The 72,089-nt window shown below is 36.6% G+C and overlaps 1 pseudogene; it reads left to right on the top strand.

The window, feature by feature from the left end:
• The first annotated feature begins 18,140 nt into the window (after window positions 1-18,140).
• LOC149177825 (cytochrome P450 78A4-like) lies at window positions 18,141-69,120 on the top strand (annotated as a pseudogene).
• Window positions 69,121-72,089: the final 2,969 nt, after the last annotated feature.

Genomic DNA, 72,089 nt, shown 5'->3' with positions numbered 1-72,089 from the left:
AGTTCTGAGACCTACCTCTGACTGCCCATATATAGTTCTTTCTCTAATATTCTTTCTGCTTTAAAGGCTTTCTCCATTATCATAATGATAACACTATTGGTCTCTTTGTGCCCTAATTTCTTCCTTCTTGCAACAATCTTCTTTTTGAAGTAAGACCATTTTGTAAAATAGGGTAGATGAGTCGTTTCTTTTGGCATTAACATGCTCACCTACTTTTTATTTTTATTTGTTTATAGAGTGTGTATTCTTTCACAACTGAATCTCTCAGGTTTATTTTTGACACACCATTATCTTGTGTATGATACTTTATGTTGTGTAGTTTGACAAAAACAAGAGCTCTAAAGGCTTTGCAATTTGTTTAAAATAAATGAACTTTAAGGCCTTGGAACACTAAATGCTGGGAATGCATTTGTGTTACGTAGTTCTCTAGCTCGTGGCTTAAGATAGGTTGGTTAAAGTATTTAAGAAGTAATCTTCTCTATGCATAAATTTACATAGACCAAATATCATATTAAGTGCAGAGAATAGCCATGCACACACCCAACAACAAGAATTTCATAAGCATACCTTTTATTTCGAAGTTTATATACAAATATTATAAGATAATATAATTTAATAATAAAAAATGGAAACATCATTTTCATGTTTAGTGAGGAAGAAGCATAATGATTTTACTACCAATTTCCTTTACTAATGGTTTTTAACATTGGTGGCTCTATTCCATATCTTCATGTTTTTGGATAGAGAAGAACACCTTCTCTTAACCACGGACATTTTGAACCTCGCAAACCAATGGAAAATGGATAGAAAAAGAAAAAGGATAGTATTCTTGTACCTCGTGACTTTTGGAGATTGATTTCATATTGGTTGCACCACGAAAGGTGTCAACGATCTTCTTAATTAAGAGCCATACTTTCGACGTGATTACAAAAGAAAAATCTGAGAATATCATCAACAAAACCTAAATGAGTGAGGTAAATATTCTTACTAATCAAGTCTCCATGGAAATCGTTTGATCACTTTGCATTAGAGATAGCAGGATTGAGCCCTTCAACAATAAGTGAAACTAAGTAAGAAAATAGTGGGAAACCTTGGTGCAGTAGGCTTGAGGAAATTTGAACCTGAACCATGCATTGATGTTAGCGATCTAATATATCGAGGTTCTGGTGGATAGTTAATGCATGTCCAAGAAACCTGGAAACTCAATCCAATGGTTTCATTGTTGTATTTATATGTACAATTTACATAATTCTTAATACGGTTGAATTCATTTTCTAATATTTTGATTCCTACATCGGTATCAGAGCAGTGGTTTACCTGCCCTGTTAAATCTCTTCAGCCATTGGTTTCATGGCCTTCATGGGCGCTTTGCTTTCCCCCTGCTCATACTTTTTCCCTCATATAGTTTTGCCTCCACTACGCAAAGTTTGATTGTGGAGACTTACTGTGAGAAACTTTGCTCGTTTTCTCTCAAGGGTCGGATCGTTTGAAAAACATTCCTTATTGAAGAGCCATTTTATGCGAAGAATCTGTGTTGCAATTTTTTGTTTGACAAGGAGGAGGTTTTGCACATTTCCTAGTTTTGTATTCACCGTGAAGGGGAAACGTTGTGCTACGTTGAAGTGGACCTGCACAAGATGCCAAATTGTTGGACTGCTTGAGGAGACATTTTTTTTTTATGTAGAGCAGAGCCGTTTCTATTTGGATGCAAAGTTGTTTTGCGTTGTCAAGGCCTATGCTCTACCCAACGGATGTAAGGAGAATAACAAATCTGTCTCTTTCCTGGTAAGTTGTTTCAAACTCATTCCATTGTGTGGCATCACATAAGCTCCATCCTAAAATAGAAAAGAGCACCTACGTTTACACCAAGAATAGCTCTAATTACCCTCATGTCTCGATTGACACAAAACCCTCCTTCCATCATCATTGACCAGGATTTGAGATCAGGTTGTTTGAAGTTACTGCGGCTAGCTTCATCTTCCGGTACAAGCTTTTGATGTAAAGCATTATAAATCGAAAGGGTCTTATTCACTAGTTTTTTTTCTAATAAAACAGATGCATCGCCATCAGTAGCATGAAAAACCAGTGCGCCTTTGGTGCTCCTACTGGACCTAGATTCTAAACCCCTCTTCCACTTTGGCCCATTTGATTCAGTGGTATCTGGGACACTCGGTTCATTCTTCAGAGTTGCGTGGAGAACACAAATTTTCATTTCAAAGATTTTTATTCAAATAACTTTAAGGCTTCAAATGTCAATATAGATTTTATTATGGTGAATTTAAGCATCTTGTTGTTTCTAGCTATGCACGGGAACCATATAGAACTCTAAATAAAATGATGCGAAGATGCTTGTTTTCAGCAGAGCACATCAATGTTGGCACTCTAGTGTAGTTAGTTGTTGTTTTTGTATATTTAGTTGCATTGTGTTGTTTTTTTAGAGGAGGAGTTGGGTACAGAGTCCATCTGAGAGGAGAAGCAAGAGTGCATAGCTTTCAAATGGATGAGATAAAGACCGTGTGACTATTGGCATTGTAGAATGGTGATTATGTGCATAAACGAGCAGAGTATGAAGGTTGGTTGGATTCCATTATAATGGTCAAAAATCATATCATGGACGCAAGGCTTGTAGGTTTTCCCTTGGAGTGGTAAGAGATATTTGTTTCTTCAATAATAAAGTTGAATACTAAACGTCGTCAATGTGGATAGTACGATGAAAATGAAAATTTGTTGTTAGTTATGCAGAGAATGTTAATTTTGATTTCATATTTACATGAAGAAGACGATTTCTAAAGAATGCCCCAATGTTCGTAAAATATGATTAAAGTGGTTTTCTATTAAGATATATAAAAGACGTTGTTTTGGTTGGAAAATTTAGCCATACAAATTTAATGTTTGAGAGAGTTAATTTGATATTACTTCTATGAACAACATTTTTATGTAGAACTTCAGGAGGATAGTTTATTGAAAGGATGAAGGTGTTACAAAGGTGTCCATGAGTTTATTTTTTTTTTTGGGGTAATGGCATTTGATGGAGAAAAGTTATGTATGTGTCAAAGGAAATGGTGCCCTATTTTGAAGGCTTGAATTTTGGTCATGCTTGTTGGAGGTTTCTGAATTTCTATATTTTGTTTATCATATTTGACTACGAATTTTTAACGTTTAGGTGCCATCTATATCATCTATATTTTATTTTGTAAATTGTATTGTAAGTGGGTGCATTTTCGGTTGAACTCGACATTCTTGATATTTTTATTGTAAACTGGCCAAACTTGAGCGAGTATTAGAGTTACTGAATACTCAAATCTCCATTGTTCATAACACATTCATAATACACTCTCTCTAACATACAAACTTGTTTACAAAATTTTCAGGACAAGATTTTGTTTTTGGAGCTTGAGTCACAACTACAACGAGATGAACCACAAAAGAAGAGTTGTAATTATGAACTGGTTCTTGTTCAGGACAAATCATTGTTTGAGCTTGAATCCCATCAACAATCGAAGATTGATTAAAATAATGGAGTCATTTCACGAGCAGATTTGCAAGTAGATGTAAAGTTTTAACTTGTACTTCCCAAGACCTTGGGAAGAAGTTATGAACAGCAAGAATAGAACTGGTCTCGCATATAAAAGGGATGGTATTTTGATATTCCAAAATATTCCAAGCTCATCCAGTTTTTCAGTGCTGGATTTCTTCAGGATGATCCATCTTTACATGCTCCTGTTGCACAACAACCACAGATTGTCAAATGCCAACATTGTGATCGAGTTGGCCATGTGAAAGATCAATGTTTTGATCTTCATCCTTGTGAGCATTGAGGTAAGCACGATCATAATTCAAACAAATGTTCCAGGAAAAAGAACTCTTGCAAGAACGAAGATTCACCTTGGATGAATCAGTTCTTGGTAATGGTGTTCAACAGTCAGGAAGTTATACTAGTCATACCATAGAATTTATTCTCGATTATTGACTAGTTTTGCAACAAAGATTTCATCATCTTCTCAAAGGTATCTGACAAGGGGGAATTTATGGTAAGTTACCATCTTCGAAGATTAACCATTCAAAGATTACAAGTGAGCCTGAGCCACAACTTGAAACCTACTATCTTAGCGTACAACTAGAGATAACCATAGCCATATTTAGAGTTGTATCCAGAGACAGAACAATTCCCATGAACATAATTTTTTTATTGGTGGCATTCGTTAAACCATTACCTGTAGAAGATTTTGGTTTCCGCTACAGGTTTTGTTAGGGAGCACTTCCACTAGTAGAAGACTTCATCTTCTAGCTAGACTAGGAATTGTTTAAGGAATTGCTTTGATAGTTCTAGAGTTCGTGCTCATCTTTAAACCACCACTGGTTGAGACCTCGAGTTCTCCTACCTTTGGGTTTGTTTGTGGTTTTCTCTTAAAATCCATCATCTTAGAGAGCTTATTCAACCATTGGTTGTCATGCTCTTTTGCATTTTAGCTCTCTTATTTGATCCTCATATACACCCCTTCATATTAAGGGGGGGAATGTTAGCCACCTAATCCGTCATGGTTCTGGTGGAAAGTTAATGCATGTCCAAGAAACCTAGAAACTGAATCCAACAGTGACATTGTTGTATTCATACGTAAAATTTACATAATTCTTAATACAGTTGAATTCATTTTCCAATATTGCGATTACAAAAATTGAGACACCAAAAGAGGACATCATCAGACCATAATTTAGTTTTAAAATGGTACACTAGCTCATATGTAGAAGCAACAACCTTAAATAAGTCCAAGAGAACCAATCATATGCCTCAGAAAGATCAATTTTGAGGATTTCCATTTGTTTTGATCATGTGGATACCTTGTTGAGCATATCCAATTGCTTTATGAATTAACCTACCTTAGAAAACCAAATTGTTGCAATAAAATCACCCTTGAGAGTAATGGTTTTAGTCTTGTAATGATCACCTTCACCTTGGTAATAATTTTGTATAAACTATTACAAAAGGAGATTAGCCAAAAATCATTAAAGTTGTTGGGATAGTTTACCTTTGAGATGAGGGAGATGAGGGTGATGAATGAGGAGTTAAAAATTATAGGCATATGCCCAATCTCGCGGATATGCTCCGTGACTTGATGTTGATCCTCCCTGACCACAAAAAAATTAGTAAAAACTTTTGTGGTATAATCGTCCCGTCTAGGATTTTCATTCCTTCCAGAATGGATAACACCACGAAGTTCGTTTGTTGTCATGGATTGAAATAGATCATTATTCTCGTCATAATCAAGTAGCTTTCATAACATGGCTAGAATCGAGGCCATATCTCTAATATTTTCATGTTCTAATTCCTTGAATAATTTTCCAAAATGGTAGATTTTATTCAAAATGGTTGACTTCAGTATCCCATGAAGAAATATGGAGTTGAAAATGACCATAATGTATAATAGTTAGAGACCATGGAAAATATAGTAAATACAGGTAAGATTCTTTCAACATTGGGTAATTTTTAAAGATTTTAGTGGATGTTTTAGAGCCATCAGCTAAGTCTATCTTGAAGATCGAGAAATGGTGGAGAGCATATAAATAATTAAATAGTGTGCGTAGAGAATAAGAAGCATCATTCAAAACCTAAATGTCCACCTGAAATTAAAAAAAATAATTTATATAAAAAATATTATATTACACCCTAAATTTTTTTTTATAAAAAATATTATATTAGATACATAATAGTATTTATAAATGAATTAGTATGTGAATAAATTAATAAAATATAAATTATATATTATTAGATTTATATAACTTAATATTATTATATAATACAATGATATATATATATATATAGATATTATTTTCTAGGTTATATTATAGTATATTAATAATATAATATATTCTAATAGATCTGTTATATATAAAAAAGCTATTGGTATGTAAGTAGAAGGTTAATATTATGGTAGTCTATTAATTATATTATATATTAGAAATAGGAATTGTTAAAAGATCACTAGGTTACCAACACTATAGATCCAAACATTTTGGGTTAAAATTTCTTTTAGAATGCAAAATTTGAAAAAAAATTACATCCCTGTCATCTCTTTATAGATCTCAATGAATCTGTAATGGTTTTCTCTCTCTACACAGAGATACACAATGTGTAATTTCTACACACAATGTGTAATCTCAACATTATTTACATTTTATCTTTGAATACTATATAGAGTGCATAACTTAAACTTGCAAGTCAAAAAAACTTTGCTGGATTTTAGCGAAAATTGACCAGAAAAATTTACACTTAAAAAAGAACCAAAATGTAAAATAATGTAACATGTGCATTGAGACATTTTATCTCTACATTGTTGATATTAAAATGGTTTTTTGTTATTAATATATTTTTAGGTATACTTAATATTGCCTAATCTTGCATATTAAAGTATTTTTTGATACACTATATGAAATTTATTATTATTATGAACACTTTTAGATGTAACATATTAATTTTATATTAAGAAGGGAATGAATTACACATCTCCCTCTAATTAGGATAACTTGATATTTTTTATTTTACTTTTAACTTTCACTTGTTTTATTTTTATTTTTATTTTTTTGAACATTGAATATTTTACTCTCTCTCTCTATATATATATCCTATGTTGAAATGTTTTTGAAAAGTTACTATAAGGTTTAAAAATCTTACTCATATTTTTTTTATACTTTTAATTACTTTATCTCTTTTAAAAGTTCATATGATATTATATTATGTCATGTGGACAATAAAATATTTTATTTATTTGGTACAGGTCTATACTTTCAAAATTTTTATATATGGCGGGCTAGGGCAAAAATGCCCCTTTAATGTCCCAAGGTCAAGCTAGAACTACTATAGTCGAGCCTTTAACAATATGTAACATCCCTTGTCAAAAATCCATGAAATAAAGTAAATAAAGGCAAAATAATAACATAGGTCATGGGGCACATAACCCAAGCTTAATGTTGAGCAAAACATCCTAGTGTGGGTGTTCATTTGGTTTATTATAGCTAGGGAAATTGGCAAAGGCAATGACAAAGTGTTTGCAAAGGAAAAGTGGCATTAACTGACATTTTATTTATGAATATAAGGGAAATGAGGAGAAAATGAAGGTGAAAGGTCACAGGTTGCATGTGAGGAGTAAAATGAAGGAAAATAATGGAAAATGAAGAAAATAGAGGTCTCATTGATAAAAATTCTTCGGAGGATCAATTCACAACCTTTAGTCAGTTCAGTTTTGGAGATCTCTCTCTATTCTCTTTACTTTCTCATACTCTTGGGCACTTAGAGAATTCTTAGAGCACTCTAGCATTGGAGGAAGGAAGGCAAAGGAAAGACAAGAAAGAAAAGGGAAGTAAAGATCAAGAAAGGAAGAGCGAGATTACTTGCAGGTATCGAGTTGCATGTATGGTTTCCTTGCTAGTTTTCGCATGCATGGTACATGCATGTGTGTTTTGGTTCTCTTCTTATCTTTGGCATGGGTTTTTCCAGGTGTGACAGTGGTTTTTAACCTTGCTTTTCCATTTCCGGATAGCCATGGTGTGATGGGGTTCTCTTGTTTTGGTTGAGCTGGATTGCCCGATGGTTTTCGAAACTGAGTGGGGTAGTGCAAGGGGAGAAACAAAAGCCTAGGAATCCCTAGGCCGGTGAAGGTGGATTATGGTGAAGTCTGATTGTGTATGACCTCGTTAGGCCTAGGAATCCTCAACCGGTGAATGGCAAGATATAGGATAAATCCTAGATGGTGGAACCTCATTGGGCCTAGGAATCCTTGACTCGTGAATGGCGGGAAATATGTTAAATCCTAGAGGTGGAGATATACAAATTCCTCGCAGTTTAGGTTTAAAGATTCAGAGGCATCCATGCTTTTTTAGGGCCCAGTGATCCAATGGGATTGCGTTAAAGCCTAATTGTATTGATGATGGTTTTCGGCCTAGGAATCCCTCGGTGGTTATACGATAAAGCTCGAGGAAGCCTTGATTGGTTCTGTTGTGAGTCCCACATTCATGCTTGGAATATGGCATGGGGGTGATTAGTTGAAAGAAAGATTTGGTTCAGCCTAATCTATGGTGGGGTGGTTCTTGGAAGTTCCTGCCTTGGTTGGCTTATACATACATTAATAAGAAATCATTTTCCTTTGGTATTTCATGTGTAAATGTACTTGTTAATATGTGGTTTTAATAGTTGTTCTATCATTGCTATTTTTCTGGTTATAGGCATGGTTTTATGACAGATCTTAGTCATGGCTTTCATTATGTTTTGATTAGGAAATGAATGAATAATGAATGTATGACCTAATAAATGATAAAGCAGTTATTGTGATAAGGCATAAATTCTTCTTGACGATTCTCAGATAAGTATGAGACCCCTATACTCAAATCTGTGGTTATGACCCGTAGATGACATGTTTGTGATATGTTTGACGAAATGTTTATAATGGATAGTAGGGGTCAGGTCAAGGCCTTGTACCAATGTTCGCATTAGTAGCTTTAATTAATTGTTATTTATCATTTCTGGAAGTTTCATGAAGTTCTAAGTAGAGGCCTGAGACCTGGCCCTAAAAACGTGGCACAAAATCTGGGGTCGCTGGCTCAGAATTGCCTAAAGAAGGTCACAGTCACATGCATGCCTTATTCTGGGAGTGACTAGAGGCTCTCAGTCGCATGCATGGATTGTCACGGGAGCGACTAGGGGTCTAGCTCAAAAAAATGAGTTGTTGTCTTAGGGGTTGGGAACTTGGAAGGGTTGGTTGTCTCCTAAAGATTATATAGCTTACGAGAAAGGATAGATTGTTTTGTTTTGTCGGTTCCACTTCCTTAATTGTACATGCAGAGTTGAATCACATCATGTAATTCTTTGTCACATGTTTACCCTAGTGGACCGGTTAGCTTGGGTAAATGTGGGAGGAGGCTGTTACAGAGTCATATCAGAGCTAGGTTCACCCCGTGGACTGGATGGGCAGAATTTGTTGGTCATGCATACATGTCAGTTTCATATGTGTTCTTTATTCTTGTGTTTTATGTGCTTGTTGTGTAGGCATGGTTGCAGTTGTTTCGCCATGTGAAAGTAGATGGTGTTGTTGTTGGATGTATATGTTGTGAGTTCTTGTCAGTTATGCACTTGTTATGCATGTCAGTGTCTATACGTCATTATACATACATTGACATGGTTATAGTTGTCGTGCATGAGGTCATGGTATGTGGTTGGTATAGTCATGCATGCTAATTGGATGATGGTTGAGACGATTTGCATATAATGCTATGATTATGTTTATACATGTATTGAGCTAATCTAGTTGATCTTGTAGATGAGATATCCTACCCTGAACTATACTAAGGTATATTGACTATGTTATGTTTTGGTTTAAGTTGACATGGTATACTTGAAGGAAGAAAATCGAAGAGGACTAGAATGATGGTAGACTAAAATTCACAAGACTCTCCCTATCTATCATATGATCAGCATGGTGGTGGGCACTCTTCTGACTTAAGAGACACATTGAGAAGTTTGAAAGAAGAAATAAGAAGTATCAAAGCAGATAATGACATAATCATTCAAGCACAGGAGAAACAGGCAGAGGTTAATGTAGTCATCCATCAGATCTTGTCAGACTTGTAGAGAGACGGACCACTTAGGATCACTCATCGATAGGGCAACATGACTAATTGAGCCTATGGTAGCAGGTCTCATGGTGGGAACATGTCACACAGAGATGACATGATTAGAGATGGCAGGTTCTTGGATACACCTGATAGGTAAGGCAGTGGACACAAGCTTTACTCTAGTTCTAGTTCAGACAGGTATCATGGCCATCATTGCTAGCATCCTTACAGGAGGAGTGACCAGGGATATTTATGGGATGAGTTCAAGAAAGAAAAGCCACCTACCTTTAATGGGTATTTAAAGAAGTTGGAGGATGCAGAGGCATGGCTACTAAATATGAAGAAGTTCTTTGAGTTGCATGATTACATGGAGAACATGAAGGCCAGAACAAGTATCTTTAGCCTAAAGGGAAAGCAGAAATGTGGTGGGAAGATGTGAAGCGGGTTAGAGACATCAAGACAAAAGAGTTGAGTTGGCATGAGTTAAAGAGATATTTAGGAAGAAGTACTTGTCACGGGAGGTACTACGATAAAAAATCCAAGGAATTATGTGAGCTAAAGATGGGATCGATGATAAATGAGGAGTATATGACTAAGTTCCTGGATTTATTGAGGTATGTATCATATCTTAAGGATGAAAAAGCCAAAGTTTAGATTTTTTTCAATGGATTACCATTAGCGTTTAAAGATCGGATTGAGTATGATGAGCCTCAGTCACTTGAAGAAGTCATTGCGAAACTGAAGCACTGTTGTGAGATATAAATGCGCAAGACAGAGTCTCAGCAAGGTTGGAAAGGGAAAGAGAAAGCTAAAGGCAAGTGGCAGCCAAAACAACCAAGACCTCCGGATGTAGGAGAGAAAGAACATTTATCACCTTACAAGAAGTTTAATGGACCTCAACCTAGAGAACAACAAAATAAAGGTCATGGTAAGAGAAGTTTATAGTGTTTGACATGTGGTAAGGATCATCTCAAGAGAGATTGTCCGCAAAATCAGGGTGGTATGCCTTAGATTTATAGTGCATAGGATGCGTAGAGAGTTGGGGATGTTGGGCAGAGCATTCCACGGATTTATGCAGCGCTGGATAATAGGCAGGCGAATCACCATTAATCTATTGTCAAGATGGATGGTGAGATTTGGGATCAAGTTGTTTCTATTTTGATTGACCTTGGATCTAATTATAGTTATGTAAGTCCTGACCTGGTGGATAAGTGAGGTTTGAATAAAGAAGTGCATGCCGAATCTTGGTTAGTGCATTCGACTACAAGTACAAAGAAGAGAGTTCGTCATTTGGTAAGAGCTTGTACATTCAAGTTGAATGGTAGGCCTACCTTAGCACATTTTAATGTACTATTGTTGGGATCATATAGTATGCTTTTGGGTATGGACTGGTTGTATCTTCACATGACTAAGTTGGATTGTTATGACAAAGCTATTGAATTCTTGAATGACAATGGAGAACAAAGAATCTTGCAGGGTAGGAAGAAAGCTACATCAGTTAGAATGGTGACAGTTATGTAGGAAAATGCAATCGCAGAAAACGGTGTGTGTTAATTGCAATGCATATTTTTAGTGATAAAGGTAAGGATGTAGAGAATGCAAAAGTTATGAAGAGGTACCTGATCTTGCATCTGTTTCAAGATGTGTTTTCAGCAGAGATTTCAGAGCTGTCACCTCGTAGAGAAGTGAACTTCTATATTGATTTGGTACAAGGGGAAACACCAACATCAAAGGCACCATAAGGGACGAGCACACCAGAGTTATTAGAGTTCAAGTTGTAGTTGAAGGAAATGCTTGACAAGGGATACATCAGGCCAAGTGTATCGCCTTGGGGTGCATCAGTGTTGTTTGTGAATAAGAAGGATGGTACTCTTAGGCTATGCATTGATTACATGAAGTTAAACAAGGTGACCATCAAGAACAGGTATCCGTTGTTGAGGATTGATGACTTGTTCGAATAGTTGAAACAAGCAACAGTGTTCTCGAAGATTCACTTGAGAGACGGATATCATCAGGTACGCATTAAAGAAGAGGACATCTACAAGACTGATTTACGGACAAGGTATGGGATTTATCAGTTTGTTATATTTCTATTTGGTTTGACTAAAGCTCCAGCTACTTTCATGTGCTTGATGAATAATGTGTTTCATCCTTATCTAGACAAGTTTTCCATTGTGTTCATTGATGATATATTGATATATTATAAGAATGAGGAAGAGCATGTCGAACACTTAGCAAGAGTGTCGGGATTGCTAAGGGAGAATCAAACGTATGCCAAGATTAGAAAATGCAATTTTTTTCAGACAGAGGTTCATTACTTGGGACTTGTTATTTCCTAGGAAGGCATATTAGTGGATTCAGAAAATATAAGAGCGGTGATGGAGTGTTTGCCAATTTGTTATGAAAAATCTACGACTGCGGATAAAAGTATCTTCCCTATGCCTAGTGGAGTCACCTAAAACAACAAAAAGACAAAGGGACTAATGTTTTCCTTAAAGCAAATAGATAAGGAGATGAAGCCTACCTGGAATTTGTCGTATGCTTCGCTCCTTCCTTATCTTGAATGCTCCAATCCTAGCTTCGATTATTATTATTATAACATGCACAGTGAGATAACACAATCAAATGACCCAAAAAATGTATGTAGCATCATATAATCACTTTATTCAATAGATCAACATGGTAGTGAAATATATGACACCATAACATCATATATAGGAAAAAAAAAAAAGAACTCTTTGCATTAATAGAAATGGAGTGAGTTACAAAAAAGAAGAAGGTTTTGATCCTGTAAAAGCACCCCTCCAAGTTCACTTGTAATTTCATTGTCACAAATTGAACCTCTAATCACCCTAATGAATGTAGAGATATCTCCCACATCATCAACATAAGGGTAGAATCACTCCCCAAAATCGAACAACAACCAACCAAATCCTTGTGGAATGAGGTAAATATATAGGAAGGAGAGGTAGCTCATGAATTCTTATCCACTTACCAATCTAGGCTTGAGATCAAAATGTGATGGGAGGATAGCGCAAGGGATAAGATGGTGATTTCTCCAAGGTGGAATAAGACAGGATTCAAATTTTTATCCAAGGTAAGTGGTTGAAACAACCTCTGGAAGCTTCTAGAAGACGAAGCTCCAGATTTTTTACTATTTTTTCCCTAATTTCTATAATCATTGCACCCCCATAGTTTTGGAGGGTGCATTCCACAACACCTTGAGAGAAAGAGAGACCGCACTGCAACACAATTTCTCGGTCATGCAGGGTTCCCTGGTCCTTAAAATCACTGAAATGAAGGATTCAAGGGGGAAAACTCAGGGATTAGGGAGATTCATGCTTAGGGCTTTATGCAAGAACTATGATAATATGTTGAAGGATGTGAATTGATCCTGTTTGAAGGCCTATTGACGAGATGCGACAAAATGGCCTATAACACTAGGTATGGGCATTGTGAGTTTATTGTAGTTCCATTTGGTTTGACTAATTCTCCAACTACACTCATGTGCTTGATGAATAGTGTGTTTCATCCTTATCAGGCCAGGTTTTTCATTGTGCTCATTGATGATATATTGATATATTCTAAGAATGAGGAAGAGCATGTCGAACAGTTAGCAACAATGTTGAAATTGCTAAGAGAGAATTAGTTGCATGCAAAGCTTAGTAAATGCAATTTATTTAACACAAAAGTACATTACTTGGGACATGTTGTTTCCAAGGAAGGCATGACAATGGATTCAGAAAAGATAAGAGCGATCATGGAGTGACCCGTTCCTAGAAACATGGACGAGGTAAGATCATTTATGGATCTAGTAGGTTATTATAGGATGTTCATCTGGAACTTCTCTTGGATTACATATCCTATTACGTCACTGCAAAGGCAAGGTAAGATATTTGAATGGACCGAGGAATGTGCAGAAAGATTTGAGCAATTAAAGCAATTGTTGACAAACACTCCAGTTCTAAAGATTGAAAATCCAAACAAGGAGTTTGCGGTGTGTACAAATGCCTACAAGAGAGGAATTGGTGGAGTGTTAATATAGGAAGGACATGTAGTGTGTTATGAGTCACAGAAGTTGAATGAGCACGAGCATAAATATTTGACTCATGATCTTGAGTTGGCAACGATTAGTCATGCATTGAAGATGTGGAGGCACTATCTTCTTGGCAGGAGGTTTGTATTAATGAGCGATCATGGTGGATTGAGGTATCTGTTTCACCAACTGAATATGAATTTCAGGCAAGCTAGATGGTTGGCCATGATTAGTGAGTCTGATTTTAAGATCCGATACATTAAGGGATAGGAAAACAGGGTTGTAGATGTTCTTAGTAGGAGAGTGTAGGTGAATCATATAACAACTATGAGCTATTATGGGACATATTTACAGGATCAGATCTCACAGGAAGGACAACAGGATGACAGGTACAAGGATCTTAGGCAGAGGTTACAACATGGCACAAGTAATCAGGATGTTGACTATCATTTCACAATGGATGGTTTGGTCAGATTTAGGGACAAGATCTATGTTTTGAATGAAAGTGAGCTCAAGAAGACTATCTTGCGAGAATTCCATTCAAAACCGTACTCAGGGCACCCAAGATACCAAAAGACATTGAAAACAGTGAAAACGTTTTATTATTGGTTGAATCTAAAGAAGGAAGTGGCAGAGTTTGTGGCTAGATGCTTGGATCGTCAACAGGTAAAAGCAAAATGTAAGCACACAAGCGGATTACTACAGTGGATTGCGATTCAAGAGTGGAAATGGGAGGTCATTTCCATGGATTTCTTCACATGTTTTCCAAGGAAATCTAGACAACATTATTCCATCATGGTCGTGGTGGACATGTTCAAAATTATAATTAACTTGTAAAAAATTACATTTAGATGAAGCTTATGGAAAACTAACCTATTTATGATACAAGAGATCGATCTCTTCACGTTGAAAATGAAATTATAAAAACTTTATATGAATTTGTTATTTTCAGAGACAATTAACTTGGAAGGGAAATAACAATAACATTAATCTTTTATAGTTGTATTTTTTTTACTATATTTTAATTTAATGTAATATATAAATTTATATCATAAAAAATTTATTTATTAATAATATGTTCGAAAAGTAAAAAATATAATCCTCAAAATAAGTATTTGATATAAATTTTAGTTTTCATCTTTAATTATTAAATAAGAATATTTGTAGATAATTATTAACAATTAATTTTTCAAATTTCAAATTTTTTTTTGGAACAAAAATATCTCTCCATATAAATATTATTAATTTTTACTGAATAAAATCCATCTTAATATTTAAGAAACAATTAAAAGTAAATCATTCTCGTAATAATGTTAAAATATTGTTTTCTCTTAATATTTATATAATTAAAATAATTTATTAAAATATTTATCAATTTAATATATTTATAAATATTATTACATTGATTTGATAATATATTATTTTATAGAACAAAATTTACTCTACAATTTCTCCTGCTTAGTAAAAATAAAGAGTGCACTCAAATCTGCGTATTCTAAAAGGAAACATAGTACATAGTGTATTATGTTGATTGTTTAGTACATAGTGTACTAAAATGATTCACTAATGTATTTTTGTATATAATAAAATTTACTCTTTTTTTTTCTTAACATTGTAATAAAATTTGCTATTTCTTTTTTTTCAATTTTTAATATTATCTATGTATACATATTAAAAATAGAAAAGATAAAAATATTTAAAAATTAGAGAGGAAAATATATGATTAATCAAATTAATTATACTTTATTAATGAAAAGAAAATTATATAGATGACAAAATTTATTTAATCATAATTTTGTTTACTTATTATTTATTAACGTTTAGTTTTTTTCATTCTGTGAGAAATCTAGTTGACCACGTAATACATAGTGTACTATGTTGATTCACTAAACATAGTACATATCGTACTATATTGATTCACTAAGGTGTTTCTTTTCATTCTGTCAGAAATCTAGTTGACCACGTAATACATAGTGTACTATGTTGATTCACTAAACATAGTACATGTCGTACTATATTGATTCACTAATGTGTTTCTGTATATAATAAAATTTACTCCCATTTCTTAACACCCTAATAAAATTTGCTCTTTTCTTTTTTTTTTTCTTTCAATTTTCTATATTACCCATGTATACATATTAAAAATAGGAAAGATAAAACTATTTAAAGATTAGAAAAGAAAATATATGATTAATCAAAGTAATTATAATTTATTAATGAAAAGAAAATCATATAGATGATAAAATTTATTTAATCATAATTTTGTTTAACTATTAATTTTCAGCGTTTATTTTAGCAGTGCTTTTTTCCCTTGAAAGTCATGGAAATTCCGGCCATATTTTGGGAAAATAAGTTTTTTTTTGTAAATGCAAGTTACAGTGGTTGAACTTCAAAATTTTAGGTGCCCCAAACGTTTCCACGATAAAAAACTTGATTCAAATACTGTCTCTACAAGATTTTTTGAAAAAACATGATTCAAACAGTGTCTCTACAAGATTTTTTGAATTTTTTTACCTAGATTCAGGGAGGAACTCCGCCTCGGTAGATGGCGCCTTAGTTTTTATCTCTAATTATTAATAAGTATATTTTATAGATAATTATTAACAATTAAATTAAAAATTTCAATTTTTTTTATTCTGAAACAAAAATATCTCACCTTATAAATATTATTAATTATTACTAAATAAAATCCATATTGATATTTAGAAAACAATTAAAAGTAAAACATTCTCTTAATAATACTAAAATATTGTTTACACTTAATGTTTATATAATTAAAATAATTTATTGAAATATTTATCAATTTAATATATTTATAAATATTATTACATTGATTTGATAATATATTATTTTATATAATAAAATTTACTCTGCCATTTCCCTTGTTCGTAAAAATAAAGAGTGCACTCAAATATCTGCACATAGTACATAGTGTAATATGTTGATTCTTTAATATAGAGTGTACTAAATTGATTCAGTAATGTATTTTTGTGTATAATAAAATTTAATCTGATGTATTTGTGTATATAATAAAATTTACTCTTTTTTCTTAACGTTGTAATAAAATTTGCTATTTCTTTTTTTCCAATTTTTAATATTACTCATGTATACATACTAAAAATAGAAAAGATAAAAAATACTTAAAGATTAGAAAAGAAAATATATGATTAATCAAATTAATTATAATTTATTAATGAAAAGAAAAATATATACATGATAAAATTTATTTAATCATAATTTTGTTTACTTATTATTTTTCAACGTTTAGTTTTTTTTCATTGTGTCAGAAATTTAGTTGGCAACATAGTATATAGTGTACTATATTGATTAGCTAAACATAGTACATAGTGTACTATATTGATTCACTAATGTATTTTTGTATATAATAAAATTTACTCCCCATTTTTTAACACTTCAATAAAATTTGATTTTTTTTGAACTTTTTATATATTACCCATGTATACATATTAAAAGTAGAAAAGATAAAAATATTTAAATATTAGAAAAGAAAATATATGATTAATCAAAGTAATTATAATTTATTAATGAAAAAAAGATTATATAGATGATAAAATTTATTTAATCATAATTTTGTTTAATTATTAATTTTCAACATTTGCTTTTAGGGGGCTCTTTTGCCCCTGAAATTCATGGAAATTCAGGCCATCTTTTTAGAAAATCCGGCAAAGGTTTTTGTAAATGCAAGTTTTTTACAGTGGTTAAAGATCAAAATTTTAGGTGCCCCATGAGTTTTTGATGGTGCTGAATCCATTTCCACCATCAAATTCAAATATTGTCTCTACAAGATTTTTTGAAATTTTTTTTGTCTAGATTCTGACCACTTTTGGCCTTCCGGGGAGGAACTCCGCCTTGGTAAACACTAAGTGGTTTTTTTTTTTTCATTCTGTGAGAAATCTAGTTGGCATTTGCGGAAAGAATAAATTTGAACTCTGTAATCTACGCAATTCAAATACCCCAGAAATTTAAAAGTACACAGTCATTTAAGCATACCACACCGGCAATTATTTTGTGTCTGAATCTAATGTTTTTTGTTTTCCAAAATTTTGCAAATGAGTTTTTGAATTGTTTTTTTTAATGTTAGCAATAGGGTCAAGGCCATAGAAAAAAGAAGAAAACGGCTGAGACATTCAAAATCCATCCTAACAACTCAAATCACCAAAATCTTCCCAAAATTGAACCAATTGCATTAACCAAGTGCATGTGCGTCCACTTCGAATTCCAATGGATGAATGGTATCGACTTAATAAATGTTTCAACCAAGTGCATGTGCGTCCACTTCGAATTCCAACGGATGAATGGTATCGACTTAATAGATGTTTCGGGATCTGCCTTTTACGGTTACCGGCTTTTCCCTCTCTTCCCGTGGAATGGAACCCTTGGAGCTATAAATCCGCTTCAACCCCTCCACATTCTATGCGCTCATATCTCTCTCTGGCTTCTTGCTGCTGCTTAGTTTTTGTATTTGCCATCCATTTCTGAGATGGAGAATCGCGGGAGCTCTGCAGGAGGCGGGTGGTGGCTCTATTTCCTCCTCTTTAGAAATGGTTGCAGTCGTTTGTCGTTGGACTCCGACGATGTTTGTGGGTGGCGTCAGTGGCATCTTTATATTGCACTGCTTATTGCTGCTGTATCTGCTGTTTTGGCCTCCTGGTTGATCCCGGGAGGCTGCGCGTGGGCGGGGAGACGCAGGAGGTCGGGCGGCGTACCCATTCCTGGTCCCAAAGGATGGCCCATCATCGGAAGTCTGCTAGACATGAGCATCGGTCTTGCTCACCGCAAGCTCGAATATCTGGCTCATCTTCATGGCGCCAGGAAGCTTATGGCCTTTAGCTTAGGCTCCACGCCCGCCGTTATTACATCGGATCCTGAAGTGGCCCGGGAGCTGCTCAACTCTCCTCATTTCGCCAACAGACCCCTCAAGCAATCTGCGCAGCAGTTATTGTTTGGGCGGGCCATTGGCTTTGCGCCCAATGGGAATCACCTCATGAGTTCCGTCCGGAGAGGTTTGTGGTGTCGGAAGGCGGGGAAGACGTGGATGTGAGGGGTAACGATCTGAGGCTTGCTCCTTTTGGTGCTGGTCGTCGTGTGTGCCCGGGGAAGGCTCTGGGCCTTGCCACTGTTAACCTCTGGGTGGCCAAGTTGCTCCATCATTTTGAATGGCTTCCTCATGCTGAACATCCGGTTGATCTGTCCGAGGTCCTGAAGCTGTCATGCGAAATGGCTCATCCTCTTCATTCTGTTCCCGTCATGCGGGTGCCTTTCGCTTTCATTAAATCCTCTGTCCCTGTCTCTGTCTAGTCAATTACACCTACACCTCACCTCATGTTCTGTTTGTCAGTATTACTAGGCTCTGTATTTCGATTGCAAGTGGTACACTCTCTGACCCATGCTTCGTCACAAGAAGAAGAGATTGAGATTGTGTGTTTTTGTGATGGATAGAACAACGATGGTGATTTTGATTTGGAATTATTGTAAGCTGTGTGTGTGTATGCTGCACATTAAGGTTAGGTTATCCGACGTGTGAGCATATTTCGACAATAAAGATGATGAGTTACCACCCATATCAATCTTGTCTTGCCGCTATTACTATGTTAAATAATTTCATGCCTTTGTCCGATCCATGCAGAATCCTGTTAGCTTATTATTTTCTTTTCGTTTCGATGGGTGAAGAGGTCCATCCAGATTGCAAAACCTAAGACAAGAGATCTATAAAATCTAAAACTACAATATAAGCATTGTAGCTACCCGGTTTCAGAGGAAAATTATGCTTTAAAACCATGGAAAAATACATACGCTTACGCTTTCCCAAGAATCATGCAACTTCTTATAGCAGCACGCATTTCATTTTCAGTCGTTTTTCTCTGCCGTATTTTGTTTCGGTGATTGCCTTTGTAATCTGTATGGTCTCGTCGTCGGAGGATCTGTTGCAGTTCTTCGTCAATGAAACAATAAGCAATAAACGAACGAACAGGTGGCGAAGCGTTTCTCGGGACCTTCAACACGTCTGCCAAGATCGATATGGCGGCGTCCACGGCTTCTTCTTTGACCCACATTCTCATCCGTACGAACACACCGGTACGGGCATGGGACCTCGGCCCGCTGCTAAAATATTGCTTCAGCCTGTTGAATCCCGAAGCAGCTAAAACCAAAGCGGCGCACCACGGTTTGTTGTTTCTCCTTTAAAATAGAGACGAGTGCGGGAAAATAGAAATGTGGATTTTTTAATTATTTACTGTGAATGCTTTTTTGGATCAATAATTTTTTTAATGATTTTGTATCCCCTGTTAAGTGAAAGACATCCTATGCAGGAGGTTAGGCATATTACAAAGTTCAAATAGCTTTAAATAAAGAAATGGTTAAAAAAATAAGTTTAGGAGTAGTTTGAATTTTAAAAAGACATTGAATTAATAAAATAAGTTCTACTCATTTATTAAAACAATTTATCATTATACGCATAAAGTGTGATTAGTCAAAAATGGTAGATTAAAACAAATAATTACTATCAACATAAAGTGTGATTAGTCAAAGATGGTAGATTAATTGGATTGATGAAGTCAAAATCTCCCTCTAGCAAAACACAATAACATAATATGATAAAATGATTTAATGACATTGTTTAAATCTTTTTTTCCAACCTAGCATTATAGGTTACAACAATCTCAAAACATAATTTAGACAAGTAGGAACTAGTTTTCATAATTTGTTAGGGTTGGTTTTTATTGTTGAAACACCCTCTTATATGGATATTTTGGTTAACTGTCTCTCAGTGAGAGGTCTTAAATATGATTGAAAATCTTTTGGGTTATACAATGAAGGAATCTCTCTTCAATGAATTTGCATAATAACAAGGCATCTATGATGATATAAATAGTCATTTCTAATTTCAATTGTCTTTTCATTTTCTTTGAGAGGCAGACAACATTGATTATGTAGAGTAGTATTGTAAGTTTTCGAGGCCTTTTTAGGTATATCTCCCCTCAAATTTTCCCAAAATCCACCAGGGTTTTGTTAGACTTATAAGTTTTAGTGTTATCGCATTGCCTTAGGGGTGCTAAATTCATCTATGCATTCAAAAATATATTTTAAACAAACGAATTTATAACATCATGTTAAATTTTTCCTAATCAATAGTTTGTACATAATAATTAATATTAAGATACTAAAGGATTTACAACATTTTATATCAATAGCCAATAAATTTATCAATATCACAAGATCAAGTCCACGACGTCTTGGATAGACGGTGATAGGGTGCTCTGTTACGACACTCCTTCATATGAAGTCACCGGTGCTTTGTTATGACACTCCTTCATATGAAGTCACCGGTGCTCTGTTATGACACTCCTTCATATGAAGTCACCGGTTCAATTTCCCGCCCCGATATGGGTGATATATTGGACATGGTGAAGATGTAGTCCTCCCAAGTTTACAAAACAAAAATTATCACAAGATTAACATTTAAAAAAATATAATATTACTAATAAAATCATTTAAAAAGATAATATTACCAATAAAATCATAATATACTGGATTGGAATTGGCCATCAAAAACTCATAACATATTAAAATATTCAAAATCTAATGAAAATATATTTATTTATATACACCAATAATTTATGTAAATTAAAACTATGCAAACCATAAATTTTGAAATACATGAAATTAAAGTTCTGGTCAACAAAATTCTTTCAACAATGAAGTTCTAAGTAACCTCAGGTCTAATAAGTAACGACTATAATCTAAAGAGTAAATTCTGAAATTCTTAATGATAACTTTGAGCCAAACTATGCACTATAAGTAACGACTATAATCTAAAGAGTAAATTCTGAAATTCTTAATGATAACTTTGAGCCAAACTATGCACTATTTTGAAGTCTGGCTCATTAGAATGACGCAGTAACTGTAATCTGAGTAAATTTGAGATGCAGAGATAACTTTTCGTGAAACTATGCACTAATCTGAGTAAATTTAGCCGTACAAATTTAATGTTTGAGAGAGTTAATTTGATATTACTTCTATGAACAACATTTTTATGTATAACTTCAGGAGGATAGTTTATTGAAAGGATGAAGGTGTTACAAAGGTGTCCATGAGTTTTTTTTTGGGGGGGGGTAATGGCATTTGATGGAGAAAAGTTATGTATGTGTCAAAGGAAATGGTGCCCTATTTTGAAGGCTTGAATTTTGGTCATGCTTGTTGGAGGTTTCTGAATTTCTATATTTTGTTTATCATATTTGACTACAAATTTTTAACGTTTAGGTGCCATCTATATCATCTATATTTTATTTTGTAAATTGTATTGTAAGTGGGTGCATTTTCGGTTGAACTCGACACCCTTGATATTTTTATTGTAAACTGGCCAAACTTGAGCGAGTATTAGAGTTACTGAATACTCAAATCTCCATTGTTCATAACACATTCATAATACACTCTCTCTAACATACAAACTTGTTTTCAAAATTTTCAGGACAAGATTGTGTTTTTGGAGCTTGAGTCACAACTACAACGAGATGAACCACAAAAGAAGAGTTGTAATTATGAACTAGTTCTTGTTCAGGACAAATCCTTGTTTGAGCTTGAATCCCATAAACAATCGAAGATTGATTAAAATAATGGAGTCATTTCAGGAGCAGATTTGCAAGTAGATGTAAAGTTTTAACTTGTACTTCCCAAGACCTTGGGAAGAAGTTGTGAACAGCAAGAATAGAACTGGTCTCGCTTATAAAAGGGATGGTATTTTGTTATTCCAAAATATTCCAAGCTCATCCAGTTTTACAGTGCTGGATTTCTTCAGGATGATCCATCTTTACATGCTCCTGTTGCACAACAACCACAGATTGTCAAATGCCAACATTGTGATCGAGTTTGCCATGTGAAAGATCAATGTTTTGATCTTCATCCTTGTGAGCATTGAGGTAAGCACGATCATAATTCAAACAAATGTTCCAAGAAAAAGAACTCCTGCAAGAACGAAGATTCACCTTGGATGAATCACTTCTTGATAATGGTGTTCAACAGTCAGGAAGTTATACTAGTCATACCATAGAATTTATTCTCGATTATTGACTAGTTTTGCAACAAATATTTCATCATCTTCTCAAAGGTATCTGACAAGGGGGAATTTATGGTAAGTTACCATCTTCGATGATTGACCATTCAAATATTACAAGTGAGCCTGAGCCACAACTTGAACCTACTATCTTAGTGTACAACTAGAGATAACCATAGCCATATTTAGAGTTGTATCCAGAGACACAACAATTCCCATGAAAATAATTTTTTTATTAGTGGCATTCGTTAAACCATTACCTGCAGAAGATTTTGGTTTCTGCTACAGGTTTTGTTAGGGAGCACTTCCACTAGTAGAAGACTTCATCTTCTAGCTAGACTAGTAATTGTTTAAGGAATTGCCTTGATAGTTCTAGAGTTGGTGCTCATCTTTAAACCACCACTGGTTGAGACCTCGAGTTCTCCTACCTTTGGGTTTTTTTGTGGTTTTCTCTTAAAAACCATCATCTTAGAGAGCTTATTCAACCATTGGTTGTCATGCTCTTTTGCATTTTAGCTCTCTTATTTGATCCTCATATACACCCCTTCATATTAAGGGGGGGAATGTTAGCCACCTAATCCGTCATGGTTTTGGTGGAAAGTTAATGCATGTCCAAGAAACCTAGAAACTGAATCCAACAGTGACATTGTTGTATTCATACGTAAAATTTACATAATTCTTAATACAGTTGAATTCATTTTCCAATATTGCGATTACAAAAATTGAGACACCAAAAGAGGAGGACATCATCAGACCATAATTTAGTTTTAAAATGGTACACTAGCTCATATGTAGAAGCAACAACCTTAAATAAGTCCAAGAGAACCAATCATATGCCTCAGAAAGATCGATTTTGAGGATTTCCATTTGTTTTGATCATGTGGATACCTTGTTGAGCATATCCAATTGCTTTATGAATTAACCTACCTTAGAAAACCAAATTGTTGCAATAAAATCACCCTTGAGAGTAATGGTTTTAGTCTTGTAATGATCACCTTCACCTTGGTAATAATTTTGTATAAACTATTACAAAAGGAGATTAGCCAAAAATCATTAAAGTTGTTGGGATAGTTTACCTTTGAGACAAGGGAGATGAGGGTGATGAATGAGGAGTTAAAAATTCTAAGCATATGCCCAATCTCGCGGATATGCTCCATGACTTGATGTTGATCCTCCCTGACCACAAAACAATTAGTAAAAACTTTTGTGGTATAATCGTCCCATCTAGGATTTTCATTCTTTCCCGAATGGACAACACCAAGAAGTTCGTTTGTTGTCATGGATTGAAATAGATCATTATTCTCCTCATAATCGAGTAGCTTTCATAACATGGCTAGAATCGAGGCCATATCTCTAATATTTTCATGTTCTAGTTCCTTGAATAATTTTCCAAAATGGTAGATTTTATTCGAAATGGTTGACTTCAGTATCCCATGAAGAAATATGGGGTTGAAAATCACCATAATGTATAATAGTTAGAGACCATGGAAAATATAGTAAATACAGGTAAGATTCTTTCAACATTGGGTAATTTTTAATACATCGAGAAAGATCTATATATTCAAAGATTTTAGTGGACGTTTTAGAGCCATCAACTAATTCTATCTCGAAGACCGAGAAATGGTGGAGAGCATATAAATAATTAAATAGTGTGCGTAGAGAATCAGAAGCATCATTCAAAACCTAAATGTCCACCTCAAATTAAAAAAAAAAAAATTTATATAAAAAATATTATATTAGATACATAATAGTATTTATAAATGAATTAGTATATGAATAAATTAATAAAATATAAATTATATATTATTACATTTATATAACTTAATATTATTATATAATACAATGATTATATATATATATATATATATATATATATATATATATATATATTATTTTCTAGATTATATTATAGTATATTAATAATATAATATATTCTAATAGATCTATTATATATAAAAAAGCTATTGGTATGTAAGTAGAAGGTTAATATTATGGTAGTCTATTAATTATATTATATATTATATATTAGAAATAGGAATTGTTAAAAGATCACTAGGTTACCAACACTATACATCCAAACATTTTAGGTTAAAATTTCTTTTAGAATGCAAAATTTGAAAAAAAAATTACATCCCTCTCATCTCTTTATAGATCTCAATGAATCTGTAATGGTTTTCTCTCTCTACACAGACATACACAATGTGTAATTTCTACACCCAATGTGTAATCTCAACATTATTTACATTTTATTTTTGAATACTATATAGAGTGCATAACTTAAACTTGCAAGTCAAAAAAATCTTTGCTAGATTTTAGCGAAAATTGACCAAAAAAATTTACACTTAAAAAAGAACCAAAATGTAAAATAATGTAACATGTGCATTGGGACATTTTATCTCTACATTGTTAATATTAAAATGGTTTTTTGTTATTAATATATTTTTAGGTATACTTAATATTGCTTAATCTTGCATATTAAAGTATTTTTTGATACACTATATGAAATTTATTATTATTATGAACACTTTTAGATGTAACATATTAATTTTATGTTAAGAAGGGAATGAATTACACATCTCCCTCTAATTAGGATAACTTGATATTTTTTATTTTACTTTTAACTTTCACTTGTTTTATTTTTATTTTTATTTTTTTGAACATTGAATATTTTACTCTCTCTCTCTCTCTATATATATATCCTATGTTGAAATGTTTTTGAAAAGTTACTATAAGGTTTAAAAATCTTACTCACATTTTTTTTATACTTTTAATTACTTTATCTCTTTTAAAAGTTCATATGATATTATATTATGTCATGTGGATAATAAAATATTTTATTTATTTGGTACAGGTCTATACTTTCAAAATTTTTATATATGGCGGGCTAGGCCCAAAATGCCCCTTTAATGTCCCAAGGCCAAGCTAGAACTACTATAGTCGAGCCTTTAACAATATGTAACATCCCTTGTCAAAAATCCATGAAATAAAGTAAATAAAGGCAAAATAATAACATAGGTCATGGGGCACATAACCCAAGCTTAATGTTGAGCAAAACATCCTAGTGTGGGTGTTCATTTGGTTTATTATAGCTAGGGAAATTGGCAAAGGCAATGACAAAGTGTTTGCAAAGGAAAAGTGGCATTAACTGACATTTTATTTATAAATATAAGGGAAATGAGGAGAAAATGAAGGTGAAAGGTCACAGGTTGCATGTGAGGAGTAAAATGAAGGAAAATAATGGAAAATGAAGAAAATAGAGGTCTCATTGATAAAATTTCTTCGGAGGATCAATTCAAAACCTTTAGTTAGTTCAGTTTTGGAGATCTCTCTCTATTCTCTTTACTTTCTCATACTCTTGGGCACTTAGAGAATTCTTAGAGCACTCTAGCATTGGAGGAAGGAAGGCAAAGGAAAGACAAGAAAGGAAAGGGAAGTAAAGATCAAGAAAGGAAGAGCGAGATTACTTGCAGGTATCGAGTTGCATGTATGGTTTCCTTGCTAGTTTTCGCATGCATGGTACATGCATGTGTGTTTTGGTTCTCTTCTTATCTTTGGCATGGTTTTTTCCAAGTGAGACAGTGGTTTTTAACCTTGCTTTTCCATTTCCGGATAGCCATGGTGTGATGGGGTTCTCTTGTTTTGGTTGAGCTGGATTGCTCGATGGTTTTCGAAACTCAGTGGGGTAGTGCAAGGGGAGAAACAAAAGCCTAGGAATCCCTAGGCCAGTGAAGGTGGATTATGGTGAAGTCTGATTGTGTATGACCTCGTTAGGCCTAGGAATCCTCAACCGGTGAATGGAAAGATATACGATAAATCCTAGACGGTGGAACCTCATTGGGCCTAGGAATCCTTGACTTGTGAATGGTGGGAAATATGTTAAATCCTAGAGGTGGAGATAGACAAATTCCTCACAGTTTAGGTTTAAAGATTCAGAGGCATCCATGCATTTTTAGGGCCCAATGATCCAATGGGATTGCGTTAAAGCCTAATTGTTTTGGCCTAGGAATCCCTCGGTGGTTATACGATAAAGCTCGAGGAAACCTTGATTGGTTCTGTTGTGAGTCCCACATTCATGCTTGGAATATGGCATGGGGGTGATTAGTTGAAAGAAAGATTTGGTTCAGCCTAATCTATGGTGGGGTGGTTCTTGGAAGTTCCTGCCTTGGTTGGCTTATACATATGTTAATAATATATCATTTTCCTTTGGTATTTCATGTGTAAATGTACTTGTTAATATGTGGTTTTAATAGTTGTTCTAACATTGCTATTTTTCTGGTTATAGGGATGGTTTTATGACAGATCTTAGTCATGGCTTTCATTATGTTTTGATTAGGAAATGAATGAATAATGAATGTATGACCTAATAAATGATAATGCAGTTATTGTGATAAGGCATAAATTATTCTTGACGATTCTCAGATAAGTATGAGACCCCTATACTCAAATCTGTGGTTATGACCCGTAGATGACATGTTTGTGATATGTTTGACGAAATGTTTATAATGGATAGTAGGGGTCAGGTCAAGGCCTTGTACCAATGTTCGCATTAGTAGCTTTAATTAATTGTTATTTATCATTTTTGGAAGTTTCATGAAGTTCTAAGTAGAGGCTTGAGACCTGGCCCTATAAACATGGCACAAAATCTGGGGTCGCTGGCTGAGAATATCCTAAAGAAGGTCACAGTCACATGCATGCCTTATTCTGGGAGTGACTAGAGGCTCTCAATCGCATGCATGGATTGTCACAGGAGCGACTAGGGGTCTAGCTCAAAAAAATGAGTTGTTGTCTTAGGGTTGGGAACTTGGAAGGGTTGGTTGTCTCCTAAAGATTATATAGCTTACGAGAAAGGATAGATTGTTTTGTTTTGTCGGTTCCACTTCCTTAATTGTACATGCAGAGTTGAATCACATCATGTAACTCTTTGTCACATGTTTACCTTAGTGGACCGGTTATCTTGGGTAAATGTGGGAGGAGGATGTTACAGAGTCATATCAGAGCTAGCTTCACCCCGTGGACTGGATGGGCAGAATGTGTTGGTCATGCATACATGTCAGTTGCATATGTTTTCTTTATTCTTGTGGTTTATGTGCTTGTTGTGTAGGCATGGTTGCAGTTGTTTCGCCATGTGAAAGTAGATGGTGTTGTTGTTGGATGTATATGTTGTGAGTTCTTGTCAGTTATGCACTTGTTATGCATGTCAGTGTCTATACGTCATTATACATACATTGACATGGTTATAGTTGTTGTGCATGAGGTCATGGTTGTTGGAAATAATACTGAGAGGGGGTGTGAATCAGTATTATCAAGTTCTTTTAATAAATCTTCCTTATTTATACTTTGAGTTATTTTTGCATGTCAGTACCATAAAATAATGAGCATGAACAAGAAAAACAAATAGTCACACCAAAGAACACCAGATATAAGGTGGAAACCCAATGTGGGTGAAAACCACCTGCTGCAATATGTCTCTATCTTCTTTCAAATTTAGAAACTCCTTGTACAATGGTTTTGTACTGGTGCAGTCCTTTACCAGTACGCAGGCTGCAACCTGCAGAGAGCTACAACTCTCTCTCATTTTCCAGTCTCTCCTGGAAGGGAGCTACAACCCCCTACTTCTTTTCTTTCAAGGACCACTTTTCATAAATTTTCAAACTGGATCCATAAACATCAAGTGATCATCAAGTACATGTAAATCACACAGTCAACTGCAGTAACCAGATCAACAATAACAGTAAACTAAACCCAGTACACCTTATCAACAGAAAATTTTAGCCAACAAAAAGTCTTAAGATAGATCCACAGTTTTTCTTTATCTGGCCTGCGTAGCTCCGCACTTCACCTTCTGCTCCCCTGCGTATACCCGCAGAGAGCCTTCTGCTGTACTGCGTATCTACGCACCTGCACCTTCTGTCGCGCCGCGTACATATACTGTAGCTCCGCACCTGCGGCTTCTATCGCGCCGCGTACCTCTACTGTAGCTCCGCACCTGCGGCTTCTGTCGCGCCGCGTATCTTTACTGTGCCTCCGCACCTGAACCTTCTATCGCGCTGCGTACCCACGCACTGCGCCTTCTTCTGCTCTGCGTACCCACGCACTGCGCCTTCTTCTGTTGTGCGTACCGCCGCACTTGCACAGTTAATTACCTGCGTACCTTTGATTAGGGCCAAATAGGCAGTCCACCAGTGTGCCACTGATAGTCAGATGCCCAGATCTAATCATGCGCCCGAGAGATCACACTTCATAGATTCACTTTCAACTTCTCTTTTATATAGATCAAGCTTTTAAACCGATAACCCAATATTTCAGATCTTAAGATATTCAATTTGCAAAATATGCCTTAGCCAAGTGATCTCCTTCTCTATTTATAGTCAAGCCCTTATCCACACCATGGGACAAAACCATCAATAACCAATACAAGGGATCCAAACTGGGGCTAAAATAGATCCTATACCACGGGCCAAAACCATAGAATCAAGAACGACGGGCTAAATACCACGGGCCAAACATAAGAAACCCCACGTGAGTGCGCTTCTCTGCCTTGAAGTGAGTGAACTGGGGTCCGCACCTTTTACATGGTGTACCTGCGGGTATGTACGCACTTCCTGGCCAGCGTACCTGCGGGTCCGCACCTTCTGAACCATTCACCTGCGTACCTCTTAATTTCCAACATTTTGAGAGCCTGAACAGAGCATTGCCACTTAAGAGAGTTGCCATCAAGTACAACACCTGTAACATAGAGCCATACGAGAATCATAATGCCAACAATCTCCCCCTTTGGACTTGATGGCAACCTCAAGATCTTCAACGTCATTCTCCCCCTTTGACATCAAGGGAAAAGGGTTATGCTCCCCCTAAGAACATGCTCCCCCTGACTATAAACCAGATTTGCAAAGAAGAACCATAATCCACCAAACACCATAAATGACCATGAAAGAGATAGAGACATATTGCAGCAATATTCAGACCAGCATCCATGATCTCCTCCTGTACTTCCTCCATAATGCCAACAATGCATTATATGCTCCCCCTGAACCTGTGCCATTCGAACTTTGACCAATCCGCAACCCAACAAATGTACGCATATGCCCCAGATGAACCTTGCGTACAACCATCAATCAGAAGAGATTCAACAAGATGATGCATCAACAACCCCCAGCTTTTGCCTGAGGTATTCAAAAGTCTCCCTGGGCAATGGTTTGGTGAGTATATCAACAACTTGTTCCTTAGAAGGAACATACTCCAACTTGACCTTTTGTTCAAGCACTTGTTCCCGGAGAAAATGATACTTGATCGGTATGTGCTTGGTTTTTGAATGCATGACTGGGTTCTTTGAGATGTTGATTGCACTTGTGTTATCACATAAGATGGAGATAGGTGGTGTACAAGTGATTTGAAAATCCTGCAAGGTCTGCATCATCCAAAGGAGTTGAGTGCAGCAAGATGCAGTAGCAACATATTTCGCTTCAGCTGTAGACAAGGCAATCGAACTTTGTTTCTTGCTGAACCAAGATACTAATCTGGAACCCATAAAGAACGCACCACCACTTGTGCTCTTCCTGTCATCCACGCTTCCGGCCCAATCTGCATCTGTATAAGCATGAAGTGTGAGATCTGTATCTCTAGGATACCATAAGCCATAATTTTGAGTCCCTAGAAGATATTTGAAAATTCTCTTCACTGCTTGAAGATGAGTCTCCTTTGGATTTGCCTGAAATCTTCCAACTATTCCCACTGCATGCATGATGTCCGGTCGGGTACCTGTCAAATAAAGTAGACTTCCAATCATAGATCTATAGGTTGGTTGATGCACTGCTGCTGATTCATCATTTGCACTGAGGCTACATCCTGTGACCATGGGTGTACATACTGGTTTTGCATCCTCCATGCCATATTTCTTCAAAATCTGCTTGAGATACTTGGTTTGAGACAAAAATATCCCTCCTTCCTTTTGTTGGATTTGCAAACCAAGAAAATATGTCAGTTCTCCCAACAAGGACATTTCAAATTCTTTCTACATTACCAAGGCAAAGCTTTGACTCATAGCTTCTTCATTGCTGCCAAAGATAATGTCATCTACATACACAACAAGTATTAGCAATTTGTCGTTTTCAACTTTTATATAAAGATTGCTATCTGCTGATCCTTTTGAAAAACCTTGTTGATGAAGATATTTGTCCAAACGGTAGTACCAAGCCCTTGGAGCTTGTTTGAGACCATAGAGAGCCTTTTTCAATCTGCATTCAAGATTTGGATCATTTCCAAGAATGAAACCATCTGGCTGCTCAATGTATACTTCTTCTTCCAAGTCTCCATTCAGAAAGGCTGATTTCACGTCCATTTGAAATACTTTGAAGTTTTGAAAGCTTGAGAGAGCAAGGAACATTCGGATGGCCTCAAGTCTTGCAACAGGAGCAAAAGTTTCTTCAAAATCTATTCCTTCTTGCTGTGCATACCCTTTACAAACAAGTCTGGCCTTGTTTCTATTTACTTCTCCATTTTCATTCAATTTATTTTTGAAGACCCATTTTTTCCATATAACATTCTTATCCTTTGGTCTAGGAACCAACTCCCAAGTGTTGTTCTTTTCGATCTGCTCAAGTTCTTCATCCATTGCTTTGACCCAACATTCATCTTTGCATGCCTCTTTCACATTTTGTGGTTCAGTGGAAGAGAGTAATGCTAAATAGCTTGAAGCTTCTGCAATTGTTCTTCTTGTTTGTACACCTGCTTCTTTCTGCCCCAAAATCTGAGATTCTGGATGATTCTTCTGAACATATCTGGATGGAGTCTTCTCTTCTATCCTTATCTGCTCCTCTGGTTCTTCTTGAGGTTCTTCTTCTTCATCATTCTGTCTTTGAGGGTAGTCTTCATCTTCTTCGATATCTTCATGATTTATTTGCCTAGGAATGTATCCCTTCTCATAAACCACTACATCAATGCTGTCAACAATTCTTCCAAGTCTTTTATTGTAGCACTTGTATGCTTTGCTATGTGGAGAATAACCAAGAAGAATGCCTTCATCTGCTCTAGGTTCAAGTTTGCCGAGTTGCTCATCAGTATTCTTAATATAGCATTTGCTCCCAAAGATTTTGAAGTGCTTTACCGAAGGAGTCTCACCATACCAGAGCTCATGAGGGGTTTGAGTGCTGTTCACCCGGACATTTGTTTTGTTGAGAATAACAACTGCAGCATATGCTGCTTCACCCCAGAAAGTTGCGGGAGTTCCAGACTCATCAAGCATAGCACGAGCCATTTGTTGGACTGTTCTGTTCATTCTTTCCACCACTCCATTTTGCTGAGGAGTTCTAGCTGTAGAGAATTCTCTTCTTATCCCATGTTCTTCACAGAAATCGAAAAATTCATTTGAGGTAAACTCCCCACCTCTGTCGGATCTAAGGCACTTAATTTTGTATCCTGATTCATTTTCAACCAAGGTTTTAAAGGATTTGAATTTTTCGAATGCTTCATCTTTGTGCTTCATAAGTCCTAACCAGACAAACCTGGAGAAATCGTCAATGAATAATATCAAATATTCTTCCCCTCGAGGTGTCCTTTTCCTGAATGGACCACATGTATCTGTATGTACTAGCTCAAGAGGCATGCTAGTTGATCCTTCCTTCTCCGGAAAGTTAGTTCTGGTTTGCTTTCCAAACTGACATGATTTGCATATGGTGTTGTCTGGAATTTTGATATCTGGAAGACCACGAACTGCCTGATATTTGCATGCTTTCCTTATTTGTGAAAAGCTTAGATGCCCCAACCTCCAGTGCCATAACCAGTCCTCATCATCCTTACTTAAATAGCATTGTTGTTGTCCTTCTTCAAATATGTATAGATTATTTGGAGTTCTTTCACCTTTGATCACTGTTTTACCTGTATCAAGATCACGAACAAGACATCCATTTGATCTAAATATCACCTCGGTTCCTTGATCACACATCTGGCTGACACTCAGAAGATTATGCTTCAATCCATCAACATACAAAACATTTCCAGCAGTGCCTTTTCCTTTTATAGCTGCAGGAGTATCATTTCCAAAAGAAACTTTCTTTCCTTTTTCTAAAGTAGAATATGATTTAAGTTTTTATTTATCACCTGTCATATGCTTCGAACATCCACTGTCAATGTACCATAGATTTTCCTGTCCCTCTGCATAAAATGCTATCCTACATCTTTCTGTTTGTGGTTCCTTTATTCTCCATGTTTTGGTGCTTGAGGCTTGTTCCTTTGTCTGCTGAAACGTGCTCCTGCATTCAGAATCTTCATGACCAAAGTTATTGCAAATAGAACATTCAACTTCATTTTCAAGAGCCGAAAAGTTGTTATATGTCCTTTTTGTAATCTCGGTCATACTTCTTTGTTTTTGAGCTTCTCTAGTCATGATTGTTTTATATGCAACACATTGAGCTGCTTTGTGACCAAAGTTATGGCAAGAGAAACATTGTCCATTGAAGAAACTTTTGCGGTTATCAAATCTACCGGCCAAATAATTGTAATTTCTATTGTCATCCATTCTTGAACCAAATTGAGAAGATTTTACCTGTGGCTGGTTGTAGCTTTTGTTCACCCTTAAGACGGATTGCCCCTGATAGTCTTTGTTTGCAATTCGTCCCTGCTTTACCTGGTGATCTCCATTGTGCTTTTGCTCATTCCTTCTTGCTGCATCAAGATAACTTCTTGAGGTGGATGCTTGAGAAGTTTCTCCATTATAGCCCAAACTTGTCTTGTTTAGAGGAGAACGCTGTACATTGATGATCTCATCCAGAGTTTCAGATCCTTTGACAAACTTAAGATTAATAGCCTTTGTTTTCTCAATCTCTTTTCTAAGACCAACAATTTCACCTTCTAACTTTTCAAGATATTTTTCCTTTTCATCAATTTGAAGTTGTAGAGTATCAATGATCATGTTATTTTCTTCTATACATGTCTTGAGTCTAGAAATTTCTTCATGAAAGCTATCCACATCTATAGCATCCATGTAATCATCATCTTCAAATGCCATTAAAATTTTATAGTCATTACCTCGTTCATATTCATCACTATTTGATAGACCATCACTATCTTCATGAGTGTAGTAGCTTTTCTTATTTGCATTTTGTTTCTTGCTCCATCTAGCAGGTTCCTTTCCTTTGTCAATCTTATCCTTATGAGGACATTTCACAGCATAATGACCTACTCTTCCACAAGCAAAGCATTTAAAAGGTAACTTAACTCTGAACCTTCCAGTACCTCGCTGAAGATTTCTGACAAAATTTGATTCTTCTTCTTCTTCTTCTGGCACGTGACTTGCTTCATAGTAGTCTCCTTTGCCTGAAGCCTTGAAATCAGCTTCTCTTCTGTCTGATGGACCTCCCTTTCTCATTTCATAAGCAGTTAGGATTCCGTGTAGCTGAGACATAGTAAGAGTTTGTAGATTTTCCTTTTCTTCTATTGCAGACACTTTAGATTCAAACTTGGGGGACAATGATCTTAGAACTTTTTCAACCACAATAGCCTCTTTTATTTCTTCACCCAAGTTTTTCATGCAATTAACAATCTCGTCTATCCGAAGGAAATAGTTAGCCACACTTTCATCATTATACATTCTGAGATTCTCATACTGAATCTTGAGGGTTTGAAGTTTAGCACGCTTTACCTGTTCATCTCCTTCGTAGCTCAAGACAATCTTGTCCCATATTTCTTTTGCGGATTTATATTGCATAACCTTCACGAATTCTATTTGAGATAACCATCCTAGCAGAGTATTGACTGCTTTAGCATTTGTTTCATATTTCTTCTTTTCGGCCGAATCTGTAGGAGTAGCTGAAGGAAAAGTGTAGCCTGTATCTATGATATCCCAAACTTCTGTACCAAGAGATTGAAGATAGGCAGTAACTCTTACCTTCCAATAATTGAAGTTTGTCCCATCAAAAATTGGTGGCCTGATTGATGCTTCCCTCTCATAGTTGCTCATGATGAGTGATCTTCCTTCAAGCGATCAAGCTTCTCTGAAGGACCTGCTCTGATACCAATTGTTGGAAATAATACTGAGAGGGGGGGTGAATCAGTATTATCAAGTTCTTTTAATAAATCTTCCTTATTTATACTTTGAATTATTTTTGCATGTCAGTACCATATAATAATGAGCATGAACAAGAAAAACAGATAGTCACACCAAAGAACACCAGATATAAGGTGGAAACCCAATGTGGGTGAAAACCACCTGCTGCAATATGTCTCTATCTTCTTTCAAATTTAGAAACTCCTTTTACAATGGTTTTGTATTGGTGCAGTCCTTTACCAGTATGCAGGCTGCAACCTACAGAGAGCTACAACTCTCTCTCGTTTTCCAGTCTCTTCTGGAAGGGAGCTACAACCCCCTACTTCTTTTCTTTCAAGGACCACTTTTCATAAATTTTCAAACTGGATCCATAAACATCAAGTGATCATCAAGTACATGTAAATCACATAGTCAACTGCAGTAACCAGATCAACAATAACAGTAAACTAAACCCAGTACACCTTATCAACAGAAAAATTCAGCCAACAAAAAGTCTTAAGACAGATCCGCAGTTTTTCTTTATCTTGCCTGCGTAGCTCCGCACTTCACCTTCTGCTCCCCTGCGTATACCCGCAGAGGGCCTTCTGCTGTACTGTGTATCTACGCACATGCACCTTCTGTCGCGCCGCGTACATATACTATAGCTCTGCACCTGCGGCTTCTATTGCGCCACGTACCTCTACTGTAGCTCCGCACCTGCAGCTTCTGTCACGCCGCGTATCTTTACTGTGCCTCCGCACCTGAACCTTCGATCGCGCTGCGTACCCACGCACTGCGCCTTCTTCTGCTCTGCGTACCCATGCACTGCGCCTTCTTCTGCTGTGCGTACCGCCGCACTTGCACAGTTAATTACCTGCGTACCTCTGATTAGGGCCAAATAGGCATTCCACCAGTGTGCCACGGATAGTCAGATGCCCAGATCTGATCATGCGCCCGAGAGATCACACTTCATAGATTCACTTTCAACTTCTCTTTTATATAGATCAAGCTTTTAAACCGATAACCCAATATTTCAGATCTTAAGATATTCAATTTGCAAAAGATGCCTTAGCCAAGTGATCTCCTTCTCTATTTATAGTCAAGCCCTTATCCACACCATGGGACAAAACCATCAATAACCAATACAAGGGATCCAAACCGGGGCTAAAATAGATCCTATACCACGGGCCAAAACCATAGAATCAAGAACGACGGGCTAAATACCACGGGCCAAACATAAGAAACCCCACGTGAGTGCGCTTCTTTGCCTTGAAGTGAGTGAACTGGGGTCCGCACCTTTTACATGGTGTACCTGCGGGTATGTACGCACTTCCTGGCCGGCGTACCTGCGGGTCCGCACCTTCTGAACCATTCACCTGCGTACCTCTTAATTTCCAACATTTTGAGAGCCTGAATAGAGCATTGCCACTTAAGAGAGTTGCCATCAAGTACAACACCTGTAACATAGAGCCATACCAGAATCATAATGCCAACAATGGTATGTGGTTGGTATAGTCATGCATGCTAATTGGATGATGGTTGAGACGATTTTTATATAATGCTATGATTATGTTTATACATGTATTGAGCTAATCTAGTTGATCTTGTAGATGAGATATCCTACCCTAAACTATACTAAGGTATATTGACTATGTTATGTTTTGGTTTAAGTTGACATGGTATACTTGAAGGAAGAAAATCGAAGAGGACTAGAAAGATGGTAGACTAAAATTCACAAGACTCTCCCTATCTATCATATGATCAGCATGGTGCTGGGCACTCTTCTAACTTAAGAGACACATTGAGAAGTTTGAAAGAAGAAATAAGAAGTATCAAAGCAGATAATGACATAATCATTCAGGCACGGGAGAAACAGGCAGAGGTTAATGTAGTCATCCATCAGATCTTGTCAGACTTGTAGAGAGACAGACCACTTAGGATCACTCATGGATAGGGCAACATGACTAATTGAGCCTATGGTAGCAGGTCTCATGGTGGGAACATGTCACACAGAGATGACATGATTAGAGATGGCAGGTTCTTGGATACACCTGATAGGTAAGGCAGTGGACACAAGCTTTACTCTAGTTCTAGTTCAGACAGGTATCATGGCCATCATTGCTAGCATCCTTACAGGAGGAGTGACCAGGGATATTTATGGGATGAGTTCAAGAAAGAAAATCCACCTACCTTTAATGGGTATTTGAAGAAGTCAGAGGATGCAGAGGCATGGCTACTCAATATCAAGAAGTTCTTTGAGTTGCATGATTACATGGAGAACATGAAGGCCAGAACAGGTATGTTTAGCCTAAAGGGAAAGCAGAAATGTGGTGGGAAGATGTGAAGCGGGTTAGAGACATCAAGACAAAAGAGTTGAGTTGGCATGAGTTAAAGAGATATTTTAGGAAGAAGTACTTGTCACGGGAGGTACTAAGATAAAAATCCAAGGAATTATGTGAGCTAAAGATGGGATCGATGATAGATGAGGAGTATACGACTAAGTTCCTGGATTTATTGAAGTATGTATCATATCTTAAGCATGAAAAAGCCAAAGTTCAGATTTTTTTTAATGGATTACCATTAGTGTTTAAAGATTGGATTGAGTATGATGAGCCTCAGTCACTTGAAGAAGTCATTGCGAAACTGAAGCACTGTTGTGAGATATAAATGTGCAAGACAGAGTCTCAGCAAGGTTGGAAAGGGAAAGAGAAAGCTAAAGGCAAATGGCAGCCAAAACAACCAAGACCTCCGGATGTAGGAGAGAAAGAAAATTTATCACCTTACAAGAAGTTTAATGGACCTCAGCCTAGAGAACAACAAAATAAAGGTCATGGTAAGAGAAGTTTATAGTGTTTGACATGTGGTAAGGATCATCTGAAGAGAGATTGTCCGCAAAATCAGGGTGGTATGCCTTAGATTTATAGTGCATAGGATGCGTAGAGAGTTGGGGATGTTGGGCAGAGCATTCCATGGATTTATGCAGCGCTGGACAATAGGCATGCGAATCACCATTAATCTATTATCAAGATGGATGGTGAGATTTGGGATCAAGTTGTTTCTATTTTGATTGACCTTGGATCTAATTATAGTTATGTTAGTCCTGACCTGGTGGATAAGTGAGGTTTGAATAAAGAAGTGCACGCCGAATCTTGGTTAGTGCATTCGGCTACAAGTACAAAGAAGAGAGTTCGTCATTTGGTAAGAGCTTGTACATTCAAGTTGAATGGTATGCCTACCTTAGCACATTTTAATGTACTATTATTGGGATCATATAGTATGCTTTTGGGTATGGATTGGTTGTATCTTCACATGACTAAGTTGGATTGTTACGAAAAAGCTATTGAATTCTTGAATGACAATGGAGAACAAAGAATCTTGCAGGGTAGGAAGAAAGCTACATCAGTTAGAATGGTGACAGTTATGTAGGAAAATGCAATCGCAGAAAACGGTGTGTGTTAATTGCAATGCATATTTTTAGTGATAAAGGTAATGATGTAGAGAATGCAGAAGTTATGAAGAGATACCTGATCTTGCATCCGTTTCAAGATGTGTTTTCAGCAGAGATTTTAGAGTTGTCACCTCGTAGAGAAGTGAACTTCTATATTGATTTGGTACAAGGGGAAACACCAACATCAAAGGCACCATAAGGGACGAGCACACCAGAGTTATTAGAGTTCAAGTTGTAGTTGAAGGAAATGCTTGACAAGGGATACATCAGGCCAAGTGTATCGCCTTGGGGTGCATCAGTGTTGTTTGTGAATAAGAAGGATGGTACTCTTAGGCTATGCATTGATTACAGGAAGTTAAACAAGGTGACCATCAAGAACAGGTATCCGTTGTTGAGGATTGATGACTTGTTCGAATAGTTGAAACAAGCAACAGTGTTCTCGAAGATTTACTTGAGATCCGGATATCATCAGGTACGCATTAAAGAAGAGGACATCTACAAGACTGATTTACGGACAAGGTATGGGATTTATCAGTTTGTTATAGTTCTATTTGGTTTGACTAAAGCTCCAGCTACTTTCATGTGCTTGATGAATAATGTGTATTATCCTTATCTAGACAAGTTTTCCATTGTGTTCATTGATGATATATTGATATATTCTAAGAATGAGGAAGAGCATGTCGAACACTTAGCAAGAGTGTTGGGATTGCTAAGGGAGAATTAAACGTATGCCAAGATTAGAAATTGCAATTTTTTTCAGACAAAGGTTCATTACTTGGGACTTGTTATTTCCTAGGAAGGCATATTAGTGGGTTCAGAAAATATAAGAGCGGTGATGGAGTGTTTTCCAATTTGTTATGAAAAATCTACGACTACGGATAAAAGTATCTTCCCTATGCCTAGTGGAGTCACCTAAAACAACAAAAAGACAAAGGGACTAATGTTTTCCTTAAAGCAAATAGATAACGAGATGAAGCCTACCTGGAATTTGTCGTATGCTTCGCTCCTTCCTTATCTTGAATGCTCCAATCCTAGCTTCGACTGTTATTATTAGAACCTACACATTGAGATAACACAATCAAACGATCCAAAAAATGTATGTAGCATCATATAATCACTTTATTCAATAGATCAACATGGTAGTGAAATATATGACACCATAACATCATATATAGGAAAACAAAGAACTCTTTGCATTAATAGAAATGGAGTGAGTTACAAAAAAGAAGAAGGTTTTGATCCTGTAAAAGCGCCCCTCCAAGTTCACTTGTAATTTCATTGTCACAAATTGCACCTCTAATCACCCTAATGAATGTAGAGATATCTCCCACATCATCAACATAAGGGTAGAATCACTCCCCAAAATCGAACAACAACCAACCAAATCCTTGTGGAATGAGGTAAATATATAGGAAGGAGAGGTAGCTCATGAATTCTTATCCACTTACCAATCTAGGCTTGAGATCAAAATGTGATGGGCGGATAGCGCAAGGGATAAGGTGATGATTTCTCCAAGGTGGAATAAGATAGGATTCAATTTTTTATACAAGGTAAGTGGTTGAAACAACCTCCGGAAGCTTCTTGAAGACGAAGCTCCAGATTTTTTACTATTTTTTCCCGAATTTCTATAATCATTGCACCCCCATAGTTTTGGAGGGTGCATTGTACAACACCTTGAGAGAAGGAGAGACCGCACTGCAACACAATTTCTCGGTTATGCAGGGTTCCCTGGTCCTTAAAATCACTGAAATGAAGGATTCAAGGGGAAAAACTCAGGGATTAGGGAGATTCATGCTTAGGGCTTTATGCAAGAACTATGATAATATGTTGAAGGATGTGAATTGATCCTGTTTGAAGGCCTATTGACGAGACGCGACAAAATGGCCTATAACACTAGGTATGGGCATTGTGAGTTTATTGTAGTTCCATTTGGTTTGACTAATTCTCCAACTACACTCATGTGCTTGATGAATAGTGTGTTTCATCATTATCAGGCCAGGTTTTTCATTGTGCTCATTGATGATATATTGATATATTCTAAGAATGAGGAAGAGCATGTCGAACACTTAGCAACAATGTTGAAATTGCTAAGAGAGAATTAGTTGCATGCGAAGCTTAGTAAACGCAATTTATTTAACACAAAAGTACATTACTTGGGACATGTTGTTTCCAAGGGTGGCATGACAATGGATTCAGAAAAGATAATAGCGACCATGGAGTGACCCGTTCCTAGAAACATGGACGAGGTAAGATCATTTATGGATCTAGTAGGTTATTATAGGATGTTCATCTGGAACTTCTATTGGATTACGTATCCTATTGCGTCACTGCAAAGGCAAGGTAAGATATTTGAATGGACCGAGGAATGTGCAGAAAGATTTGAGCAATTAAAGCAATTGTTGACAAACACTCCAGTTCTAAAGATTGAAAATCCAAACAAGGAGTTTGCGGTGTGTACAAATGCCTACAAGAGAGGAATTGGTGGAGTCTTAATATAGGAAGGACATGTAGTGTGTTATGAGTCACAGAAGTTGAATGAGCACGAGCATAAATATTTGACTCATGATCTTGAGTTGGCAACGATTAGTCATGCATTGAAGATGTGGAGGCACTATCTTCTTGGCAGGAGGTTTGTATTAATGAGCGATCATGGTGGATTGAGGTATCTGTTTCACCAACTGAATATGAATTTCAGGAAAGCTAGATGGTTGGCCATGATTAGTGAGTCTGATTTTAAGATCCGATACATTAAGGGATAGGAAAACAGGGTTGTAGATGTTCTTAGTAGGAGAGTGTAGGTGAATCATATAACAACTATGAGCTATTATGGGACATATTTACAGGATCAGATCTCACAGGAAGGACAACAGGATGACAGGTACATGGATCTTAGGCAGAGGTTACAACATGGCACAAGTAATCAGGATGTTGACTATCATTTCACAATGGATGGTTTGGTCAGATTTAGGGACAAGATCTATGTTCTGAATGAAAGTGAGCTCAAGAAGACTATCTTGCGAGAATTCCATTCAAAACCGTACTCAGGGCACCCAAGATACCAAAAGACATTGAAAACAGTGAAAACGTTTTATTATTGGTTGAATCTAAAGAAGGAAGTGGCAGAGTTTGTGGCTAGATGCTTGGATTACTACAGTGGATTCCGATTCCATAGTGGAAATGGGAGGTCATTTCCATGGATTTCTTCACATGTTTTCCAAGGAAATCTAGACAACATTATTCCATCATGGTCATGGTGGACATGTTCAAAATTATAATTAACGCGTAAAAATTTACATTTAGATGAAGCTTATGGAAAACTAACCTATTTATGATACAGGAGATCTCTTCACGTTGAAAATGAAATTATAAAAACTTAATATGAATTTGTTATTTTCAGAGACAATTAACTTGGAAGGGAAATAACAATAACATTAATCTTTTATAGTTGTATTTTTTTACTATATTTTAATTTAATGTAATATATAAATTTATATCATAAAACATTTATTTATTAATAATATGTTGGAAAAGTAAAAAATATAATCCTCAAAATAAGTATTTGATATAAATTTTAGTTTTTATCTTTAATTATTAAATAAGAATATTTTGTAGATAATTATTAACAATTAATTTTTCAAATTTCAATTTTTTTTTTTGAACAAAAATATCTCTCCATATAAATATTATTAATTTTTACTGAATAAAATCCATCTTAATATTTAAAAAACAATTAAAAGTAAATCATTCTCGTAATAATGTTAAAATATTGTTTGCACTTAATATTTATATAATTAAAATAATTTATTAAAATATTTATCAATTTAATATATTTATAAATATTATTACATTGATTTGATAATATATTATTTTATAGAATAAAATTTACTTTCATGTATTTTTGTATATAATAAAATTTACTCTTTTTTTTTCTTAACATTGTTGTCAGGCCAGGGTAACTCCAGAATGAGCAGAAGAAAAACTGATTGCATAATTCATTAGCTAACTATCATTTATATACATAAATGGGACAGATCAGTTCATCTCCTTGATGACTGTTCGCGTTCCAGTTCACCCATCCGTTGAGGATTAGGTGTCAACATTCCCCCCTTAATCTGAAGGGATGTTGGTGAGTCCAAGCATCGTTCTGAATCTTTCAAGCTTTTCTCTTCCAAGCGCTTTGGTGAAGATGTCTGCAATTTGCTCGTTTGTGGAACAATGACGGAGATGGATTGTTTTGGCCTCAACATGATGTCGGATCAGATGATATTTAGTATTGATATGCTTAGTGCGATCATGGAACTTTGTGTTCTTGGCCAACTTTATTGCAGAGGTGTTATCAATCATGAGTGGAGTTGATTGTATTTGTTTTACCTGCAAATCTTCAAGAATTTTCCTGAGCCACACAATTTCTTTCGTTGCTTCAGCTGCTGCCACATATTCTGCTTCTGTTGTGGAATCTGCTGGTACTGATTGTTTGCGTGATCTCCAGGAGACAGCTCCTGATCCAAGACTCATAGCATATCCTGAAGTAGATACCCCAGTTTCTTTGTCTCCATCGAAGTCTGAATCAGAGTATCCAATCAAGTTGAAGTCATCCACCTGTGTATACTTGATTCCAAGGTCTTGAGTTCCCTTCAAGTACCTTAGAACTCTTTTTGCAGTAGACCAATGTCCCTCACAAGGCTTTTGCATAAACCTGGAGAGGATTCCAACAACAAATGAAATGTCTAGTCTGGTAGTAGTGAGGTAGATGAGACTTCCTACAAGCTGTCTATACTTTGTTGCATCCTCAAATTCCTTTCCTTCAATAGATGTGAGCTTCAAGTTTTGTTCCATTGGAGTAGAAAGAGGATTGCACTCTGTCATGCCAAATCTGTTTAACAAATCTCCAATGTATTTCTTTTGAGAAAGAAATATGGATTTTGGATGTTGGGTTACTTCAATGCCAAGATAGTAATGAACATAGCCCAAATCAGTCATTTCAAAACTTTTTCCTAATTCTTTCTTTATGGATGCAATATAGCTTTCATTGTTCCCTGTCATTAAAAGATCATCTACATATACCACAAGATATACAACTGTTTTGCCAACTTTCTTGACAAATAAAGTTGCATAATCAAGATCAAAATGTTTGAAGTTGAGTTTCAGAAGATGCTCAGTTAGTTTTTCATACCAGGCTCGTGGTGCTTGTTTGAGGCCATACAAGGACTTCACAAGTTTGCATACTTTGTGTTCATGTCCTTTCACAGCAAATCCTTCAGGCTGGGACATAAAAACATTCTCTTTTAGATCTCCATTCAAGAATGCAGTTTTTACATCCATTTGATGGACTTTCCAACCGTTCTGAGCAGCTAGTGCAAAGAGTGTCTGGATGGTGGCCCATTTTGCTGTGGGGGAAAAAGTTTCCTCATAATCGACCCCTTCTTTCTGTGCAAAACCTTTTGCCACAAGCCTAGCTTTGTGCTTGTCAAGTGAGCCATCAACTTTGTACTTGTTCTTGTAGACCCACTTGCAACCAATTGGTTTGGTTCCAAATGGAGGATCAACCGGCTTCCAAGTGCCATTCTTTATGAGGGCATCATACTCCTTTTGCATCGCTTCTTTCCATTCATCATGAGAAGCAGCTTCTTTGAAGGAAGTTGGTTCAAAATCTATAGACAAGTTCAATTCACAATCATAAGTAACATCCATATCAACAGGTGAATTAGAGTTATCTACATCACCTCCATCTTGTCGGTTTGTATTTCTGGTTCCTGTTTTTCCAATTTCATCAGGATGAACACTTTCAAGTGTCTTTGTCAGCCACTTTGGGGGACCTTTCTGAGATGGTGCAGGCTGCTCTGTTGATTGAGTTGGGACTGAATCAAGATTGAGTCTCCCAATTCTATCAATTACATCACTTAAAGCATCATCCGTTGTTTGAGTTTCATGCAGGGGAGATTGTTCTTCAGAAGAAGATTCCACATGTTGTTCTAGTATAGGAATCCCCCCTTCAAGATGTGGAATCTGATTATCAAACTCTTGAAATGATTTCAGTTTTGTGAATCTATCCAAGCGATCAAGTTGCCGCTCAACAACACTGTCAGATTTGGATGATTCAAGAAAAATGACATCTCTAGATACAACAAACTTTATATTTACTTCATCATAGAGACGATATGCTTTAGATGTGTTTGAATACCCCAGGAAGATACACTTACGACTTCTAGCACCAAGTTTGTTTCTATGTACCTTTGGTATTAAAGCATAACAGGTGGAACCAAAGATCCTGAGATGTTTTACCGAAGGAACATGTCCATACCACAATTCATAAGGAGTCTTGTTTCTTATAGCACTATATGGACATCTATTCTTTATATATGCAGCACATAGAACAGCATCAGCCCAAAACATTATCTTTACATTTTTGAAGAAAATCATGGATCGTACCATATTCAAAATTGTTCTGTTCATTCTTTCAGCTACACCATTCTGTTGAGGATTATAAGGCACAGTTGTTTGATGTTTAATCCCATGTTGGCGAAGATAGTGTTTAAATTCATTTGATGTATATTCTTTTCCATTATCATTGCGAATAGACCTAATATGAGATTGTGCATCATTTTCAATCCACTTATGAAAATTATTGAATGTTTGAAAAGCATCAGATTTGTTTTTTAATAAATAAACCCAACACATTCTGGTGTAATCATCAATAAATGTCATGATATATTTATTTCCATTTGCAGAAGGAACAGGCATTGGACCACATAAATCTGAATGAATGAGTTCAAGCTTCCTATGTTCTCTTGAATGTGAAGCATGAAAAGACTGTTTGCTATGCTTTCCTAGAATGCAAGCATCACATTGCTTATGTTTTCTAGGAATTGTAGGCAAACCAGCAACACCATTTTTCTTCAACAAGCAGAGACTATCATAGTTTAAATGTCCAAATCTAGCATGCCATAATAAACTTGACGGGAGTGTACCTTCTTCATGATGAGAAATATATGAGAAATGTTGTGCATGAGCAGAGGTTCTTAAGAAGTCTTTCTTCTTCTATACCCCTCATGACAAGTGAGCGGTCAGATGCCTTTCTTACCTCAAGCTTTCCATAAAACATGTGAATGGAGTGACCTTGCTGGCGGATGTGGACCAGGTACAGCAAGTTTCTCTTGAGCTGTGGGAGATATAGAACATGATCCAAAAGAAAGTCTGGAAGACCAGGTAGTTTAAGCCTGATTGTGCCAAGCCCTGATGGCTTGATTTTTGACTGATCTGCAAAGTATACTGCTCCATCAACATTATCAGTGAAATCTTCAAAAAAATCTTTCCTATGAGTCATATGACAGGTTGCTCCTGAATCAAGCAACCAGTCATTTTTTGAAGAAGCAAGTGAAGCGTTAAACAAATCTTCATTTACTCCAATGTTACATTGTGCCTCAATATAGTGAGCGGATTCAGGTGCTTTACCTTTGTCTGTGTCATCAGTTTTACCTTTCTGCTGGTTTCTTTTCTGCTCAATCTTTTCCCATGGTAGCTTGCATGTAGAAGCATCATGTGATCCATTTCGTTTGCAGCGAATGCAATGCAGATCTGCCTTTTCTGCTTGAGAATGTCTGCCCCCATGCCTCTGAAGTATCTTCCTCTTCCTCTTCGTCCACCTCTTCCTCTTGTAGAATCTTGAGCAGGATGCTTTTCTTTATGAGCAAGGCAAACAGTCTCTTCAGAAGATTCAGGGACTGTCTTCTTTCCAAAGGCTTTCTCTCTTTCAGCAAACTTTTTCACAAGAGAGTCAAAGGTTATATCTTTAAGATTTCCATTTGCTTGTAATGACTCAAGATAATTGGAGTAGGTAGGATAGAGTGCTTTGAGAAAGGCAATAAGAGAGATATCCAGCTCAACCTTAGTGGATTTAATATCATGCATTATAGACCTTATTTCAGATGCAAGAGCAAGAGGATCATTATTTTTCAGTTCAAGAGTGAAGAGTTTAATCATGAGCTTAACAAATTCAAGTGCAGAATGTGTATCATAGAGTTCTTTCAGCTTTTGTAAAGCTTCAAAGGCAGTGGAATAGGATGAAATATGACGACTTACTTCTTCATTTACAGATGCTGCGATCAATGCATAGGCTTTGCTGTTCTTGTTTTCCCAAATGGCGAGTTCTTTGTCTGATGTAGGCTGCACAAGGTCTTTGTCTTCTTCTCCGACACACACTCCTTTCCACAACTCATTGTAGATGAGGGTGTGTTTTACCATCTGAGACCATTCAGAGTAGTTCTCCTTGCCAGTGAGAACTATTCCGACCATAGAAATGATTGAATGCATTCTGTAAAAAAATACTTCTGCTGATAAAAAAATATTTCTGCTGATATACAGTGAAATTGTACTCAAAAGATTTCTGTGGGAAATAACTTTGGTTGTTTAAAAATAAGCAGTCATTTACCGCGAGCTCTACAAAGTTGGAGCAGCAACGGTATTAACCGTGAGCTCTACAAAGCTGGAGCAGCAACGGTATTACAATTTCAAAATTCACTGAAAAGACTAAAAAATCACCATAAATCCCTTTGATTCTCTAGACCTGAGCCCATAACCAGCTGTTCATCCATACATTCACTCATATCATAACTTCAATATTTACAAGATTATCTGAATACTTAAAAATTACAATGATGCAAACTCGGAAATGTTTGTCAATATTTGAACAGTTTGTTAAAAAATGCTAAAGAGCTGCTGCATCGACCTCAATGTGATTCAGACGCATCTCATTCATTCCCGATACTTGGCACATAAAAGAATAATAAAAGAAGGTAGCCACTTCAATCCCAAATCATTCTCTTCGGTGAGTTTGTGTTCTTCAATAGTTGACCACGCTCATCGAATTGGATGGTACATCACATCCAGATATCAAAAGCAGAAAGTGCAACCACAAAGCACCTTATCAAAAAACACGTGAAGCATATACAGCCAACCTCATGTAGCTTCTTTCTGCGCCCTTTAGACTCAATTGGAAACCGCCTCAGTATTAAAAATAGCCTTCCTCCATATAGCAGGAAACCCAACGCTGCAAAAAATGATATAACTGCAACAAACAGTTTTGCAATTGCCTCCGCAACATTGCTGTCATCAATCCAAAGATATATCCAAATGCAAATCTGAATAAAATAAATTACACCATTTATAATATAATAGGCAACATCGCCAGGAAGCAGAGGATACTATAACCCCGTGCAGAGGGTGACCCCGCCGGTTCAATTACGAACTGGAGATTCCATTAAGGGAGCCTCGACGCCATCATTTGCAGCGCAAATCGACCAAGAAAAACACTATTGTTTCTCAATAGACCACGAGAACATTCATTGCAGTATAAAAGTTCGATTCATGCCCGCTCTGCTAACGTCCACGGTTCAGGCCAGCTAAACAAAGTTGAATTGCATTTTGGGTATATCAATCGGTGTTTGGGCACAAAGAACCGATGAACCGTGCGAATCTGAGGTTTGAAAATGGTTACCATGCAGATGTGCAGGGTATGATGAGGCCGACAGTAAATGACAGAGATTTCATGAGGCAGCAAAAACGGATGCGCAGAGATTCAATGAGGTGCAGAGAATCACGCAGAGGACAGAGCGCTGGCAGAGGCAGAGACAAGCGTTCAGGAAGAGGCGCCAGGCAAACGTTTCAGACAGAGGCGTTATGGCTAGAGGAGTTACAAGGAATCTGGGACTGGGACCTGTGCTCTGATACCATGTCAGGCCAGGGTAACTCTAGAATGAGCAGAAGAAAAACTGATTGCATAATTCATTAACTAACTATCATTTATATACATAAATGGGAAGGATCAGTTCATCTCCTTGATGACTGTTCGCGTTCCAGTTCACCCATCCGTTGAGGATTAGGTGTCAACAATTGTAATAAAATTTGCTATTTCTTTTTTTCAATTTTTAATATTATCTATGTATACATATTAAAAATAGAAAAGATAAAAATATTTAAAAATTAGAGAGGAAAATATATGATTAATCAAATTAATTATACTTTATTAATGAAAAGAAAATTATATAGATGACAAAATTTATTTAATCATAATTTTGTTTACTTATTATTTTTTAACGTTTAGTTTTTTTCATTCTGTCAGAAATCTAGTTGACCACGTAATACATAGTGTACTATGTTGATTCACTAAACATAGTACATATCGTACTATATTGATTCACTAATGTGTTTCTTTTCATTCTGTCAGAAATCTAGTTGACCACGTAATACATAGTGTACTATGTTGATTCACTAAACATAGTACATATCGTACTATATTGATTCACTAATGTGTTTCTGTATATAATAAAATTTACTCCCATTTCTTAACACCCTAATAAAATTTGCTCTTTTTTTGTAAGAGTTTCTATTTAATCTATTATGTTTCCGTGCAGATTTTCTTTGATGTCAATCCCAGGAATATAGCCGCAGGAAAGCGTGCAGGCCTCCATACCATATTGGTAAAGACCATATAATTTTAAATGGGATATAATGATTTTGTAAAAATACATAATTGGTTGAATCTTCATCTAATTATGACGTAAGGCGTTTCCCTTTGGAAAAGACTCCCCTGATTGCCACTCTCCACTATTTTTCACGATTGATCTTTGTGTTAGATGATTGAAGTATTATTCACCGTCCACGTGAGTTTTGGTTGGTTACCATTTTTCACCATTGATCTGTGTGTTACATGATTCAAATATTATCCACCGTCCACGGGAGTTTTGATTGGTTAGAGTAAAGTCGTTTTACAGTGTAACGGTTTTTGTTGGGGCTTAGAGTTGGTTAGGGTAAAATCTTTATACAGTATAACGGCTTTTGTTGTGGCTTACCTTTTTGGCATTGTGTCAGGGCATGGACTCATTTACATTTACGTTGCCGGCAGAGATGATGAAGATCAAAATCCCTTGACGACCCGCAGTTGTTTACAATTTGTTTGTAGACCATTACAATTCCCGACATGAACCGAGGATAGGATGAATGCTTTGGTGCTTTCATCAGCGATAATTTTTTCATTATTAGCCGTGATCTAATCAGGTGGAGTGTGGAAGTTTATGATCTAGAAACAAGGGCATGGACAACACTGGAGACTATGGGAGATAAAGAGAAGGGAAAGGCCCACTGGCATGTCTGGTTGTTTCTTCTTGCAGCAAGGAGTGATGGAATGTGATTCCAATGAAAACGTGTGGAGGGCACTGGGTTCTCTTGCTAAAACCCTTGAAAGGATTTAGTGTTCTAGGAAGATTTTTTTTTACGGTAATGCTGAGAGTAATGTTAAAGTTTGTTATATATATGAGCTGCCTATAAGAACTGCAGCAGGAAAGCAAACAGAAATGATTGGGATGTACAGAGTATTGAGATTTGAAATTAAGTAACAATGATTACCATATTTTCGTTTGAATAATGTAGTAAGAAATTTCACTTTCTTGTTATCCTTGAAGGAACATTGGTAATAGATTTTGTCAGTTGAATAGCATAGTAAGAAATTTGACATTAATGTTATACTTGAATGAACATTGGTAATAGATTATGTTATACTTGAATGAAATGGTATTAGATTTTAGAGAGTTCCTGCATTAAAAATGATGTTATTTTTGGATGAGTTTAGAGGTGCACAACTGAGCAATGTTGGTTGGTTGTTAAAAATTTCAAAAGTTTTATGGCATCCTAGAATATTCCAGAATACAATTTTACAGAGATTGAAACTCAAAACTTTTTTTTTAGGTAAATTGTGTGTGGTTATTGATTATTAAATATTTCTATGGCATTCGAGAGGACAATTTTACGGAGATCGAAGCTCAAAATATTTTTTGTGAACTATGTGTTGTTATTTTTTATTAAATATTTCATTTGTTTCATGGTATTCCAGAATACGAATTATGGACCTTAAATTTGTTGCAGTTTCTCGATGCATATCCCTTCTCTTCTCGTTTCATTTTGTCAATTTTACTTCACCAAAATTATACACACTTTGATCAAATCAGAATATTTAAGCCTCCACTTAATGAGTTCTACTCTCACCATCCCATGAGTCGTGAGATTCGGTAGTTTTGATATTCAAGTTTTTTCATAATTAAAGTTTATATGTTTAGCATAATGTTAGATTCTATATTTAGTCTTGTCATGATTTTAGCTTTTATTATGGGTAATTTATATATTCAATTTCATGTTTTACTTTCTAGATTCTATATTTAGTCTTGTCATGATTTTAGCCCACAACGACTCAACATGCTATATGTTTTGGATTTTCAAAACAATACTTTTCACCCACAACGACTCAACATGCTATATGTTTTGGATTTTCAAAACAATACTTTCGTTTTATGTTTTGACTAGATCATGAACTAAGATCATGTAAGACATTTTATGTTTTGACTAGATCATGAACTAAGATCATGTAAGACATTTTATGTTTTGACTAGATCATGAACTAAGATCATGTAAGACATTTTACGATTAATGTAAGAATGTTTAGTTTTTTTCTCATGGAAAAAAAATAAAAAATAAAAAGTTTCATATAGTTAAGAATTATGTTTGCATTTTTTTAATACTAGAGAATTTAAAATGATGTTGTTTATTAATTAGGTGAACAAAGTATTACTATAATACAACCTCTAATAATTATAATATGTGTCATGATACATTCAAATAAGCTAACATTATATGAAACACATTTATTAATGTAGTTATGTTAGTTAACTAATATAAGTTAAAATTTGTAAGTATTGATAAGAGTAAACCATTAATATTATTACTCATAGTAAGAATTAATGGTAGTTATCATCATGAAAAAATTGAGATAGCCAAAAAAAATTATAGTGTAATTAAATTATGTTAGGAAAATTATTTTAAATTTAAATTATTAGAATATATTAAAAAATATTTCTTTATAATAAATTAAATTTCTAATATAGTATTACAATATATTAAAAGGAAATAAATATGTATTACAACAAATTACAATGTAGTTGAAGAAATTGAAGGTAGATGTTGAATCATATTAAATAATTTCTTAAATTCAAAAATTTTAATGTAGCCATAATTTTAATATGGTCAATAATAGAAATAATAAATTACAGATTATTATAAAAATAATAGAATGAGTTCCATGTATTGATCCACCCTTTATTGTACAATTATAAATGAGTAGTTGTTAGTGTTGACAACTAGCAAAACCACATTATTAAATGTGGTTGATATACACAATAAGCTACAACTTAATATATACTATATTATAAACTTATAATAATATTATAAGCTCACAAAATTAGAAAATGCAACATATTATTCATATTATAAATCCAAAGGGTTATAAAGCACAACCAAATTAATAAATGTGGTTAATACACAATGGTAAGCTATACCAATCACATACATAAACATATTAGTAAATGTAGTTGAAATAACCCAATAGGCATTAACTGTATAGATTTAACATCCGTATTAATATTGATAATGATAGATAGATATAAATAAAAGTAATATTATAAAAATAATAACTATATTATATTATATTATTAAACCCTATCATTATTATAAATCCAGGGTACTAATATTATTAACTCTTTGGAATTTATTGTGAGTATTAAAATGTTTAGATATTTGGAATTTATTGTGAGTATTAAAATGTTTAGATATTTGTTTTCAGATATTCTAATATGATCCCACATCCAGGGTACTAATATTATTAACTTTTTGGAATTTACTGTGAGCATTAAAATGTTTGGATATTTGTTTTCAGATATTCTAATATGATCATACTGCAGCAGAGAGAGGTGCAAATGTTGGAGAATTCCTAAAACAAAAAATACTTGTGCCATTTTGTCTTCTTTTGAAGTTGAAAATTCTTCAGAGAAAGACGAATTTCTCTATCTCGTAGTTGTTTAAACACTGGGACATAAATAGAAAATTATCTCTAAAACACTAAAGCATGGCACCAATATTTACTGGTCCATTTCAAATTGACATTGAAAAAATAACGTATTACTTTTCAGTACTTGGCAAAACTAACCCATAGAACTTGCTAGAATCCCTACAAACATATGATAAAATATTCAACATCAGATCTATCAACATGCCAACAAGAGGTATCTGTTTTTTTTTCAAATTTCCATTCCATATTGTGCAATGTATCCTTCAAATTTCCATTCCAGATTGTGCAATGTATCCATCCTTCTTCATTCACTTCTTAGCCTCTCAACTTTGAACTTTGTTTTCTGATTCAATAGTGTATCCATTGTTTTTCTACCTTTTCTTATTGTGCCAGAAAAGTTTTTTACTATTTCAGTAATTTGTCCATTCTTTTTGTTTACTAATTGAGCAATTTTTGATATTGTGGGAGCCTTTATCACTGTTGAGGGCAATACCACATTCACTAGGCATTAAAACAACCTCTCTCTTGTCTTTCTGAGGCTGGGAAAATTGAGCAATGTTTGATATTGTGGGAGCCTTTATCACTGTTGAGGGCAATACCACATTCACTAGGCATTAAAACAACCTCTTTCTGAGGCTGGGAAAATGCAAAGAGGTTGATCTTCGTATTGGAAATTATAAAGAATACTATTTTTATTACTAACATTGGGTATGCTTTTCAGATTTTCAAGTCCAGGTTGGGTAAGAACTCAGATTCTGGATGGCAACCAAAGTCTAAAAATAGGGCACATAGGGAGATCCCAGGCATCAAAGATATGGATGCTAAGACTCCAAAGATCCCTGGGTGGTGCTCACTCTGTGATGTTACCTGCAGCGCAAAGGAAGTTATTCACAAACAACATGTGTTTGGGAAGAAGCACCAGTCCAGGTTAAAAAAGTTGAAGGAAAAGGGTTCAGAAGATGTAGTAAAGCCACAGAAAAAGTAGCCACAAGGACTGGCGGGGTGGTGTTCTCTTTGTGAGGTTAGTTGTGGAAGCATAGAAAATATTCATGAGCTACATATATCAGGGAAAAGACACCTGTCCATGTTAGGAATGGCAAAGACAAAGGAGCAGGAGACAACAGAGACTGGCAAAGACAATGTTCTTGGAAAAAGAAAAGATGATTCAGTGAAGGAAGAAAGAGATATGCCATCCAAGAAACGCCACAAGTTACATAAAGGAGATGCTGCCCATGCCCAACTTATAGAGGATGGAAATTCTGAAGCCCATTTACCAGTCTATGGTGAGACAGAAAGTGTTGCTGGTCGCAAAGTTGAGGAAGAAGCTTTTGTCAAAGCTCAAGATGAAGGGGCAAATTAAATGTTCCAAGCTTTCAAGTGTTTTAGGTTTTGTGGACATTAGATTTCAAAATTTTCTTTAAGGTTTTGTGACAGTTGAGACACTTCACGATTGCAGAATAGAAATCCCTGAAGATTCATAAGAAATGTTTTTGAACATGCTGGAATTAAATATTATGTAGGGTTGAATTTCAAAATTTTTGATGTGATTCATAAGAAATGTTTTTGAACATGCTAGAATTAAATATTGCATATGGTAGGATTTAGAAAATTTTGATGTGATTTTGAACTTTTCATATGTAAAAAGTTCTTAAGGTGGCTGTAATTATGAAAAAATTGATTAACCTCTTTGCAAGTTAATTGGTTTATCCTTTAAACGTTGAAAGGTTTTTAGAGAAGGTTCTTTGTAGCAAGGGGCCTTTGTAAAACTGAGGCACCTGTTGTCTTTTTGAGGCTGGGAAAATGCAATTGTCCCCATTCACATGGGAGGCAGGGCAATGCCGCCTACCCTTTCTCCTCAATTGATACCCATGACCTCAGAGACATGATGATTAGGGATCCCTACAGACAACCCATTATACTTGTGCCATTTTGTCTTCTTTTGAAGTCGAAAATTCTTCAGAGAAAGACGAATTTCTCTATCTCTTAGTTGTTTAAACACTGGGACATAAATAGAAAATGATATCTAAAACACTAAAGCATGGCACCAATATTTACTGGTCCATTTCAAATTGACATTGAAAAAATAACATATTACTTTTCAGTACTTGGAAAAACTAACCCATAGCACTTGCTAGAATCCCTACAAACATATGATAAAATATTCAACATCAGATCTATCAACATCAGTCACGCCAACAAGAGGTATCTATTTTCTTTTTCAAATTTCCATTCCAGATTGTGCAATGTATCCATCGTTTTTCATTCACTTCTTAGCCTCTCAACTTTGAACTTTGTTTTCTGATTCAGTAGTGTATCCATTCTTTTTCTACCTTTTCTTATTGTGCCAGAAAAGTTTTTTACTATTTCAGTAATTTGTCCATTCTTTTTGTTTACTAATTGAGCAATGTTTGATATTGTGGGAGCCTTTATCACTGTTGAGGGCAATACCACATTCACTAGGCATTAAAACAACCTCTCTGCTGTCTTTCTGAGGCTGGGAAAATGCAGAGAGGTTGATCTTCATATTGGAAATTATAGAGCATACTATTTTTATTACTAACATTGGGTATGCTTTTCAGATTTTCAAGTCCAGGTTGGGTAAGAACTCAGATTCTGGATTGCAACCAAAGTCTAAAAACAGGGCACATAGGGAGATCCCAGGCATCAAAGATATGGATGCTAAGACTCCAAAGATCCCTGGGTGGTGCTCACTCTGTGATGTTACCTGTAGCACAAAGGAAGTTCTTCCCAAACAATGTGTTTGGGAAGAAGCACCAATCCGGGTTTAAAAAGTTGAAGGAAAAGGGTTTAAAATATGTAGTAAAGCCACAGAAAAAGCAGCCACAAGGACTGGTGGGGTGGTGTTCTCTTTGTGAGGTTAACTGTGGAAGCCTATAAAATCTTCATGAGCTGCATATGTCAAGGAAAAATACCTGTCCATGTTAGGAATGGCAAAGACAAAGGAGCAGGAGACAGCAGAGACTGGCAAAGACAATGTTCTTGGAAAAGGAAAAGATGATTCAGTGAAGGAAGAAAGAGATATGTCATCCAAGAAACGCCACAAGTTACATAAAGGAGATGATGCCCATGCCCAACTTATAGAGGATGGAAATTCTAAAGCCCATTTGCCGGTCTATAGTGAGACAAAAAGTGTTGCTGGTCGCAATGTTGACGAAGAAGCTTTTGTCAAAGCTCAAGATGAAGGGGCAGATTAAATGTTCCAAGCTTTCAACCCATTGAGCGTAAAATGGTCTTTGTTTTAGGTTTTGTGGACATTAGATTTCAAAATTTTCTTTAAGGTTTTGTGACAGTTGAGACACTTCACGATTGCAGAACAGAAATCCCTAGAGATTCATAAGAAATGTTTTTGAACATGCAGGAATTAAATATTACGTAGGGTTGAATTTCAAAAATTTTGATGTGATTCATAAGAAATGTTTTTGAACATGCTGGAATAAAATATTGCGTAGTGTAGGATTTAGAAAATTTTGATGTGATTTTGAACTTTCCATATGTAAAAAGTTCTTAAGGTGGTTGTGATTATGAAAGAAATTGATTAACCTCGTTGCAAGTTAATTGGTTTATCCTTTCGACGTTGAAAGGTTTTTAGAGAAGGTTCTATGTAGAAAGGGGCCTCTGTAAAACTGAGGCATCTGTTGTCTTTCTGAGGCTGGGAAAATGCAGTTGTCCCCATTCACATGGGAGGCAGGGCAATGCCGCCTACCCTTTCTCCTCGATTGGTACCCATGACCTCAGAGACACGATGATTAGGGATCCCTATAGACAACCCATTACTGACAGAGAACCCACTTTGGGATTGTGGAAAACAAACTTGAAAGTTTGGAAGCCATGATGAAGAGAATCAGGATGTTGGCTCAAATCCTCCAGCAAAAACTAACGGTGAACATTAAAATGGGATTTGATTTTCTCCATGATGAAGAAATGACTCAAAAGTAACAGACCCAAGGCAATGACTCTACAAATGTCAACCAAAAACGAATGAAGAACATGCATCATAGAAATGACCAGATAGATAATCATAGCTCCATTCAATTGAAGCCATGCTAGTTGATACATTTGATTTCATAGAATATTTTGACAAAGGTGGGAAACAACAAATTACGTGGCTTTGGGAAACTGATAATAGACCATGCTTGGATGGTAGAAAAGGCATTTTACTACAACTAAACTCTACTCTCAAGCCTAAGATAATCACCAATCAATCTCAAGTATGGTATTTCTTACAATTCTTTTCAGCTATTACATTGAGGAGATCTGAACCACTTGCGGAGGGAACAGCTCTCGATGTGACAAAAGGAAGTTTTTGTTTGTTAATAATATGGAAAAGTAATCATGTGGAGGAGAGAAATCAAACACTACTAGAATTAAAGCACTTCCATTTAGGCATACTTGTTTAATGGGATAGGAGATTTCTCAAGATCTATATATTTGGTAATGAGACTTTCATTATTCCAGGCATCGACAAGCATATCAATATACATAACAGCAAAGAGCAGCACTTCTCCTTTAGATTCTCCAGAGTAACCACATAGGAACCCAAGGTAGCCACTCTTCTACTCCGGGAGTATTGCATATCATTTTAGGACATCATTGCTCCTCTTCAGTAGTCTTCCTACCCTAAGAGTGTTTGGTTCAACTTCTTATGCATCATGTACAGGTCCAGCCGTAGTGAATAAAATTTCTTAAGAGCACCAACCTTTTGATGAGCAGATTCCTAGAGATGAACAAATTGGGCTTCAAACAAATAGGAACATGCTTGCTTCCATACATAAGAAAATATGGATAACAATGATTTTTGAGTTGTACAAAAAATGGAGAAGCAATAATTGTTTTATCATTATCCATATTAAGTTTAACCTCTCATTGCAATTCTATGATCTCTTATATTTTGACAAATAGTTTAAGGAGAGAATTTTGATTTTTATTTTTGGTGCGATTGCTCTTTTGGAGTATCTTGTTTTCTCTTCAAGAATCAACTATTTTTACAATGTTGTTAGTCCCTTTACAATGTTACAAGTCTTTCCCCTTTCGGTTGTAAAGACTATAGTATTGTATTTTTGTTTTTTAATTAATTAGTTACAATTGTTTAAATTAAAGTTTTGTCGAAATCACATATTGCATTTCACATTATACCTTATGTTTAAGTCTGAGACTTTATTTAACCTCTTCCCAAGATAGATATCCAATTCTTCAACCCATATATCTTATGTTATAAGTTACATTTTGATTAACATTTTTTCACAAATAAACTAATGCTAGCATTAGTTTACTAACATTAAATGTTTTCATGAGTATCCCTCGAACTTGATCTTTCTTTGCACCATTTTAAACTTTCCACCACCTTGTAAGTTTTATGACTTCTAGACTTTGTTTTATAACATGAAAATGTTTGACAAGTGTTAGAAAATCCGAAAGACAAAATTTTTTTTGCCTATAAATATTGGTACAAATTTAAGAATATTTCTATAATTCTAGTCGTTTACAACATTTAGAAAAAGTGAATAGATATGTTGATATTTAGGTCATTGACGTAATGCACACACTACATGGATAATGGATTTCTGCACTTTATGCCTTACGACGTTTCCTTTGCAACATCTGGTGCAAATGCTAGTTACATTGATTTGATAATATATTATTTTATATAATAAACTTTAGTCTACCAGTTCTCCTGCTTAGTAAAAATAAAGAGTGCACTCAAATCTGTACATAGTACATAGTGTACTATGTTGATTGTTTAGTACATAGTGTACTAAATTGATTCACTAATATATTTTTGTATATAATAAAATTTGTTCTTATGCATTTTTGTACATAATAAAATTTACTGTTTTTATCTTAACACTAATAAAATTTGCTATTTCTTTTTTATCAATTTTTAATATTATCATGTATACATATTAAAAATAGAAAAGATAAAAATATTTAAAGATTATAAAGGAAAATATATAATTAATCAAATTAATTATAATTTATTACTAAAAAGAAAATTATATAGATGATAAAATTTCTTTAATCATAATTTTGTTTACTTATTATTTTTCAAAGTTTAATTTTTTTCATTCTGTCATAAATTTAGTTGGCAACATAGTACATAGTGTACTGCGTTTATTCACTAAACATAGTACATAGTGTACTATATTGATTCACTAATGTATTTTTGTATATAATATTTCTTAACACTAAAAATAGAAAAGATAAAAATATTTAAAGATAAGAAAATAAAATATATGATTAATCAAAGTAATTATAATTTATTAATGAAAAGAAAATTATAGATGATAAAATTGATTTAATCATAATTTTGTTTAATTATTAATTTTCAACATTTACTTTTAGGGTTTTTTTTGCAGTGAAAGTCATGGAAATTCTGGCCATATTTTTAGAAAATCCGGTAAAGTTTTTTGTAAATGCAAGTTATAGTGGTTAAACTTCAAAATTTTAGGTGCCCCAGGTGGTGCTGAATGCATTTCCACCATCAAAAACATGATTCAAATATTGTCTCTACAGGATTTTTTGAATTTTTTTTGCCCAGATTTTGGCCGCTTTTGGCCTTCTAGGGAGGAACTCCCCGTTCATAGAAACTCATTTTTTTTTGGCATTTATGGGAAGAATAAATTTGAACTTTGTAATCTATGAAATTCAAATACCCCATAAATTTAAAAGTACATTAGTCGTTTAAGCATACCACAATTTGTCTCGGAAATTTAAAAGTACATGAGTCATTTAAGCATACCACAATTTCGTCTGGGCAATTATTCTGTGTCTGAATCTATTGTCTTTGTTTTCCAAAATTTGCCATTGAGTTTTTGAATTGCTTCTTTTTAATGTTAGCAATAGAGTCAAGACCACAAAAAGGAAAAAAAAACGACTGAGACATTCAAAATCCATCCTAAAAACTCAAATTACCAAAATTGAACCAATTGCATTAACCAAGTGCATGTGCATCCACTTCGAATTCCAATGGATGAATCGTATCGACTTAATAAATGTTTCGGGATCTGCCTTTTACGGTTACTGACTTTTCCCTTTCTTCCCGTGGAATCGAACCCTTGGAGCTATAAATCCGCTTCAACCCCTCCACATTCTATGCGCTCATATCTCTGTCTTGTTACTGCTGCTGCTTAGTTTTTGTATTTGCCATCCATTTCTGAGATGGGGAATCGCGGGAGCTCTGCAGGAGGCGGGTGGTGGCTCTATTTCCTCCTCTTTAGAAATGGTTGCAGTCATTTCTCGTTGGACTCCGACGATGTTTGTGGGTGGCGTCAGTGACATCTTTATATTTCACTACTTATTGCTGTTGTATTACTGTTTTGGCCTCCTGGTTGATCCCGGGAGGCTGTGTGTGGGTGGGGAGACGCAGGATGTAACGCCCTGAGATCTGTGCGATGGATGGGCACCTCACCGAACGAAGCGACGAGTTGCAGAGATGAAATTCGAGGGCGCACGAGGCAAGCTGCAAGTCGTGTGAGCGACTTGGAGAAAAATGCGATGGAGAAATATGATGGTTTACATATACTCGTGTGGGCGGTCTCGGGTACCCCGAACGATGGGTGGGCCAACAGGCGAATGATGGAACGGGCGGGTGGCTAAACGATGGAGCGAGCGGGCCAACGTGACAGTTTGGTGATAAAGCCGATGGTGGTGTGTTATATTGGCAGGTCGGCTGGGCATTGAACGATGGGTGTTCAAGGCATATAAATAGAAGGACGAGTTGGAGAGATGGAGCATCATTCGAACATCAACAAGTGCAAGCTGGAGGAGAGCGTAGGGACTGCGGTTGGCGCAGAAACAAAACACATGAGCTAGGACTGAACGGGCGGAGTTCATGCAGAGTTGGGTGGCGGTCGATCCGTGTGGAGGTAAATGGGCGACCTGAGAGTAGGGCGCCAGGTGAACGAACTTAGGCGATCGGATAGGTTGACACAACGGGAGGTCGAGCGACCCACGAAGGGCGTCGGACAGACAAAAACGTGGTGCGACCGGGTAACTGAGTAGGGCGTTCGTGTGGAGGTCGTGCGAGGCGTGCGGAGGGCGCACTCGTTGAACGACGGGCAGGCTGAACGGTGGAACGAGTTGGTAAACGGGTGAGGGCGATCCACGGTTGGGTGTGCTAGGCACCGGGTAGAAACAAAGTGTGGTGTTTTGGTTGGTGAATGAAGGTGCGAGGAGGACGTGTGGAGGGCACCCAAGGTGGGTGACATGGGCTAGACGAGCGTGCCAAGTTGGGAAAACGACATGAAACATGTGACAGGTGAACGGAGAGTTGGGCAAGTCATGCCACTGTTCGGAGTTTCCAACGAGTTGGGCAACCGAGTTTGCCGAAGTTGTGAAAATTTGGCTAAGTGTAAATTTGGGGTTTCCTCCAAGATTTAACTTGTACTATGAAAATTGAAGATTATATATATTGATTCGGGCAGACTCACATCGGGGAGTTGCCCCTCCCCTTACACTGTTGTGCAATTGTTCAAGTTATTGCTATTTATGATGAATTTTCATGGTTTTCGTCATGTATAAAGGATAAACTAATACTTGGTAATGAAAAATAAACTAAGTACAAATGTTAGGCGTAGTCCACGATCATAAGTATTGGTGAAAAGAAAGTGGTCAGTGGTGCCGCACCTCGCTATAGTGCGGTTGGAAGATTACCGCCAGTGTAGGGGCGTGACAAGTGGTATCAGAGCTGGTAAAGTGCAAAGGAATTTGCAGAAGAGCTGATGTTCAGGTTGACGATGAAGTGCTGATCCCACTGCACTGTTGTGACAGGTGAAATCAAAGCTGATTTGGTTTGCAGGGAACTTGGTGAATGGTGGATGGTCTATACTAGATCACAAAGAAGGAAGATGGCTGAGATGGAAGGAGAACATCAGATTGTGATAGGTGAGTCTAGTCTCAATGCAGGTGAAGCTTTCATGGGTCGGGTATTGGAAAGGATGGAAGAATTGGATTCTTTCTGGACTTCAAAGATGGCCGAGGTCAATAAAGATCAAGAAGGCAATGTGAAGATGAGAAAGGAATTCGATGAACTCCAAGACCGATACGAGTATACTGAATGGAAGTGTACACAATTAGAAGAAGAATTCAATGAGATTGGGAAGGCGAGAGACTAAGGTTTTGCAGAAATCTTGAACTTGTAGAAAGCTCTTGACGAAGCAAAAGATGAGATCACGGTGTTGAAGAAGGCCGTGAGACATAACTCAGGTGGAGGAGTGTCTCATGTGAAAATCAAGGAACCAGAATCTTATGATGGTACGAGGAATGCGAAGACTCTTGGTAATTTTCTATGAGACATGGAGCAATACTTGGAACTCTTAGGATTGCCTGATGAGAAACTAAGGTGAAGGTGGCTACTCAGTTCCTGACGAAAGATGCTAATATGTGGTGGCAAAGAAGGATGGATCAGATTGCCAATGGCGGTACTAATGACATAACTTTGTGGGATGACATGAAGAAGGCTTTGCAAACCCACTTCAGTCCTCAAGATGAAACTTAGGAAGCAAGGATGAAGATAAAGTATATAAAGCAAACGGGAAGTCTGCAGGCATATCAGCAAGAGTTTGCAAGTGCAGTTCTGGAATTTCTGGACATGGCGAAGAGGGACAAGGTGTTCAACTTTGATATAGGGCTGAAACCTTGGGCATGCAATGAAGGGAAGAGGCAGAAGATTAAGACACTTGAGGAGGCTTTTGCTGTTGTGGATTGTTTGGTGGAGCATTATGACGAAACTTCTGATGAGAAAAAGAAGAAGTTCGATAAGCCGAAGGAAAAGAGTACGAAAGATGATGCTTCGAAATCGAATGACAAGTCGAAGAGGAAGAAACCATTGAAGTGTTGGATATGTACGGAACTACATAGAGTGAAGAATTGTCCTTCAAGACCGAAAGTGGCTACGTTGGCACAATCTAATACGAAAAAAGAAGAGACTTTTGTGGGGGTGATGAAGATTCTTGGAGCTGCAGCTGCTATGGAAGCGGTCTCACGAAGAGATCCGGAAAGGAACAACTTGGAGTATGTTCAGATGAAGGTTGGGAGTGCGGATGTACTCACTATGGTGGCTAGTGGGGCTACTCACAACTTCATGGGTGAAGATGTTGTGAGAAGGATTGGGCTGAAATTTGTATCGGTGCAGGCACAGATTAAGACAGTGAATTCTCCTCCTGATTTCGTGATTGGTGTGGCTCAGAAGGTGGACACAACACTAGGTGAGTGGATCGGGAAAGTCGACTTCACGATAGTGCGGATTAACGACTATGAAGTTGTACTGGGAATGGAGTTTTTGAAACACTATGAGGCAATGATTGTTCCACATTTGAAGAAGTTGTACATTTACGATGGAAGGGAAGATGTACCCATTGGTGTTCCAACCATTGGTGTGACGAGACCTGAATGTAAGTTGGCAATGATGCAAATGGAAGACAAGAAGCGTATGGATCAGGTGTGTAAGCGGACGTCTACTGCTGAAGCAAAGCTTGCAGAACAATCACAAGTTATCAAGACATTGTCCGATAGCATCTTGGATTTGTCTAGGAGGCTAGAAGAAGTTGAGGATGACAATGACGATGATGAGGTTTATGTAAGGCCGAATGTCCAGAGGAAGGATCAGGTTGCATATCTATAGAGGATGGAGATAGAAGATCCAAACAGGTGGATTGAGCTGATCAGTGAGGGAAAGCCTTCAGTTTCTACTCCCTCCTCATATGCTTAGACGACTTAGAAGATGGGGCTCATTGTTAGCTGCTCATGGTAGTGAGTCCTTTAAAACAGGTTGAGCAGGTATGGTAGATAGATGATGTAGGAATGGTTTGGCATTAGCATCATGACATGTTGTAGATGGGATGGAGTTTCCATGGACCTAAGCATGGGTTTGGAGTAGATTCTTTATGAGTTCGGATCGTGGCAAAGTTTGAGAAAAGACTGGTGATGGCATAAGGAAGTGCATTCTTATGAGCGCGACAGTTGGATTAGCTACCCGACTAGTTCGAGTCATGGGGGACGTCAGTGTGCGAAGATGTGTTAGCATTATGTTGGAGTATCATGACGATAGTTCACAGGGTGGAACGACACATGGTGGAGACGGTCGTTTTTCATATGTTGCAGGGATGTTGCAGTGTATGGGCCAGTTGATATCATGGATCAAGGATATGGTTGTTGTCTTGGTGATGGATGGTTACTGAGATGAGATATTGTCGAGGACAATAATGATTTCAGGTGGGGGAGGATGTCACGCCCTGAGATCCGTGCGACGGATGGGCACCTCACCAAACGAAGCGATGAGCTGTGGAGACGAAGTGCAAGGACGTACGAGGTGAGTTGCAGGCCGTGTGAGCGACTTGGAGAAAAATGCTATGGAGAAATATGATGGTTTACATATACCCATGTGGGCGGTCCCGGGTGCCCCGAACGATGGGTGGGCCGACGGGCGAACGATGGAACGGCCGGGTGGCCGAACGATGGAGTGGGCGGGCCGACATGACAGTTTGGTGATAAAGCCGACGGTGGTGTGTTAGATTGGTAGGTCAACTCGGCATTGAACGATGGGCGTTCAAGGCATACAAACATCAACAAGTGCGAGCTAGAGAAGTGAGTAGGGACTGCGGTTGGTGAAGAAATAGAACACATGAGCCCGCGCTGAACGAGTGGAGTTCGTGTAGAGTTAGGTGGCAATCGAACCGTGCGGAGGTAAACAGGCGACCCGAGTATGGCACCGGGTGAACGAACGTAGGCGACCGAGTAGGTTGACACGACGGGAGGTCGAGAGACCCACGAAGGGCGTCGGGCAGACAGAAACGTGGTGCGACCGGGTAACCGAGTAGGGCACCCATGTGGAGGTCATACGAGGCATGCGGAGGGGACGAGTAGGCCGAACGGTGGAACGAGTTGGTAAACGGTCGAGGGTGACTCACGGTTGGGTGTGTAGGGCGCTGGGTGGAAACGAAGTGAGGTGTTTTGTTTGGTGAATGAAGGTGCGACGAGGACGTGTGGAGGGCGCCCAAGGTGGGTGACACGGGCTCGACGAGTGCGCCCGAGTTGGGCAAACGACACAAAACGTGCGATGGGCGAATGGAGAGTTGGGCAAGTCGTGCGACTATTCGGAGGTGCCGACGAGCTGGGCAACCGAGTTTGCCAAAGTTGTGAAAATTTGGCTTGTTTAAATTTGGGGTTTCCTTTAAGATTTAACTTGTAGTGTGAAAATTGAAGATTATATATATTGATTCGGGCAGACTCACATCGGGAAGTTGCCCCTCCCTTTACACTGTTCTGAAATTGTTCATGTTATTCCTGTTTATGATGAATGTTCATAGTTTTCATCATGTATAAAGGATAAACTAATACTTGGTAATGAAAATAAACTAAGTACAAATGTTAGGCGTAGTTCACGATCATAAGTATTGGGCAAAAAAAAAGTGGTCGGTGGTGCCCCACCTCGCTATAGTGCGGTTGGAAGATTACCGCCATTGTAGGGACGTGATACAAGAGGTCGGGTGGCGTACCCATTCCTGGTCCCAAAGGATGGCCCATGATTGGAAGTCTGCTAGACATGAGCATCGGTCTTGCTCACCGCAAGCTCGGATATCTGGCTTATCTTCATGGCGCCAAGAAGTTTATGGCTTTTATCTTAGGCTCCACGCCTGCCGTTATTACATCGGATCCTGAAGTGGCCCGGGAGCTGCTCAACTCTCCTCATTTCGCCAACAGACCCCTCAAGCAATCTGCGCAGCAGTTGTTGTTTGGGCGGGCCATTGGCTTTGCACCCAATGGGGACTACTGGAGGCTACTCAGGAAAAATTTTTCCGCGCATCTTTTCGCTCCGCTCAGAATCGCTGCTCACGAGCTTGGTCGCCACGCCGACGCTCTCGGAATGCTTCTTGATATTCAGAAGGAATGTCAGTCCAGCGTTGTTGTTAGGGTTCGACGAAACCTGCAAGGAGCTGCGCTGAACAATATAATGGGCAGCGTGTTTGGAAGGAGGTTCGATATGTCATGTACTTCTGCTTGTGAAGAAGTGAAGGAGGTGCGGGAGATGGTGGATGAGGGTTTCAAGCTGTTGGAAGCGTTCAACTGGGCGGATCATCTACCATGGCTGTGACCACTGGACCCTCTTCGAATCCATGCTCGTTGCGCCCGCCTGGTGCCGCGTGTGAGAGCTTTCGTTAGAAATATCATCGAAGAGCATCGACGTGCAGAGCGGAACAGGGAAACGGGTGATCAATCTGATTTTGTTGACGTTCTGCTGTCGTTGCATATAGAAGATAAGCTAGATGAGGAGGATATGATCGCCTTTCTCTGGGTGCGTACTATTAGTTTTTTCACTCTCATCTTCTATGTATCTCTGTATTTTAGGTTTTTTCACACTCTCATCTGATCTATCTCTCTCCGTATTTTAGTTTTTTCACTCTCATCTGATCTATCTCTCTGTATTTTAGTTTAGTTTTTTCACACCGAAATTTATGAATGAGGTGAGTTTGCTTGCCCTTGGCTTTGGGGACGGGCATTAACCAAGTTTGGTTCTAATTTATGTAATGTTATGCATGTAGGAGATCATTTTTCGTGGCACAGACACGACGGCTCTGCTGACGGAGTGGGCCATGGCAGAACTGGTGTTGAATCCAGATGCCCAGAAGAAAGCTCAAGCAGAGTTGGACGCTGTAGTGGGGCGAGACCGCAGCGTGAATGATGCGGATATCCCTAAGCTGCCGTACCTCCAAGCTGTGGTAAAGGAAGCGCTGCGAATGCATCCGCCTAGACCGCTGCTATCATGGGCGCGGCTCTCAACTGAAGATGTCAACATCAACGGAATGTGTGTTCCGGCGGGCACGACGGCCATGGTGAATATGTGGTCGATTACTCACGACCCCAACATTTGGGAATCACCTCATGAGTTCCGTCCGGAGAGGTTTGTGGTGTCGGAAGGCGGGGAAGACGTGGATGTGAGGGGCAGGGGTTAAATTTGACGCCCGTATGCCCGTATTTCTCTTTTTTACCCGTAAAATATGTTGAGTTTTAAATTTCCACGTCATGGGCAACTTGCCATTAATTTCCAAAAACGTCATATTGACGGGCAGGTTTAAAAATTAAAAGTTTAAATTTTTTTTTTTTATAAATTTCTTTTATATATATATTTAACCTTATGTCATACCTGTAGGCTGGAGTGTCTGTGTGCTGTGCAGAGACAGTACTAATAGGTTGGCAGTTCAAGTACCATGAATCAGCGTTATCTTCATCGGGTTTGTCTGTTACTTGTCTTTTTCGAACATTAAAATTGCTGCAGAAAACTGTAATTTGAACTTAAGGTACTATGAATCAACAACATTGTCTCATGAATTGATCAGAACTTTCAGATTCGTGGAAGAAATTGCATGGTTCAGTACTATGAATCAACAGCGTTGCGCTTGAGCATTTACCACTGTACCAAACTACCGCGTGTCCAAGATATGGAAAGATATGGAAACTTAAGTAACAAGTTACAAGGTGAATCGGTGATTGGATTTTCATTAAAAAATACAATTCTGGGAATGTATGCTCGAGCGGCGACTGCGAGGGCCGAGTTGTCAACTATACTTTTGCACCAGAGATGCTACACAGTGAAAACCAACATCAACCCCGGTCCCCAACAGAGTTCTGGTCGTGTGTCTGGTGCGATTTCTGTTGAGTTTTCAGCTTCTGTCATCAGTTTATATACATCGCCGATTCGCCAGGGCGGAAGAGCAGTGCCCAACTTAAATTTTGCGTTGCCAGGTTTTTGAAATCCCTCCCTCTCTCTCTGTACAAATAACAATTACACTGTTATAGCTGCTAATTTCTTGAAGTGATTCATGGATGGGATGATATAATTGTGTGGTGCCACATTTTATTTTTTTGGATGTGCTTTGCTTTAATTCCAATAGACACAGCGTTGCTCTTTCAGTGGTATTGTTAAATAACTTTATTCAAATTTAATCACATCCTGTGGGGTTGAGAGGAGTTTGTGAACACCGACAACGATCCTCTGGAGTTGAGCGGATGTTAGCCTCTCTGAAAACAAACAACGTCCCTTTCGCCCAGTCAACTCTCAAAGTCTTTGTTTGCCAAAGAAAATATTTGCAAGAACCTCGTCTTCACTAAAGCGGCCGGCATTACATATCCGTTCAAAGAACTCACCCCCTGCTGCATATTCCATCACAATTGCCAAATGGGTCGGCGTTAATATGACCTGCAAACACAAACGCAATCTCAACATACTCCAAATTGCAGAAATCGGCATTCCTTCAATTGCATCAAATGTTTTAACACAAAATATGCACAACCCCAAACTGAATTTCTTGCCTCTTTGAAGCGAACAATGTTTGGATGTTTCAGAGAACAATGGTTGATGATTTCTCTCTGCGCACATTTTCGTCAATCTGCAAGCAAGATAAAACGATTTGAGTCAAATTGAAAAGAAAGAACAGTTAAGGCCCGCTGGGAAATGGGGAATAATGCGATATTTATAAAAATGGATGCAAAATTTACACTCGAAGAAGCAATGTTAAAATAACGGATCGAATGTGAGGGGAGAGGTGAGGACAAAAGAAAAAGGTCGAGAGGAAGGGTAACGAGGCATGCGAGATTTTGAATGAATGCATAACGCAGGTAGGTATTCCACACTTACTACTAGTTCCGCCACAACATGACATTACCTGTATTTGTCCACAGTAATATTTGTCCAGAATAGGTTAAAATCTCTCCAAGTGAAGCCTTGAAATTTTCAAGTCAGATTATCTGTCCTTGTAATCTCGGCATTTATAGTATGTCCATAATTTAGGTGTACACTATGTACTAAATACTTGCATGTTCTGATTTATACATGGTTAAAATTGTAATTTCAAGCATGTCGTTCACTTAAAAAAACCCTAAACTTCCAGAGTGCAATCATTGCGGAAATAGCAAAAAATTGAAGGAATTACAGGTGCAATTTTAAAATTTTGGACAAATTATTGATCAAGTAATGAAAAAAATTCTTCAAAATTCACCGATGAAGCATTTCGAGAATTTGCAAAAGTTAAAATACATATTTAAGTTTTTAACAGTGTTTTCATGTTACTCAGCCAAACTGTCCTTATAGAGCCGAATCTGTATATAAGATAAAAATGGTTTCAATGCAGTTTGATTTGCTCACCTATAAGCCTGTAAACAGCCATAAATGGATTTGTTTGCTTCTGAGATTTCGCTGAACATCCACTACTGGAAATTGTGGATTTACCGTCCACAATCTTTACATTCGGTGTTGTCGGCCTTCTCAATGTCCACTCATTCCTTCCATGATTAAAAAAACAAACCAGTATTTTTATTTTGCATGCAAATTTATCAGTATCATGTACACGTGTGGTCAGGGTTTATTGATTTCTGTGTGTCCAGACGCTGACATGAACTTCTGTCACTGTAAATTGGTAGTGACTCAAATGGAAAACATGATAGCTTGAGTGAATTATTTTTGTCAAATTTATTGCAACAATATTAACATTCATTATTTTCATGTGAAAGTAATTATGAATATATATTTTTTCACTTCATAATATTACTTTTTGTTGTTTCTATATATATTTCTCATCTATTTTATCAGTGTTTCCATTTTAAACAAAAAAAACTCAGAACATTTGAACAATCTGGAAAATTTGCAGAAAAATTTGATCAGCAGGTCTCAAAACAAAGTGTAGCAATGAGACTTGAGCCGAATTGTACAACAAAAAAATGAAAATTTTGAACAATTATGAGTACAATTTGAAATTAGATGAAACTTGTACAAATAAATTTTAAAAGTCATATGATGGGCAGTTTAAAAATAAAAACGTCATAAAAAAATTCCTTGACGGGTAGGGTCACCCGTCAAATTTAACCCCTGGTGAGGGGTAACGATCTGAGGCTTGCTAGGGTCACCCGTCAAATTTAACCCCTAGTGAGGGGTAACGATCTGAGGCTTGCTCCTTTTGGTGCTGGTCGTCGTGTGTGCCCGGGGAAGGCTCTGGGCCTTGCCACTGTTAACCTCTGGGTGGCCAAGTTGCTCCATCATTTTGAATGACTTCCTCATGCTGAACATCCGGTTGATCTGTCCGAGGTCCTGAAGCTGTCATGCGAAATGGCTCATCCTCTTCATTCTGTTCCCGTCATGCGGGTGCCTTTCGCTTTCATTAAATCCTCTGTCCCTGTCTCTGTCTAGTCAATTACACCTCACTTCACCTCACCTCATGTTCTGTTTGTGTATTACAGGCTCTGTATTTCGATTGCAAGTGGTATACTCTCTGACCCATCGTCATAAGAAGAGATTGAGATTGTGTGTTTTTGTGATGGATAGAACAACGATGGTGATTTTGGTTTCGAATTATTGTAAGCTATGTGTGTGTCTGGTGCACATTAAGGTTAGGTTATCCGACGTGTCAGCATATTTCGACAATAAAGATGATGAGTTACCACCCATATCAATCTTGTCTCGCCGCTATTACTGTCAATCTTGTCTGGACAATAATTTCATACCTTTGTCCGATCCATGCAGAATTCTGTTAGCTTATTATTTTCTTTTCGTTTCGTTGGGTGAAAAGGTCCATCCAGATTGCAAAATCTAAGACGAGATCTATAAAATCTAAAACTACAGTATAAGCATTGTAGCTACCCGGTTTCAGAGGAAAATTATGCTTTAAAACCATGGAAAACTACATACGTTTTCCCAAGAATCATGCAACTACTTACAGCAGCACACATTTCATTTTCAGTGGTTTTTCTCTGCCATATTTTGTTTCGGTGATTGCCTTTGTAATCTGTATTGTCTCGTCGGAGGATCTGTTGCAGTTCTTCGTTAATGAAAAAATAAGCAATAAACGAACGAACAGGTGGGCGAAGCGTTTGGATGAGAGGTATCAACACGTCTGCCAAGATCGATATGGCGGCGTCCACGGCTTCTTCTTTGACCCACATTCTCAACCGTATGAACACACAGATACAGGCATGGATCGGCCCGCTGCTAAAATATTGCTTCAGCCTTTTGAATCCCGTAGCAGCTAAAACCAAAGCGGCGCACCATGGTTTGTTGTTTCTCCTTTAAAATAAAGACGAGTGCGGGAAACTAGAAATGTGGATATAAAAAATACAAAGATTAGTTACCGTGAATGCTTTTTTGGATCAATAATTTTTTTAATGATTTTGTTTCCCCGTCTCTTTCAATGATAAGTGAAAGACATCATATGCATGAGGTTAGGTATATTACAAAGTTCAAATAACTTTAAATAAAGAAATGGTTAAAAAATAAGTTTAAGAGTAGTTTGAATTTTAAAAAGACATTGAATTAATAAAATAATTTCTACTCATTTATTAAAACAATTTATCATTATCAACCTAAAGTGAATGTCATTAGTAAAAAATGGTAGATTAATTGGATTGATGAAATCAAAATCTCCATGTAGTAAAATACAATAACATAATATGATAAAATGATTTAATGACATTGTTTAAATTTTTTCTTTCAACGTGATTTAATGACATTGTTGAAATCTTTTCTTTTAACCTAGCATTATAGGTTATAGCATTCTCAAAACATAAGAAACTAGTTTTCATAATTTTTTAGGGTTGGCTTTCATGGTTGAAACACCCTCCTATATGGATATTTTGGTTCACTGCCTCTCCTTGAGACATCTTAAATATGATTGAAAATCTTTCGGGTTATACAATGAAGGAATATCTCATCAATGAATTTGCATAATAACAAAGTATCTATGATGATATAAATAGTCATTTCTAATTTCAATTGTCTTTTCATTTGTTTTGAGAGGAAGACATCATTGATTATGTAGAGTTGTATTCTAGTTGTGCTAAGTTTTCGAGGCTTTTTAAGGTATATCTCCCCTCAATTGTTCCCAAAATCCACCAGGGTTTTGTTAGACTTATAAGTTTTAGTGTTATCACATTGCCCTAAGAGTTCTTCAGAGTGCTAAATTCATCTATGTATTCAAAAATATAATTTAAACAAAGGAATTTATAACATCATGTTAATTTTTCCCTAATCAATAGTTTGTAAATAATACTTAATATTAAGATACTAAAGAATTTACAACATTTTATGTCAATAGCCAATATTTATCAATATCACAAGATCAAGTCCACGACGTCTTTGGATCTTTGTTACGACACTCCTTCATATGAAGTAACCGGTTCAATTCCCTGCCCCCATAGGGGTGATATATTGAACATCAATTAAGTTCTAAGTAACCTCATATCTAAAAAGTAACGACTGTAATCTAAAGAGTAAATTCTGAAATTCTTAATGATAACTTTGAGCCAAGATATGCACTATTTTGAAGTGTGGCTCATTAGAATGGCTCAGTAACTATAATCTAAGTAAATTTGAGATGCAAAGATAACTTTTGGCCAAACCATGCACTATTTTGAAGTCTTGCTCATTAAAATGGCTCTCTCAACTCCAAGAGTCTGAATTTTCTCGCGTTGAATGTTCTCAAACATTGTTGCGAAACAATGCGACAGTTTATTCTATTTCTATGTTCCAATCTTAGAAGTCCACAATTCCTAGCTTGAGGAGGGCTGGAGGAACCGATACAGGTTCTTAAATTTTATTATATATATATATATATATATATATATTAAAATGCTGAAAAGAAAAAGGTCGTTAAGTAAGTTGAAAATTGAAAACATTGTTATTGCTATTTTCTTTATATGAATTTTTATAAACTTGAATCTATTACAACTAAACATAATAAAATGAATAAAATAAAGTTCACATTTGCCAATGGAAACGTTATTTGAACTTTAAAAATTAAAACTTAAACTAATAAATTTAATATATTAAACTAATAAATTTAATATATAAATAAAAATAAATGTCCACATTAAATTAAAAGTTAAATATAACTTTCTGAAACAGAGGAGGCCAACTCGATGATATGTCTAGGTTGAAGGTGGCGTGGACTTGACATCGAGATTCAGGTTTAGATTTTAGCTTTAATTTGGTTTTTTTTTTTTACTTTAATTGATTAGTGGCTCAGT

This window comes from Pinus tabuliformis, chromosome 4_1, assembly GCF_031772625.1.
Source record: "Pinus tabuliformis cultivar Carrire ecotype Pingquan chromosome 4_1, CPIR1, whole genome shotgun sequence".
Taxonomy (NCBI): domain Eukaryota; kingdom Viridiplantae; phylum Streptophyta; class Pinopsida; order Pinales; family Pinaceae; genus Pinus; species Pinus tabuliformis.
Note: the sequence above shows the minus strand (reverse complement) of the source record. Positions and strands in the feature narration are given on the sequence as shown.